The sequence below is a fragment of the Mytilus galloprovincialis genome, unplaced genomic scaffold (genome assembly GCF_965363235.1).
Source record: "Mytilus galloprovincialis unplaced genomic scaffold, xbMytGall1.hap1.1 HAP1_SCAFFOLD_98, whole genome shotgun sequence".
NCBI classification, from domain to species: domain Eukaryota; kingdom Metazoa; phylum Mollusca; class Bivalvia; order Mytilida; family Mytilidae; genus Mytilus; species Mytilus galloprovincialis.
This window is the reverse complement of record NW_027468035.1, coordinates 8848-80936: the sequence shown is the minus strand read 5'-3', so window position 1 is coordinate 80936 and position 72089 is coordinate 8848. Positions and strand designations below refer to the sequence as shown.

The following is a 72089-nucleotide window of genomic DNA, read 5'->3' as shown; positions in this document are numbered from 1 at the left end:
GTGACACCACCTTCCTACTTGCGCGCGTGTCTAATTTTAGATTTAAAAAGGATTCCCAAACTATGTATAGAACTGAAACGTATTCAACGGAAGAGAAAAAAAAAGGGGGGGGGGGGTTGTTGTCGTGTGTGTGAAGAAATGCTGATTCCCACATGTATAATAGATATTTGACTTTTGTACACTCATAAGTATTGATGCTACTGTGACCATGTGCAGTACGGGGTGCCATCCTCAGCTATTGCTAGCAATAGCAAATCTAGTTTTTATTATTTATTCTTCCACACATTTTGTCCATGCTATTTCTCAGAATTGGCTTGAACAATATTGATGAAACTATACCATAATGTAGACCACTATTTGAAATTGTGCAATCGGGGTATGGCATCATCAAGATGGCTGCCGTTGCCATGGAAACTAATAAAATGTTAAAAAAATTGCAATTTCTAAATCTTTCATTAAAAGACCTAGCTGGATGAAATTTTATGGTAATGTTCCTTGGTATGCCTAGATGTTGTGACGATATAAGGAAATTCCAAAATGGCCGCCATTGTCATGGAAATAGGGCCAAAGTTTAACATTGGCCTTACGGGAAAACACATTGAAGCTGCATTTCCTGCAAGAATATAAGTTTAAACCTTCTATAAATTAATTGATATGTAACATGGCATGACCTAAAGTGGTACCTGTTTTTGGAATTTTGGAAATGGTACCCGTTACCATGGTAATAGCAAAAATTTCAAAAATTTCAAAATGCTCCAAAATTGAAGAAACTTTACAACAACGTTAATAAACATCTGTAGATGCGGTCTTTGACTTTGGAATTTTCAAAATGGCTACCGCTCACCTGGCAATGGGGAAGGGTGCCATCCGTTATTGCTAGCAATTACAAATCTAGTTATGGCACCCTCAACGGAGTTGGGGTGACGTATTGTTATTCTACGTTTCTTTTTTTTTTTCTTATTATTATGGCACCCTCAACGGAGTTGGGGTGACATATTGTTATTGTTCGTTTCTTTTTGTCTTATTATTATTATATTTATTCTTCCACACTTTTTTGTCCATACTATTTCTCCGAATTAGCTTCAACAATATTGATGAAACTATACCATAATGTAGACCACAACATTTTATAGTGCAGTGGGGTATGGCACCATCAAGATGGCTACCGTTGCCATGGAAACGAAACAAATGTGAAAAAATCCCGTTTTTTGTTTTGGTGAACTATTTGGATAGGCTTTAACTCAGAACCATTATATTTTAATACAATGTAGGTGCCCACTATATACAGGTGTTTGGATGATTTTGGCACTCATTGGAACTACTATGTTGCCATGGAAACAACACCAAAAATTTCAAAAATCTCAAAATGTTCCAAACTTAATGAAACTTCACAGTAACGATGAGCAACATTGGAAGATGTGGAATTTGGCGTTGGAATTTCCAAAATATCTGTTATTACCATGGAAACAATGCAAAAAGGTCAAAACTTTGAATTTTCACAGAACATTCCAGAACATCAATGTTAAATTTGTTCTAGAGACATTAAATGATATATTGGTATGCCTACATGTTATGACCATATTAGGAAATTCCAAAATGGCCGCCATTGCCATGGAAACTGGACAAAAGTTTAACATTGACCCTACGGGAAAATACACTTAAGCTGCATTTTTTTTTAAAATATAACAACAATTCCACGTAATCAGGAGTATGTGCACGTAATGCTGTACTGCTAACATGTACTAGAATATGCTAGAATAAAAATATGTATTTTATTTAACGTGCTTCTTTTCTATACAAAAATCGCGCTTTACAGAGAAAATCGCCACCGAGATAACGAGAAACACTCAGAGTACAAATTACTGACATTTCTGCACTTGCGTTAAAGTACATATCCGTGAATGACACACCTGTTAAAATCTACACATTAGCTGAAATCAATCGATAAACATGTAATTTAATTGTACACGATACGTTACATGTATTGTGTGATACGCGAGCTATTGAAGAATAAATTGAACAGTTAGTACGCCGCTCCGTCAATATATACACGTGTTGTCTGTCCAAGGTCCCCTCTAGAAAGAATATTAATATGCTAAGTCCACGATAATATACTTCAGTATCACGTGACACCACCTTCCTACTTGCGCGCGTGTCTAATTTTAGATTTAAAAAGGATTCCCAAACTATGTATAGAACTGAAACGTATTCAACGGAAGAGAAAAAAAAAGGGGGGGGGGGGTTGTTGTCGTGTGTGTGAAGAAATGCTGATTCCCACATGTATAATAGATATTTGACTTTTGTACACTCATAAGTATTGATGCTACTGTGACCATGTGCAGTACGGGGTGCCATCCTCAGCTATTGCTAGCAATAGCAAATCTAGTTTTTATTATTTATTCTTCCACACATTTTGTCCATGCTATTTCTCAGAATTGGCTTGAACAATATTGATGAAACTATACCATAATGTAGACCACTATTTGAAATTGTGCAATCGGGGTATGGCATCATCAAGATGGCTGCCGTTGCCATGGAAACTAATAAAATGTTAAAAAAATTGCAATTTCTAAATCTTTCATTAAAAGACCTAGCTGGATGAAATTTTATGGTAATGTTCCTTGGTATGCCTAGATGTTGTGACGATATAAGGAAATTCCAAAATGGCCGCCATTGTCATGGAAATAGGGCCAAAGTTTAACATTGGCCTTACGGGAAAACACATTGAAGCTGCATTTCCTGCAAGAATATAAGTTTAAACCTTCTATAAATTAATTGATATGTAACATGGCATGACCTAAAGTGGTACCTGTTTTTGGAATTTTGGAAATGGTACCCGTTACCATGGTAATAGCAAAAATTTCAAAAATTTCAAAATGCTCCAAAATTGAAGAAACTTTACAACAACGTTAATAAACATCTGTAGATGCGGTCTTTGACTTTGGAATTTTCAAAATGGCTACCGCTCACCTGGCAATGGGGAAGGGTGCCATCCGTTATTGCTAGCAATTACAAATCTAGTTATGGCACCCTCAACGGAGTTGGGGTGACGTATTGTTATTCTACGTTTCTTTTTTTTTTTCTTATTATTATGGCACCCTCAACGGAGTTGGGGTGACATATTGTTATTATTCGTTTCTTTTTGTCTTATTATTATTATATTTATTCTTCCACACTTTTTTGTCCATACTATTTCTCCGAATTAGCTTCAACAATATTGATGAAACTATACCATAATGTAGACCACAACATTTTATAGTGCAGTGGGGTATGGCACCATCAAGATGGCTACCGTTGCCATGGAAACGAAACAAATGTGAAAAAATCCCGTTTTTTGTTTTGGTGAACTATTTGGATAGGCTTTAACTCAGAACCATTATATTTTAATACAATGTAGGTGCCCACTATATACAGGTGTTTGGATGATTTTGGCACTCATTGGAACTACTATGTTGCCATGGAAACAACACCAAAAATTTCAAAAATCTCAAAATGTTCCAAACTTAATGAAACTTCACAGTAACGATGAGCAACATTGGAAGATGTGGAATTTGGCGTTGGAATTTCCAAAATATCTGTTATTACCATGGAAACAATGCAAAAAGGTCAAAACTTTGAATTTTCACAGAACATTCCAGAACATCAATGTTAAATTTGTTCTAGAGACATTAAATGATATATTGGTATGCCTACATGTTATGACCATATTAGGAAATTCCAAAATGGCCGCCATTGCCATGGAAACTGGACAAAAGTTTAACATTGACCCTACGGGAAAATACACTTAAGCTGCATTTTTTTTTAAAATATAACAACAATTCCACGTAATCAGGAGTATGTGCACGTAATGCTGTACTGCTAACATGTACTAGAATATGCTAGAATAAAAATATGTATTTTATTTAACGTGCTTCTTTTCTATACAAAAATCGCGCTTTACAGAGAAAATCGCCACCGAGATAACGAGAAACACTCAGAGTACAAATTACTGACATTTCTGCACTTGCGTTAAAGTACATATCCGTGAATGACACACCTGTTAAAATCTACACATTAGCTGAAATCAATCGATAAACATGTAATTTAATTGTACACGATACGTTACATGTATTGTGTGATACGCGAGCTATTGAAGAATAAATTGAACAGTTAGTACGCCGCTCCGTCAATATATACACGTGTTGTCTGTCCAAGGTCCCCTCTAGAAAGAATATTAATATGCTAAGTCCACGATAATATACTTCAGTATCACGTGACACCACCTTCCTACTTGCGCGCGTGTCTAATTTTAGATTTAAAAAGGATTCCCAAACTACGTATAGAACTGAAACGTATTCAACGGAAGAGAAAAAAAAGGGGGGGGGGGTTGTTGTCGTGTGTGTGAAGAAATGCTGATTCCCACATGTATAATAGATATTTGACTTTTGTACACTCATAAGTATTGATGCTACTGTGACCATGTGCAGTACGGGGTGCCATCCTCAGCTATTGCTAGCAATAGCAAATCTAGTTTTTATTATTTATTCTTCCACACATTTTGTCCATGCTATTTCTCAGAATTGGCTTGAACAATATTGATGAAACTATACCATAATGTAGACCACTATTTGAAATTGTGCAATCGGGGTATGGCATCATCAAGATGGCTGCCGTTGCCATGGAAACTAATAAAATGTTAAAAAAATTGCAATTTCTAAATCTTTCATTAAAAGACCTAGCTGGATGAAATTTTATGGTAATGTTCCTTGGTATGCCTAGATGTTGTGACGATATAAGGAAATTCCAAAATGGCCGCCATTGTCATGGAAATAGGGCCAAAGTTTAACATTGGCCTTACGGGAAAACACATTGAAGCTGCATTTCCTGCAAGAATATAAGTTTAAACCTTCTATAAATTAATTGATATGTAACATGGCATGACCTAAAGTGGTACCTGTTTTTGGAATTTTGGAAATGGTACCCGTTACCATGGTAATAGCAAAAATTTCAAAAATTTCAAAATGCTCCAAAATTGAAGAAACTTTACAACAACGTTAATAAACATCTGTAGATGCGGTCTTTGACTTTGGAATTTTCAAAATGGCTACCGCTCACCTGGCAATGGGGAAGGGTGCCATCCGTTATTGCTAGCAATTACAAATCTAGTTATGGCACCCTCAACGGAGTTGGGGTGACGTATTGTTATTCTACGTTTCTTTTTTTTTTCTTATTATTATGGCACCCTCAACGGAGTTGGGGTGACATATTGTTATTGTTCGTTTCTTTTTGTCTTATTATTATTATATTTATTCTTCCACACTTTTTTGTCCATACTATTTCTCCGAATTAGCTTCAACAATATTGATGAAACTATACCATAATGTAGACCACAACATTTTATAGTGCAGTGGGGTATGGCACCATCAAGATGGCTACCGTTGCCATGGAAACGAAACAAATGTGAAAAAATCCCGTTTTTTGTTTTGGTGAACTATTTGGATAGGCTTTAACTCAGAACCATTATATTTTAATACAATGTAGGTGCCCACTATATACAGGTGTTTGGATGATTTTGGCACTCATTGGAACTACTATGTTGCCATGGAAACAACACCAAAAATTTCAAAAATCTCAAAATGTTCCAAACTTAATGAAACTTCACAGTAACGATGAGCAACATTGGAAGATGTGGAATTTGGCGTTGGAATTTCCAAAATATCTGTTATTACCATGGAAACAATGCAAAAAGGTCAAAACTTTGAATTTTCACAGAACATTCCAGAACATCAATGTTAAATTTGTTCTAGAGACATTAAATGATATATTGGTATGCCTACATGTTATGACCATATTAGGAAATTCCAAAATGGCCGCCATTGCCATGGAAACTGGACAAAAGTTTAACATTGACCCTACGGGAAAATACACTTAAGCTGCATTTTTTTTTAAAATATAACAACAATTCCACGTAATCAGGAGTATGTGCACGTAATGCTGTACTGCTAACATGTACTAGAATATGCTAGAATAAAAATATGTATTTTATTTAACGTGCTTCTTTTCTATACAAAAATCGCGCTTTACAGAGAAAATCGCCACCGAGATAACGAGAAACACTCAGAGTACAAATTACTGACATTTCTGCACTTGCGTTAAAGTACATATCCGTGAATGACACACCTGTTAAAATCTACACATTAGCTGAAATCAATCGATAAACATGTAATTTAATTGTACACGATACGTTACATGTATTGTGTGATACGCGAGCTATTGAAGAATAAATTGAACAGTTAGTACGCCGCTCCGTCAATATATACACGTGTTGTCTGTCCAAGGTCCCCTCTAGAAAGAATATTAATATGCTAAGTCCACGATAATATACTTCAGTATCACGTGACACCACCTTCCTACTTGCGCGCGTGTCTAATTTTAGATTTAAAAAGGATTCCCAAACTATGTATAGAACTGAAACGTATTCAACGGAAGAGAAAAAAAAAGGGGGGGGGGGTTGTTGTCGTGTGTGTGAAGAAATGCTGATTCCCACATGTATAATAGATATTTGACTTTTGTACACTCATAAGTATTGATGCTACTGTGACCATGTGCAGTACGGGGTGCCATCCTCAGCTATTGCTAGCAATAGCAAATCTAGTTTTTATTATTTATTCTTCCACACATTTTGTCCATGCTATTTCTCAGAATTGGCTTGAACAATATTGATGAAACTATACCATAATGTAGACCACTATTTGAAATTGTGCAATCGGGGTATGGCATCATCAAGATGGCTGCCGTTGCCATGGAAACTAATAAAATGTTAAAAAAATTGCAATTTCTAAATCTTTCATTAAAAGACCTAGCTGGATGAAATTTTATGGTAATGTTCCTTGGTATGCCTAGATGTTGTGACGATATAAGGAAATTCCAAAATGGCCGCCATTGTCATGGAAATAGGGCCAAAGTTTAACATTGGCCTTACGGGAAAACACATTGAAGCTGCATTTCCTGCAAGAATATAAGTTTAAACCTTCTATAAATTAATTGATATGTAACATGGCATGACCTAAAGTGGTACCTGTTTTTGGAATTTTGGAAATGGTACCCGTTACCATGGTAATAGCAAAAATTTCAAAAATTTCAAAATGCTCCAAAATTGAAGAAACTTTACAACAACGTTAATAAACATCTGTAGATGCGGTCTTTGACTTTGGAATTTTCAAAATGGCTACCGCTCACCTGGCAATGGGGAAGGGTGCCATCCGTTATTGCTAGCAATTACAAATCTAGTTATGGCACCCTCAACGGAGTTGGGGTGACGTATTGTTATTCTACGTTTCTTTTTTTTTTTCTTATTATTATGGCACCCTCAACGGAGTTGGGGTGACATATTGTTATTGTTCGTTTCTTTTTGTCTTATTATTATTATATTTATTCTTCCACACTTTTTTGTCCATACTATTTCTCCGAATTAGCTTCAACAATATTGATGAAACTATACCATAATGTAGACCACAACATTTTATAGTGCAGTGGGGTATGGCACCATCAAGATGGCTACCGTTGCCATGGAAACGAAACAAATGTGAAAAAATCCCGTTTTTTGTTTTGGTGAACTATTTGGATAGGCTTTAACTCAGAACCATTATATTTTAATACAATGTAGGTGCCCACTATATACAGGTGTTTGGATGATTTTGGCACTCATTGGAACTACTATGTTGCCATGGAAACAACACCAAAAATTTCAAAAATCTCAAAATGTTCCAAACTTAATGAAACTTCACAGTAACGATGAGCAACATTGGAAGATGTGGAATTTGGCGTTGGAATTTCCAAAATATCTGTTATTACCATGGAAACAATGCAAAAAGGTCAAAACTTTGAATTTTCACAGAACATTCCAGAACATCAATGTTAAATTTGTTCTAGAGACATTAAATGATATATTGGTATGCCTACATGTTATGACCATATTAGGAAATTCCAAAATGGCCGCCATTGCCATGGAAACTGGACAAAAGTTTAACATTGACCCTACGGGAAAATACACTTAAGCTGCATTTTTTTTTAAAATATAACAACAATTCCACGTAATCAGGAGTATGTGCACGTAATGCTGTACTGCTAACATGTACTAGAATATGCTAGAATAAAAATATGTATTTTATTTAACGTGCTTCTTTTCTATACAAAAATCGCGCTTTACAGAGAAAATCGCCACCGAGATAACGAGAAACACTCAGAGTACAAATTACTGACATTTCTGCACTTGCGTTAAAGTACATATCCGTGAATGACACACCTGTTAAAATCTACACATTAGCTGAAATCAATCGATAAACATGTAATTTAATTGTACACGATACGTTACATGTATTGTGTGATACGCGAGCTATTGAAGAATAAATTGAACAGTTAGTACGCCGCTCCGTCAATATATACACGTGTTGTCTGTCCAAGGTCCCCTCTAGAAAGAATATTAATATGCTAAGTCCACGATAATATACTTCAGTATCACGTGACACCACCTTCCTACTTGCGCGCGTGTCTAATTTTAGATTTAAAAAGGATTCCCAAACTACGTATAGAACTGAAACGTATTCAACGGAAGAGAAAAAAAAGGGGGGGGGGTTGTTGTCGTGTGTGTGAAGAAATGCTGATTCCCACATGTATAATAGATATTTGACTTTTGTACACTCATAAGTATTGATGCTACTGTGACCATGTGCAGTACGGGGTGCCATCCTCAGCTATTGCTAGCAATAGCAAATCTAGTTTTTATTATTTATTCTTCCACACATTTTGTCCATGCTATTTCTCAGAATTGGCTTGAACAATATTGATGAAACTATACCATAATGTAGACCACTATTTGAAATTGTGCAATCGGGGTATGGCATCATCAAGATGGCTGCCGTTGCCATGGAAACTAATAAAATGTTAAAAAAATTGCAATTTCTAAATCTTTCATTAAAAGACCTAGCTGGATGAAATTTTATGGTAATGTTCCTTGGTATGCCTAGATGTTGTGACGATATAAGGAAATTCCAAAATGGCCGCCATTGTCATGGAAATAGGGCCAAAGTTTAACATTGGCCTTACGGGAAAACACATTGAAGCTGCATTTCCTGCAAGAATATAAGTTTAAACCTTCTATAAATTAATTGATATGTAACATGGCATGACCTAAAGTGGTACCTGTTTTTGGAATTTTGGAAATGGTACCCGTTACCATGGTAATAGCAAAAATTTCAAAAATTTCAAAATGCTCCAAAATTGAAGAAACTTTACAACAACGTTAATAAACATCTGTAGATGCGGTCTTTGACTTTGGAATTTTCAAAATGGCTACCGCTCACCTGGCAATGGGGAAGGGTGCCATCCGTTATTGCTAGCAATTACAAATCTAGTTATGGCACCCTCAACGGAGTTGGGGTGACGTATTGTTATTCTACGTTTCTTTTTTTTTTCTTATTATTATGGCACCCTCAACGGAGTTGGGGTGACATATTGTTATTGTTCGTTTCTTTTTGTCTTATTATTATTATATTTATTCTTCCACACTTTTTTGTCCATACTATTTCTCCGAATTAGCTTCAACAATATTGATGAAACTATACCATAATGTAGACCACAACATTTTATAGTGCAGTGGGGTATGGCACCATCAAGATGGCTACCGTTGCCATGGAAACGAAACAAATGTGAAAAAATCCCGTTTTTTGTTTTGGTGAACTATTTGGATAGGCTTTAACTCAGAACCATTATATTTTAATACAATGTAGGTGCCCACTATATACAGGTGTTTGGATGATTTTGGCACTCATTGGAACTACTATGTTGCCATGGAAACAACACCAAAAATTTCAAAAATCTCAAAATGTTCCAAACTTAATGAAACTTCACAGTAACGATGAGCAACATTGGAAGATGTGGAATTTGGCGTTGGAATTTCCAAAATATCTGTTATTACCATGGAAACAATGCAAAAAGGTCAAAACTTTGAATTTTCACAGAACATTCCAGAACATCAATGTTAAATTTGTTCTAGAGACATTAAATGATATATTGGTATGCCTACATGTTATGACCATATTAGGAAATTCCAAAATGGCCGCCATTGCCATGGAAACTGGACAAAAGTTTAACATTGACCCTACGGGAAAATACACTTAAGCTGCATTTTTTTTTAAAATATAACAACAATTCCACGTAATCAGGAGTATGTGCACGTAATGCTGTACTGCTAACATGTACTAGAATATGCTAGAATAAAAATATGTATTTTATTTAACGTGCTTCTTTTCTATACAAAAATCGCGCTTTACAGAGAAAATCGCCACCGAGATAACGAGAAACACTCAGAGTACAAATTACTGACATTTCTGCACTTGCGTTAAAGTACATATCCGTGAATGACACACCTGTTAAAATCTACACATTAGCTGAAATCAATCGATAAACATGTAATTTAATTGTACACGATACGTTACATGTATTGTGTGATACGCGAGCTATTGAAGAATAAATTGAACAGTTAGTACGCCGCTCCGTCAATATATACACGTGTTGTCTGTCCAAGGTCCCCTCTAGAAAGAATATTAATATGCTAAGTCCACGATAATATACTTCAGTATCACGTGACACCACCTTCCTACTTGCGCGCGTGTCTAATTTTAGATTTAAAAAGGATTCCCAAACTATGTATAGAACTGAAACGTATTCAACGGAAGAGAAAAAAAAGGGGGGGGGGTTGTTGTCGTGTGTGTGAAGAAATGCTGATTCCCACATGTATAATAGATATTTGACTTTTGTACACTCATAAGTATTGATGCTACTGTGACCATGTGCAGTACGGGGTGCCATCCTCAGCTATTGCTAGCAATAGCAAATCTAGTTTTTATTATTTATTCTTCCACACATTTTGTCCATGCTATTTCTCAGAATTGGCTTGAACAATATTGATGAAACTATACCATAATGTAGACCACTATTTGAAATTGTGCAATCGGGGTATGGCATCATCAAGATGGCTGCCGTTGCCATGGAAACTAATAAAATGTTAAAAAAATTGCAATTTCTAAATCTTTCATTAAAAGACCTAGCTGGATGAAATTTTATGGTAATGTTCCTTGGTATGCCTAGATGTTGTGACGATATAAGGAAATTCCAAAATGGCCGCCATTGTCATGGAAATAGGGCCAAAGTTTAACATTGGCCTTACGGGAAAACACATTGAAGCTGCATTTCCTGCAAGAATATAAGTTTAAACCTTCTATAAATTAATTGATATGTAACATGGCATGACCTAAAGTGGTACCTGTTTTTGGAATTTTGGAAATGGTACCCGTTACCATGGTAATAGCAAAAATTTCAAAAATTTCAAAATGCTCCAAAATTGAAGAAACTTTACAACAACGTTAATAAACATCTGTAGATGCGGTCTTTGACTTTGGAATTTTCAAAATGGCTACCGCTCACCTGGCAATGGGGAAGGGTGCCATCCGTTATTGCTAGCAATTACAAATCTAGTTATGGCACCCTCAACGGAGTTGGGGTGACGTATTGTTATTCTACGTTTCTTTTTTTTTTTCTTATTATTATGGCACCCTCAACGGAGTTGGGGTGACATATTGTTATTGTTCGTTTCTTTTTGTCTTATTATTATTATATTTATTCTTCCACACTTTTTTGTCCATACTATTTCTCCGAATTAGCTTCAACAATATTGATGAAACTATACCATAATGTAGACCACAACATTTTATAGTGCAGTGGGGTATGGCACCATCAAGATGGCTACCGTTGCCATGGAAACGAAACAAATGTGAAAAAATCCCGTTTTTTGTTTTGGTGAACTATTTGGATAGGCTTTAACTCAGAACCATTATATTTTAATACAATGTAGGTGCCCACTATATACAGGTGTTTGGATGATTTTGGCACTCATTGGAACTACTATGTTGCCATGGAAACAACACCAAAAATTTCAAAAATCTCAAAATGTTCCAAACTTAATGAAACTTCACAGTAACGATGAGCAACATTGGAAGATGTGGAATTTGGCGTTGGAATTTCCAAAATATCTGTTATTACCATGGAAACAATGCAAAAAGGTCAAAACTTTGAATTTTCACAGAACATTCCAGAACATCAATGTTAAATTTGTTCTAGAGACATTAAATGATATATTGGTATGCCTACATGTTATGACCATATTAGGAAATTCCAAAATGGCCGCCATTGCCATGGAAACTGGACAAAAGTTTAACATTGACCCTACGGGAAAATACACTTAAGCTGCATTTTTTTTTAAAATATAACAACAATTCCACGTAATCAGGAGTATGTGCACGTAATGCTGTACTGCTAACATGTACTAGAATATGCTAGAATAAAAATATGTATTTTATTTAACGTGCTTCTTTTCTATACAAAAATCGCGCTTTACAGAGAAAATCGCCACCGAGATAACGAGAAACACTCAGAGTACAAATTACTGACATTTCTGCACTTGCGTTAAAGTACATATCCGTGAATGACACACCTGTTAAAATCTACACATTAGCTGAAATCAATCGATAAACATGTAATTTAATTGTACACGATACGTTACATGTATTGTGTGATACGCGAGCTATTGAAGAATAAATTGAACAGTTAGTACGCCGCTCCGTCAATATATACACGTGTTGTCTGTCCAAGGTCCCCTCTAGAAAGAATATTAATATGCTAAGTCCACGATAATATACTTCAGTATCACGTGACACCACCTTCCTACTTGCGCGCGTGTCTAATTTTAGATTTAAAAAGGATTCCCAAACTACGTATAGAACTGAAACGTATTCAACGGAAGAGAAAAAAAAGGGGGGGGGGTTGTTGTCGTGTGTGTGAAGAAATGCTGATTCCCACATGTATAATAGATATTTGACTTTTGTACACTCATAAGTATTGATGCTACTGTGACCATGTGCAGTACGGGGTGCCATCCTCAGCTATTGCTAGCAATAGCAAATCTAGTTTTTATTATTTATTCTTCCACACATTTTGTCCATGCTATTTCTCAGAATTGGCTTGAACAATATTGATGAAACTATACCATAATGTAGACCACTATTTGAAATTGTGCAATCGGGGTATGGCATCATCAAGATGGCTGCCGTTGCCATGGAAACTAATAAAATGTTAAAAAAATTGCAATTTCTAAATCTTTCATTAAAAGACCTAGCTGGATGAAATTTTATGGTAATGTTCCTTGGTATGCCTAGATGTTGTGACGATATAAGGAAATTCCAAAATGGCCGCCATTGTCATGGAAATAGGGCCAAAGTTTAACATTGGCCTTACGGGAAAACACATTGAAGCTGCATTTCCTGCAAGAATATAAGTTTAAACCTTCTATAAATTAATTGATATGTAACATGGCATGACCTAAAGTGGTACCTGTTTTTGGAATTTTGGAAATGGTACCCGTTACCATGGTAATAGCAAAAATTTCAAAAATTTCAAAATGCTCCAAAATTGAAGAAACTTTACAACAACGTTAATAAACATCTGTAGATGCGGTCTTTGACTTTGGAATTTTCAAAATGGCTACCGCTCACCTGGCAATGGGGAAGGGTGCCATCCGTTATTGCTAGCAATTACAAATCTAGTTATGGCACCCTCAACGGAGTTGGGGTGACGTATTGTTATTCTACGTTTCTTTTTTTTTTCTTATTATTATGGCACCCTCAACGGAGTTGGGGTGACATATTGTTATTGTTCGTTTCTTTTTGTCTTATTATTATTATATTTATTCTTCCACACTTTTTTGTCCATACTATTTCTCCGAATTAGCTTCAACAATATTGATGAAACTATACCATAATGTAGACCACAACATTTTATAGTGCAGTGGGGTATGGCACCATCAAGATGGCTACCGTTGCCATGGAAACGAAACAAATGTGAAAAAATCCCGTTTTTTGTTTTGGTGAACTATTTGGATAGGCTTTAACTCAGAACCATTATATTTTAATACAATGTAGGTGCCCACTATATACAGGTGTTTGGATGATTTTGGCACTCATTGGAACTACTATGTTGCCATGGAAACAACACCAAAAATTTCAAAAATCTCAAAATGTTCCAAACTTAATGAAACTTCACAGTAACGATGAGCAACATTGGAAGATGTGGAATTTGGCGTTGGAATTTCCAAAATATCTGTTATTACCATGGAAACAATGCAAAAAGGTCAAAACTTTGAATTTTCACAGAACATTCCAGAACATCAATGTTAAATTTGTTCTAGAGACATTAAATGATATATTGGTATGCCTACATGTTATGACCATATTAGGAAATTCCAAAATGGCCGCCATTGCCATGGAAACTGGACAAAAGTTTAACATTGACCCTACGGGAAAATACACTTAAGCTGCATTTTTTTTTAAAATATAACAACAATTCCACGTAATCAGGAGTATGTGCACGTAATGCTGTACTGCTAACATGTACTAGAATATGCTAGAATAAAAATATGTATTTTATTTAACGTGCTTCTTTTCTATACAAAAATCGCGCTTTACAGAGAAAATCGCCACCGAGATAACGAGAAACACTCAGAGTACAAATTACTGACATTTCTGCACTTGCGTTAAAGTACATATCCGTGAATGACACACCTGTTAAAATCTACACATTAGCTGAAATCAATCGATAAACATGTAATTTAATTGTACACGATACGTTACATGTATTGTGTGATACGCGAGCTATTGAAGAATAAATTGAACAGTTAGTACGCCGCTCCGTCAATATATACACGTGTTGTCTGTCCAAGGTCCCCTCTAGAAAGAATATTAATATGCTAAGTCCACGATAATATACTTCAGTATCACGTGACACCACCTTCCTACTTGCGCGCGTGTCTAATTTTAGATTTAAAAAGGATTCCCAAACTATGTATAGAACTGAAACGTATTCAACGGAAGAGAAAAAAAAAGGGGGGGGGGGGGGTTGTTGTCGTGTGTGTGAAGAAATGCTGATTCCCACATGTATAATAGATATTTGACTTTTGTACACTCATAAGTATTGATGCTACTGTGACCATGTGCAGTACGGGGTGCCATCCTCAGCTATTGCTAGCAATAGCAAATCTAGTTTTTATTATTTATTCTTCCACACATTTTGTCCATGCTATTTCTCAGAATTGGCTTGAACAATATTGATGAAACTATACCATAATGTAGACCACTATTTGAAATTGTGCAATCGGGGTATGGCATCATCAAGATGGCTGCCGTTGCCATGGAAACTAATAAAATGTTAAAAAAATTGCAATTTCTAAATCTTTCATTAAAAGACCTAGCTGGATGAAATTTTATGGTAATGTTCCTTGGTATGCCTAGATGTTGTGACGATATAAGGAAATTCCAAAATGGCCGCCATTGTCATGGAAATAGGGCCAAAGTTTAACATTGGCCTTACGGGAAAACACATTGAAGCTGCATTTCCTGCAAGAATATAAGTTTAAACCTTCTATAAATTAATTGATATGTAACATGGCATGACCTAAAGTGGTACCTGTTTTTGGAATTTTGGAAATGGTACCCGTTACCATGGTAATAGCAAAAATTTCAAAAATTTCAAAATGCTCCAAAATTGAAGAAACTTTACAACAACGTTAATAAACATCTGTAGATGCGGTCTTTGACTTTGGAATTTTCAAAATGGCTACCGCTCACCTGGCAATGGGGAAGGGTGCCATCCGTTATTGCTAGCAATTACAAATCTAGTTATGGCACCCTCAACGGAGTTGGGGTGACGTATTGTTATTCTACGTTTCTTTTTTTTTTTCTTATTATTATGGCACCCTCAACGGAGTTGGGGTGACATATTGTTATTGTTCGTTTCTTTTTGTCTTATTATTATTATATTTATTCTTCCACACTTTTTTGTCCATACTATTTCTCCGAATTAGCTTCAACAATATTGATGAAACTATACCATAATGTAGACCACAACATTTTATAGTGCAGTGGGGTATGGCACCATCAAGATGGCTACCGTTGCCATGGAAACGAAACAAATGTGAAAAAATCCCGTTTTTTGTTTTGGTGAACTATTTGGATAGGCTTTAACTCAGAACCATTATATTTTAATACAATGTAGGTGCCCACTATATACAGGTGTTTGGATGATTTTGGCACTCATTGGAACTACTATGTTGCCATGGAAACAACACCAAAAATTTCAAAAATCTCAAAATGTTCCAAACTTAATGAAACTTCACAGTAACGATGAGCAACATTGGAAGATGTGGAATTTGGCGTTGGAATTTCCAAAATATCTGTTATTACCATGGAAACAATGCAAAAAGGTCAAAACTTTGAATTTTCACAGAACATTCCAGAACATCAATGTTAAATTTGTTCTAGAGACATTAAATGATATATTGGTATGCCTACATGTTATGACCATATTAGGAAATTCCAAAATGGCCGCCATTGCCATGGAAACTGGACAAAAGTTTAACATTGACCCTACGGGAAAATACACTTAAGCTGCATTTTTTTTTAAAATATAACAACAATTCCACGTAATCAGGAGTATGTGCACGTAATGCTGTACTGCTAACATGTACTAGAATATGCTAGAATAAAAATATGTATTTTATTTAACGTGCTTCTTTTCTATACAAAAATCGCGCTTTACAGAGAAAATCGCCACCGAGATAACGAGAAACACTCAGAGTACAAATTACTGACATTTCTGCACTTGCGTTAAAGTACATATCCGTGAATGACACACCTGTTAAAATCTACACATTAGCTGAAATCAATCGATAAACATGTAATTTAATTGTACACGATACGTTACATGTATTGTGTGATACGCGAGCTATTGAAGAATAAATTGAACAGTTAGTACGCCGCTCCGTCAATATATACACGTGTTGTCTGTCCAAGGTCCCCTCTAGAAAGAATATTAATATGCTAAGTCCACGATAATATACTTCAGTATCACGTGACACCACCTTCCTACTTGCGCGCGTGTCTAATTTTAGATTTAAAAAGGATTCCCAAACTATGTATAGAACTGAAACGTATTCAACGGAAGAGAAAAAAAAAGGGGGGGGGGGGTTGTTGTCGTGTGTGTGAAGAAATGCTGATTCCCACATGTATAATAGATATTTGACTTTTGTACACTCATAAGTATTGATGCTACTGTGACCATGTGCAGTACGGGGTGCCATCCTCAGCTATTGCTAGCAATAGCAAATCTAGTTTTTATTATTTATTCTTCCACACATTTTGTCCATGCTATTTCTCAGAATTGGCTTGAACAATATTGATGAAACTATACCATAATGTAGACCACTATTTGAAATTGTGCAATCGGGGTATGGCATCATCAAGATGGCTGCCGTTGCCATGGAAACTAATAAAATGTTAAAAAAATTGCAATTTCTAAATCTTTCATTAAAAGACCTAGCTGGATGAAATTTTATGGTAATGTTCCTTGGTATGCCTAGATGTTGTGACGATATAAGGAAATTCCAAAATGGCCGCCATTGTCATGGAAATAGGGCCAAAGTTTAACATTGGCCTTACGGGAAAACACATTGAAGCTGCATTTCCTGCAAGAATATAAGTTTAAACCTTCTATAAATTAATTGATATGTAACATGGCATGACCTAAAGTGGTACCTGTTTTTGGAATTTTGGAAATGGTACCCGTTACCATGGTAATAGCAAAAATTTCAAAAATTTCAAAATGCTCCAAAATTGAAGAAACTTTACAACAACGTTAATAAACATCTGTAGATGCGGTCTTTGACTTTGGAATTTTCAAAATGGCTACCGCTCACCTGGCAATGGGGAAGGGTGCCATCCGTTATTGCTAGCAATTACAAATCTAGTTATGGCACCCTCAACGGAGTTGGGGTGACGTATTGTTATTCTACGTTTCTTTTTTTTTTTCTTATTATTATGGCACCCTCAACGGAGTTGGGGTGACATATTGTTATTGTTCGTTTCTTTTTGTCTTATTATTATTATATTTATTCTTCCACACTTTTTTGTCCATACTATTTCTCCGAATTAGCTTCAACAATATTGATGAAACTATACCATAATGTAGACCACAACATTTTATAGTGCAGTGGGGTATGGCACCATCAAGATGGCTACCGTTGCCATGGAAACGAAACAAATGTGAAAAAATCCCGTTTTTTGTTTTGGTGAACTATTTGGATAGGCTTTAACTCAGAACCATTATATTTTAATACAATGTAGGTGCCCACTATATACAGGTGTTTGGATGATTTTGGCACTCATTGGAACTACTATGTTGCCATGGAAACAACACCAAAAATTTCAAAAATCTCAAAATGTTCCAAACTTAATGAAACTTCACAGTAACGATGAGCAACATTGGAAGATGTGGAATTTGGCGTTGGAATTTCCAAAATATCTGTTATTACCATGGAAACAATGCAAAAAGGTCAAAACTTTGAATTTTCACAGAACATTCCAGAACATCAATGTTAAATTTGTTCTAGAGACATTAAATGATATATTGGTATGCCTACATGTTATGACCATATTAGGAAATTCCAAAATGGCCGCCATTGCCATGGAAACTGGACAAAAGTTTAACATTGACCCTACGGGAAAATACACTTAAGCTGCATTTTTTTTTAAAATATAACAACAATTCCACGTAATCAGGAGTATGTGCACGTAATGCTGTACTGCTAACATGTACTAGAATATGCTAGAATAAAAATATGTATTTTATTTAACGTGCTTCTTTTCTATACAAAAATCGCGCTTTACAGAGAAAATCGCCACCGAGATAACGAGAAACACTCAGAGTACAAATTACTGACATTTCTGCACTTGCGTTAAAGTACATATCCGTGAATGACACACCTGTTAAAATCTACACATTAGCTGAAATCAATCGATAAACATGTAATTTAATTGTACACGATACGTTACATGTATTGTGTGATACGCGAGCTATTGAAGAATAAATTGAACAGTTAGTACGCCGCTCCGTCAATATATACACGTGTTGTCTGTCCAAGGTCCCCTCTAGAAAGAATATTAATATGCTAAGTCCACGATAATATACTTCAGTATCACGTGACACCACCTTCCTACTTGCGCGCGTGTCTAATTTTAGATTTAAAAAGGATTCCCAAACTACGTATAGAACTGAAACGTATTCAACGGAAGAGAAAAAAAAAGGGGGGGGGGGGGGGGTTGTTGTCGTGTGTGTGAAGAAATGCTGATTCCCACATGTATAATAGATATTTGACTTTTGTACACTCATAAGTATTGATGCTACTGTGACCATGTGCAGTACGGGGTGCCATCCTCAGCTATTGCTAGCAATAGCAAATCTAGTTTTTATTATTTATTCTTCCACACATTTTGTCCATGCTATTTCTCAGAATTGGCTTGAACAATATTGATGAAACTATACCATAATGTAGACCACTATTTGAAATTGTGCAATCGGGGTATGGCATCATCAAGATGGCTGCCGTTGCCATGGAAACTAATAAAATGTTAAAAAAATTGCAATTTCTAAATCTTTCATTAAAAGACCTAGCTGGATGAAATTTTATGGTAATGTTCCTTGGTATGCCTAGATGTTGTGACGATATAAGGAAATTCCAAAATGGCCGCCATTGTCATGGAAATAGGGCCAAAGTTTAACATTGGCCTTACGGGAAAACACATTGAAGCTGCATTTCCTGCAAGAATATAAGTTTAAACCTTCTATAAATTAATTGATATGTAACATGGCATGACCTAAAGTGGTACCTGTTTTTGGAATTTTGGAAATGGTACCCGTTACCATGGTAATAGCAAAAATTTCAAAAATTTCAAAATGCTCCAAAATTGAAGAAACTTTACAACAACGTTAATAAACATCTGTAGATGCGGTCTTTGACTTTGGAATTTTCAAAATGGCTACCGCTCACCTGGCAATGGGGAAGGGTGCCATCCGTTATTGCTAGCAATTACAAATCTAGTTATGGCACCCTCAACGGAGTTGGGGTGACGTATTGTTATTCTACGTTTCTTTTTTTTTTCTTATTATTATGGCACCCTCAACGGAGTTGGGGTGACATATTGTTATTGTTCGTTTCTTTTTGTCTTATTATTATTATATTTATTCTTCCACACTTTTTTGTCCATACTATTTCTCCGAATTAGCTTCAACAATATTGATGAAACTATACCATAATGTAGACCACAACATTTTATAGTGCAGTGGGGTATGGCACCATCAAGATGGCTACCGTTGCCATGGAAACGAAACAAATGTGAAAAAATCCCGTTTTTTGTTTTGGTGAACTATTTGGATAGGCTTTAACTCAGAACCATTATATTTTAATACAATGTAGGTGCCCACTATATACAGGTGTTTGGATGATTTTGGCACTCATTGGAACTACTATGTTGCCATGGAAACAACACCAAAAATTTCAAAAATCTCAAAATGTTCCAAACTTAATGAAACTTCACAGTAACGATGAGCAACATTGGAAGATGTGGAATTTGGCGTTGGAATTTCCAAAATATCTGTTATTACCATGGAAACAATGCAAAAAGGTCAAAACTTTGAATTTTCACAGAACATTCCAGAACATCAATGTTAAATTTGTTCTAGAGACATTAAATGATATATTGGTATGCCTACATGTTATGACCATATTAGGAAATTCCAAAATGGCCGCCATTGCCATGGAAACTGGACAAAAGTTTAACATTGACCCTACGGGAAAATACACTTAAGCTGCATTTTTTTTTAAAATATAACAACAATTCCACGTAATCAGGAGTATGTGCACGTAATGCTGTACTGCTAACATGTACTAGAATATGCTAGAATAAAAATATGTATTTTATTTAACGTGCTTCTTTTCTATACAAAAATCGCGCTTTACAGAGAAAATCGCCACCGAGATAACGAGAAACACTCAGAGTACAAATTACTGACATTTCTGCACTTGCGTTAAAGTACATATCCGTGAATGACACACCTGTTAAAATCTACACATTAGCTGAAATCAATCGATAAACATGTAATTTAATTGTACACGATACGTTACATGTATTGTGTGATACGCGAGCTATTGAAGAATAAATTGAACAGTTAGTACGCCGCTCCGTCAATATATACACGTGTTGTCTGTCCAAGGTCCCCTCTAGAAAGAATATTAATATGCTAAGTCCACGATAATATACTTCAGTATCACGTGACACCACCTTCCTACTTGCGCGCGTGTCTAATTTTAGATTTAAAAAGGATTCCCAAACTACGTATAGAACTGAAACGTATTCAACGGAAGAGAAAAAAAAAGGGGGGGGGGGGGTTGTTGTCGTGTGTGTGAAGAAATGCTGATTCCCACATGTATAATAGATATTTGACTTTTGTACACTCATAAGTATTGATGCTACTGTGACCATGTGCAGTACGGGGTGCCATCCTCAGCTATTGCTAGCAATAGCAAATCTAGTTTTTATTATTTATTCTTCCACACATTTTGTCCATGCTATTTCTCAGAATTGGCTTGAACAATATTGATGAAACTATACCATAATGTAGACCACTATTTGAAATTGTGCAATCGGGGTATGGCATCATCAAGATGGCTGCCGTTGCCATGGAAACTAATAAAATGTTAAAAAAATTGCAATTTCTAAATCTTTCATTAAAAGACCTAGCTGGATGAAATTTTATGGTAATGTTCCTTGGTATGCCTAGATGTTGTGACGATATAAGGAAATTCCAAAATGGCCGCCATTGTCATGGAAATAGGGCCAAAGTTTAACATTGGCCTTACGGGAAAACACATTGAAGCTGCATTTCCTGCAAGAATATAAGTTTAAACCTTCTATAAATTAATTGATATGTAACATGGCATGACCTAAAGTGGTACCTGTTTTTGGAATTTTGGAAATGGTACCCGTTACCATGGTAATAGCAAAAATTTCAAAAATTTCAAAATGCTCCAAAATTGAAGAAACTTTACAACAACGTTAATAAACATCTGTAGATGCGGTCTTTGACTTTGGAATTTTCAAAATGGCTACCGCTCACCTGGCAATGGGGAAGGGTGCCATCCGTTATTGCTAGCAATTACAAATCTAGTTATGGCACCCTCAACGGAGTTGGGGTGACGTATTGTTATTCTACGTTTCTTTTTTTTTTCTTATTATTATGGCACCCTCAACGGAGTTGGGGTGACATATTGTTATTGTTCGTTTCTTTTTGTCTTATTATGTCACCCGATCGACAATGTCGGGTGACATATTGCTTTTCCTCTGTTTCTTTGTTATTATTATTATTCTTCCAACTATTTTGTCCGCCACTTTTCTCGGAGCCAATGGAACCAATCTTAATGATAGTTAAGTATAATGGGGAACACAAAATTGCGGGTTGCAGTAGGGTCTAAGACCATAAAAAATGGCTGCAGTTTCCATGGAAACGGAACAATTGTGAAAAATTCCACTTTTTGTTTTTTTGGAATAATTTGGAGATGCTTAAACTCAGAATCATCATATTTTAATACAATGAAGGTGCCACCCATATACTGGTTTTGGATGATTTTGGCAATCATTGGAACTACTATGTTGCCATGGAAACTACTCCAAAAATTTCAAAAATATGGAAATGCTCCAAATTTTTTGAAACTTTACCATAACGATGAGCAACTTTGGTAGATGTGGAATTTGGCGTTGGAATTTCCAAAATGTCTGCCGTTTCCATGGAAACAATGCAAAAAGGTCAAAATGCTCCAAAAACTTCCGGGTTTGGTGAATAACTTTGGTATGCTTGAACTTAAAATCATCAAATTTTTACACAATATAGTTAGTCACTATATACAGGTTTTGATTGATTTTGACAATCATTGGAACTACTCTGTTACCATGGATACAGGATCAAATATCTCAAAAATTTCAAAATGCTCCAAAATTAATGAAACTTCATATGATTGTTGACTGTCAAGACTGCATCAGACTTTTGAAGTTGGAATTTCCAAAATGGCCACCGTTGCCATGGAAACTTCAGAAATGTCAAATATTTTCAAAATGCTCCAAACTTAATGAAACTTAATATTATTGTTAACTGGCATGTATAGATGAGACTTTTGACTTTGGAATTTTCAAAATGGCTGCCGTTGCCATGGAAACAGCAAAAATGTGAAATTTTCTAAAATGCTCTCGATGTACTGAAAATTTACAGAAAGATGTACTGCAATGCATATATATATGTGCATTCACTGTTAAACAATTTTGAAATGGCTGCCGCTTAGTGGCCATTGGGGGAAGGGTGACATCCGCTATTGCTTGCAATGGCAATTCTAGTTATTATTCTTATTCTTCCAATGATTTTTGTCCGGCAGATTTTTTGAAGGCAATGGAACCAATCTTAGTGATAGTCAACTATAATGAGGAACACAAAATTTCGGGTTGCAGTAGGTCATAGGACCATTAAAAATGGCTGCCGTTACCATGGAAACAGAAAAATTGTGAAAAATTCCACTTTTTGGTTTTAGGGAATTATTTGGAGATGCTTAGACTTAGAATCATTATATTTTGATACAATGTAGGTGCCCACTATATACTTGTTTTGGATGATTTTTGGCATTCATTGGAACTACTATGTTGCCATGGATACTACACCAAAAATTTCCAAAATATCAAAATGCTCCAAATTTAATGAAACTTCACAGGAACGATGAGCAACATTGGTAGATGTGCAATTTGGCGTTGGAATTTTGAAAATGTCTTGTGTTACCATGGAAACAAGGCAAAAATGGTCAAAACGCTTTAAAAAACCTTAAAAGTGGCATTTACTTCCTTAAAATGGTAGGTCAAATTCATTGAAACTCTGATGGTATGTTCCCTTCCATGTACCAATGGAGTATCTGCCATTAAAAATTTGGAATGGTCTGTGTTACCATAGAAACCAGCCAAAATGTCAAAAATTTCAAAAACTTCAAAATGCTTCAAACTTGATGAAACTTAATATATTTGTTGACTGTCTAGTCTGCATGAGACTTTTGAAGTTGGAATTTCCAAAATGGCTACCGTTGCCATGGAAACTGCAGAAATGTCAAATATTTTCAAAATGCTCCAAACTTAATGAAACTTAATATTATTGTTTACTGGCATGTATAGATGAGACTTTTGACTTCGGAATTTTCAAAATGGCTGCCGTTGCCATGGAAACAGCAGAAATGTGAAACTTTTGACAATGCTGTTATTGTATTGAAAATTTACAGAAAGATATATCGCAATTCATAGATCTGCATTCACTGTTAAATTGTTTTCAAATGGCTGCCGCTTAGTGGCAATGAGGGGAAGGGTGACATCCGCTATTGCTTGCAATGGCAATTCTAGTTATTATTATTATTATGTCACCCGATCGACAATGTCGGGTGACATATTGCTTTTCCTCTGTTTCTTTTTCCGTATTATTATTATTATTTTTCTTCCACCTAATTTTGTCCGCTCGCTTTCTCAGAGCCAAAGGAACCAATCTGAATGATGGTGCACTATAACAAGGAACCCTGACTTTCCTGTTGCTTTTCAATATTGGCACTAAAAAAATGGCTGCCATCACCATGGAAACGAAAAAATGGTGAAAAAATATAATTTTGGAGTTAGGTGAATTGTTTGAGAATGCTTAACCTTAAAATCTTTAGATTTTAATACAATGTAGGTGCCCACTATATACTGCTTTGGGATGATTTTGGCAATCATTGGAACTGCTATGTTGCCATGGATACTACACCAAAACTTTCAAAAAAATGAAAATGCTCCAAATTTTTTGAAATTCTAGCATAACGATGAGCAACATTGGTAGATGTGGAATTTGGCGTTGGAATTTCCAAAATGTCTGCCGTTTCCATGGAAACAATGCAAAAAGGTCAAAATGCTCCAAAATCTTCAGGGTTTGGTGAATAACTTTGGTATGCTTGAACTTAAAATCATCAAATTTTCAAACAATATAGTTGTCCACTATATACAGGTTTTGAATGATTATGACAATCATTGAAACTACTCTGTTACCATGGATACAGGATCAAATATTTCAAAAATTTCAAAATGCTCCAAAATTGATGAAACTTAATATTATTGTTGACTGCCAAGTCTGGATGAGACTTTTGACTTTGGAATTTCCAAAATGGCCACCGTTGCCATGGAAACTGCAAAAAAGTCAAAAATTTTCAAAATGCTTTAAACTTTATAAAACTTGATATTATTGTTAACTGACAAGTAATGATGAGGCTTTTGACTTTGAAATTTTCAAAATGGCTGCCGTTGCCATGGAAACGGCAGAAATGTGAAATTCTTAAAATGCTGTGAATGTACTGAAAATTTACAGAAAGATGTATTGCCATGCATATACGTGCATTCACTGTTAAACGATTCTGAAATGGCTGCAACTTAGTGGCAATTGGGGGAAGGGTGACATCCGCTATTGCTTGCAATGGCAATTCTAGTTATTATTATTCTTCCACCTATTTTGTCCGGCAGTTTTCTCGGAGCCAATGGAACCAATCTTAATGATAGTTAACTATAATGAGGAACACAAAATTCCGGGTTGCAGTAGGTCTTTAGACCATAAAAAATGGCTGCCGTTACCATGGAAACGGAACAATTGTGAAAAATTCCAGTTTTTGGTTTTAATGAATTATTTGGTGTTGCTTTAACTTAAAATCATTATATTTTGATACAATGTAGGTGTCGGGCATATACTGGTTTTGGATGATTTTGGCAATCATTGGAACTATCATGTTGCCATGGAAACTACACCAAAAATTTCCAAAATATCAAAATGCTCCAAATTTAATAAAACTCCACAGTAACGATGAGCAGCATTGGTAGATGTGCAATTTGGCGTTGGATTTTCAAAAATGTCTGCCGTTACCATGGAAACAAGTCAAAAATGGTAAAAATGCTTCAAAAACCTTAAAGTGGCATTTACTTTCTTAAAATGGTAGGTCAAATCCATTGAAACTTTGATGGTATGTTCCCTCCCATGTACCAATGTGGTATCTGCCATTAGAAATTTGGAATGGTATCTGTTACCATAGAAACCAGCCAAAGTGTCAAAAATTTCAAAAATTTCAAAATGCTCCAAAATTGATGAAACTTTATATATTTGTTGACTGTCAAGTCTGCATGAGACTTTTGAAGTTGGAATTTCCAAAATGGCCACCGTTGCCATGGAAACTGCAGAAATGTCAAATATTTTCAAAATGCTCCAAACTTAATGAAACTTAATATTATTGTTAACTGGCATGTATAGATGAGACTTTTGCCTTTGGAATTTTCAAAATGGCTGCCGTTGCCATGGAAACAGAAGAAATGTGAAACTTTTGACAATGCTCAAAATGTACTGAAAATTTACAGAAAGATATATAGCAATGCGTTGATCTGCATTCACTGTTAAATTGTTTTCAAATGGCTGCCGCTTAGTGGCAATAGGTGAAGGGTGACATCCGCTATTGCTTGCAATGGCAATTCTAGTTATTATTATATTTATTCTTCCACACTTTTTTGTCCATACTATTTCTCCGAATTAGCTTCAACAATATTGATGAAACTATACCATAATGTAGACCACAACATTTTATAGTGCAGTGGGGTATGGCACCATCAAGATGGCTACCGTTGCCATGGAAACGAAACAAATGTGAAAAAATCCCGTTTTTTGTTTTGGTGAACTATTTGGATAGGCTTTAACTCAGAACCATTATATTTTAATACAATGTAGGTGCCCACTATATACAGGTGTTTGGATGATTTTGGCACTCATTGGAACTACTATGTTGCCATGGAAACAACACCAAAAATTTCAAAAATCTCAAAATGTTCCAAACTTAATGAAACTTCACAGTAACGATGAGCAACATTGGAAGATGTGGAATTTGGCGTTGGAATTTCCAAAATATCTGTTATTACCATGGAAACAATGCAAAAAGGTCAAAACTTTGAATTTTCACAGAACATTCCAGAACATCAATGTTAAATTTGTTCTAGAGACATTAAATGATATATTGGTATGCCTACATGTTATGACCATATTAGGAAATTCCAAAATGGCCGCCATTGCCATGGAAACTGGACAAAAGTTTAACATTGACCCTACGGGAAAATACACTTAAGCTGCATTTTTTTTTAAAATATAACAACAATTCCACGTAATCAGGAGTATGTGCACGTAATGCTGTACTGCTAACATGTACTAGAATATGCTAGAATAAAAATATGTATTTTATTTAACGTGCTTCTTTTCTATACAAAAATCGCGCTTTACAGAGAAAATCGCCACCGAGATAACGAGAAACACTCAGAGTACAAATTACTGACATTTCTGCACTTGCGTTAAAGTACATATCCGTGAATGACACACCTGTTAAAATCTACACATTAGCTGAAATCAATCGATAAACATGTAATTTAATTGTACACGATACGTTACATGTATTGTGTGATACGCGAGCTATTGAAGAATAAATTGAACAGTTAGTACGCCGCTCCGTCAATATATACACGTGTTGTCTGTCCAAGGTCCCCTCTAGAAAGAATATTAATATGCTAAGTCCACGATAATATACTTCAGTATCACGTGACACCACCTTCCTACTTGCGCGCGTGTCTAATTTTAGATTTAAAAAGGATTCCCAAACTACGTATAGAACTGAAACGTATTCAACGGAAGAGAAAAAAAAAGGGGGGGGGGGGGTTGTTGTCGTGTGTGTGAAGAAATGCTGATTCCCACATGTATAATAGATATTTGACTTTTGTACACTCATAAGTATTGATGCTACTGTGACCATGTGCAGTACGGGGTGCCATCCTCAGCTATTGCTAGCAATAGCAAATCTAGTTTTTATTATTTATTCTTCCACACATTTTGTCCATGCTATTTCTCAGAATTGGCTTGAACAATATTGATGAAACTATACCATAATGTAGACCACTATTTGAAATTGTGCAATCGGGGTATGGCATCATCAAGATGGCTGCCGTTGCCATGGAAACTAATAAAATGTTAAAAAAATTGCAATTTCTAAATCTTTCATTAAAAGACCTAGCTGGATGAAATTTTATGGTAATGTTCCTTGGTATGCCTAGATGTTGTGACGATATAAGGAAATTCCAAAATGGCCGCCATTGTCATGGAAATAGGGCCAAAGTTTAACATTGGCCTTACGGGAAAACACATTGAAGCTGCATTTCCTGCAAGAATATAAGTTTAAACCTTCTATAAATTAATTGATATGTAACATGGCATGACCTAAAGTGGTACCTGTTTTTGGAATTTTGGAAATGGTACCCGTTACCATGGTAATAGCAAAAATTTCAAAAATTTCAAAATGCTCCAAAATTGAAGAAACTTTACAACAACGTTAATAAACATCTGTAGATGCGGTCTTTGACTTTGGAATTTTCAAAATGGCTACCGCTCACCTGGCAATGGGGAAGGGTGCCATCCGTTATTGCTAGCAATTACAAATCTAGTTATGGCACCCTCAACGGAGTTGGGGTGACGTATTGTTATTCTACGTTTCTTTTTTTTTTCTTATTATTATGGCACCCTCAACGGAGTTGGGGTGACATATTGTTATTGTTCGTTTCTTTTTGTCTTATTATTATTATATTTATTCTTCCACACTTTTTTGTCCATACTATTTCTCCGAATTAGCTTCAACAATATTGATGAAACTATACCATAATGTAGACCACAACATTTTATAGTGCAGTGGGGTATGGCACCATCAAGATGGCTACCGTTGCCATGGAAACGAAACAAATGTGAAAAAATCCCGTTTTTTGTTTTGGTGAACTATTTGGATAGGCTTTAACTCAGAACCATTATATTTTAATACAATGTAGGTGCCCACTATATACAGGTGTTTGGATGATTTTGGCACTCATTGGAACTACTATGTTGCCATGGAAACAACACCAAAAATTTCAAAAATCTCAAAATGTTCCAAACTTAATGAAACTTCACAGTAACGATGAGCAACATTGGAAGATGTGGAATTTGGCGTTGGAATTTCCAAAATATCTGTTATTACCATGGAAACAATGCAAAAAGGTCAAAACTTTGAATTTTCACAGAACATTCCAGAACATCAATGTTAAATTTGTTCTAGAGACATTAAATGATATATTGGTATGCCTACATGTTATGACCATATTAGGAAATTCCAAAATGGCCGCCATTGCCATGGAAACTGGACAAAAGTTTAACATTGACCCTACGGGAAAATACACTTAAGCTGCATTTTTTTTTAAAATATAACAACAATTCCACGTAATCAGGAGTATGTGCACGTAATGCTGTACTGCTAACATGTACTAGAATATGCTAGAATAAAAATATGTATTTTATTTAACGTGCTTCTTTTCTATACAAAAATCGCGCTTTACAGAGAAAATCGCCACCGAGATAACGAGAAACACTCAGAGTACAAATTACTGACATTTCTGCACTTGCGTTAAAGTACATATCCGTGAATGACACACCTGTTAAAATCTACACATTAGCTGAAATCAATCGATAAACATGTAATTTAATTGTACACGATACGTTACATGTATTGTGTGATACGCGAGCTATTGAAGAATAAATTGAACAGTTAGTACGCCGCTCCGTCAATATATACACGTGTTGTCTGTCCAAGGTCCCCTCTAGAAAGAATATTAATATGCTAAGTCCACGATAATATACTTCAGTATCACGTGACACCACCTTCCTACTTGCGCGCGTGTCTAATTTTAGATTTAAAAAGGATTCCCAAACTATGTATAGAACTGAAACGTATTCAACGGAAGAGAAAAAAAAAGGGGGGGGGGTTGTTGTCGTGTGTGTGAAGAAATGCTGATTCCCACATGTATAATAGATATTTGACTTTTGTACACTCATAAGTATTGATGCTACTGTGACCATGTGCAGTACGGGGTGCCATCCTCAGCTATTGCTAGCAATAGCAAATCTAGTTTTTATTATTTTTCTTCCACACATTTTGTCCAGGAGTTTTATGGAAATCCATTGGACCAAAGTTGATGGAACTCCTTTATATTAAGGACCCTTAGGTGAAGAGTTGCAGGCACCATGGAATGGTTCAAGATGGCTGCCGTTTCCATGGAAACTGCAAAAATGTGAAAAATTTTCAAAATTCAAAATTCTTCATTATAAGACCCAAGTGGATGAAACTTTGTGGAAGTGTTACCTGATATGCCTAGATGTGCATGCAATATGAAGAGGTTCCAAAATGGCCGCCATTGTCATGGAAACAGGGCGAAAGTTTAACATTGACCATATGGGAAAACACATAAAAGCTTCATTTTCTTGAAGAATACAGCATCAATCCCAGTGAAACTTGATAGATATGTAAGATGGCATGTCCCAAAGTGGCACCTGCCTTTGGAATTTTGGAAATGGTCACTGTTACCATGGAAACAGCAAAAATTTCAAAAATTTCAAAATGCTCCAAACGAGATGAAATTTTACAACAATGTTAATAAACATGTGTAAAAGCGCTATTTGACTTTGGATTTTTCAAAATGGCTGCCGCTCACCTGGCAATGGGGGAAGGGTGCCATCCGTTATTGCTAGCAATTACAAATCTAGTTATTATTTTTATTCTTCCACACTTTTTTGTCCATTCTATTTCTCGGAATTGGCTTGAACAATATTGATGGAACTATACCATAATGTAGACCACCACATTCTATAGTGCAGTGGGGTATGGCACCATCAAGATGGCTGCCGTTGCCATGGAAACGAAACAAATGTGAAAAAATCCTGTTTTTTGTTTTGATGAACTGTTTTGATATGCTTAAACTCAGAAACATTATATTTTGATACAATGTAGGTGCCGGCCATATACAGGTGTTGAATGATTTTGGCACTTATTGGAACTACTATGTTGCCATGGAAACTACACCAAAAATTTCAAAATTATTATTCTTATTCTTCTCTTTCTGACCCCTTAAACTGTCCTACCATTTTTTGGGAAGCAGTACAGGATGGAAAATTTATATTTATTCTGGGTATAGGTCTGCATCATGGGGGTTGCAGAACCCAATGTCCATGATACCAGGGTGTCATCTTGGCATAATTAGGGGGCTCAAAGATGGGTGGGGTCAATTTTTTTTTGCATTTCATCAATTTTCTGCTGTAAATAGAGTAGATGGTATTATATTTTCTTTTATGAATATTTAGAGACACATTTCAGCTTCAACTTGGAACTACTTTTATTTCAGTAGGGGGTCTCCTTGGCATAATTTTAGGGGGGTGAATTTTTATGGAACATTCCAGAACATCAATGTCAAATTAGTTCTAGAGACATTAAATGGTACATGATTGTATATAATGATGGAGGGAACACATTACAGTGGGGGTTGGACTTTGGAATATTCAAAATGGCCCCCGTTACCATGGAAACAGCAAAAATATGAAAAACTTCAAAATGCTTCAAAATTATTGAAACTTATAGCAAATGTTGCCTAATGTATGTAGACTAAACTTTTGAGTTTGGAATTTTCAAAATGGCCGCCGTTGCCATGGAAACAGCAAAAATGTCCAAAAATTTCAAAATGCTTCAAAATTGATGAAACTTAAAACAAATGTTGCCTACCATATGTGGACATTACTTTTGACCTCAAAATTTCCAAAATGGCCGCCGTAACCATGGAAACGGCAAAAATGTTAAAATATCAAAATCCATTCGATTTAATGAAACTTTACACATAGGTAATTTGGCATCATCGCAGAACAAACGATTTGGGGTCCGTTTTGGTGACTTTTGTGTTAGCATCCTAACACAGGATTACTTGTTCAATTTCTGTTAATAAAGGATAATGGTCGGAGGTATTGTTTGGTAACATATGTCTAGCCTAATGGTGTTGTTGACTTTGTCGGCCAAGTTGCTATGCACAAAGATATAATCAATTGTAGATGACTCATTGCCATTCGGATGGATGAATGTTAGAGGAGTAGGTTTAAATGCAAGTTTTTTAGAGTTGATAAATTCTTCCATCCAGATTGATCTTGCCGGTTTCTTTGAGGATTTCATCAAATCACAGTTCCAGTCGCCACATAAAACTGGGGTACATGTATCTGAGTATTTGGTAATTATCTCATGAAGTTGATCTAAACATTCTTTGAAATGGGTGTTTGCTTGTTTTGATCCATTACAGGGCATATAAGCACATATCAGTAAAATTGGTTTTGGTTTAACTTTCAGTTTAATACATATGATTCTTTCTGATCCATCCTCAATTTGTTCTACGAGATGATCCATGCTTTGCTTCCAAAGAATAGCTACTCCGCCATATCCTCTTGGTCAGGGCGAACAAACTCAGTGCGAACGAACCTAGGGCGAACATGTAATCAGGGCGAACGATCCCGATACCGTTTACATTCATAAAACTGTCAGGATCTATATTTATAGACAACCCGAGTAGATGGTTATGCGCATGTGGCTGTAGATTCAAATCATTTGACAAATGTACGTACAACTGCTTCAAAGTAGAGTATATAAATAGAAAATTATGCCTTACATACCAAAAGAAATGAACTGTTGAAAGCTCTGTCGTCAACCAAACGAAAGGGCCACTGAATGTAGCTGATATTCACCCCACGGGCGAATTTTTGCATTTTTGTATATCCAAGACCCCTGTAAATATAGCATGTATAGTCCTGTAAATGTATCTAGTGAACTTTAAAACCGATTCTGAAAAGAAGTGCTCCTTTGAAGGAGGGAACTCCTTATACAGATACAGATTGGTAAACAGGTCAACAGATTCGTAACGAAGTGCTCCACTAAAGGAGGTATTTCCTTATACAGATACAAAACCATAGTCATGCTGACATCCTTCCCCCTGACTTACATTCCCCAGTTTGCCGACAGCATGGAAATGTCTCAAACAACTTATCAAGTTTCTATATGTGTTGGTGCAGTGTCGGTGTTACTGACTCTGTTGATCGTTTGTTTAAGATTAAGGTATTATAAAAATCTTTGGTAAAATGAATAACACTGGCACCAATTTTGTATGTTAACTATCCTTATCTTACCTCTGTATCTTTAACCTCCTATATAGGAGAACCACACCAGTGTCTTCATAGGCACCAGTATGTCTAACATGTGCAGCAATATCCTCCACCTGCGTGCTTTATATATACGTGTAGTGCAGTCCAATACCATCGAATTTGGTTTAATATATACAGTTTATTTACACATTGTTCACAGCACTGATTCTTGGTTATTACACCTTTACGTTTTTCTTGTCCTTTTTCCATCCTTTTGAAAACCAATGTACACACAGGCACTTGTTTCTATCCATACGAAGGTCGACTATCCATATAAATATATGGATAGTCGACCTTCGAATGGATAGAAACAAGTGCCTGTGAATGTACAGTTGTCTTGAAATGGAAGTTCTTTGATCATGTTGATCATGTTCATAAATTATATACTTTGTGTAGGAACAGATATTATGGTATTGGTTATACCAAAGTTTCTATTTGAACTTCTTTAATGTGTCAAATATATACATTCAATGACCGTGTTTGCTGTATATAACAAGAAAAGTTTTTAAAAAATAAATAAAAAGAAACAGCGTACTACAAATAAAAACAGAAAACCTATTAGAGTTCTTAATTAACATTAATTTCCAGTCCATCCAAAATAAAAAACCAGAACTTCTACAATTAATAGACTTTGCAAAACCAGATATCATCCTTGGTACTGAAACTTGGCTTGACAAAAACTCATCCTCGTTTGAATACTTCCCAACAGATCTTTATAACATCTATAGAACTGATAGGCCACCAAGTAAAAACAACCAAAGCTATGGTGGGGTATTACTTGCAGTCACTAAAGAATTTATTAGCACAGAAATCCAAGAACTAAAAACTGACTGTGAAATCATTTGGGCACAAATAAACATATCGGGTGCAAAAAACCTGCTAGTTGGAAGTTATTATAGGCCACCATCAGATGATGGGAACTCCATAAAACAATTAGACTTATCGTTAAGTAGAATAAATCAAACTTCAAACAGTAACATATTAGTAGGTGGCGATTTCAACCTAGGCCACATTGACTGGTCTGTCCCTGAAGTAATATCAGGGAAACCAGATCAAGAACAACATAATTCACTTTTAGAACTTCTTTATGATCATAATTTACACCAAATAGTTAACATACCAACACGTAAAGAAAGAATCCTGGACTTAGTACTCGTCAATAATCCTTCTAACATTAACAAAGTCAGTACACTACCACCAATAGGCCTTAGTGACCTCGCATTGTCTATGTAGAATCTGACATCTGGTTATGCAGGGTGAGAGAAAAACCCAGAAAAATACTAAAATACAATAAAGCTTACTGGGATAACAAAGTTAGATCTAGAAAAAACATACAATGATCTACAAAACCTACAGGACAAAACAAATGTAAATGATATGTGGAACACATTTAAAACAAATCTTACACAATCAGTGGAAAACAACATCTCACACAAGTTCCTAACATACAAAAACAGACTACCTTGGATTCATAACAACCTTAGGAAAATGATAAATAGAAAAAATAAATTATATTATAAAATGAAACAAAACACCAAGTATACAGACAAGTACAAACATCTGAAAAAAAACAAGTACAAAAAGAACAAAGGTTAGCATATATTGGGGTTACATTGAAAAAATGATATTGGATTCATGGCATGGCTTCCGTCAGTCACGATCATGTGAAACTCAACTCATTTCATTCATACAAGAGCTTGCAGCAAATAACAACAATAACACACAAATAGACTTAATTATAATGGACTTTGACAAAGCATTTGACAAAGTCCCTCATAAAAGACTTCTATACAAACTTAAATATTATGGTATTCAAAAAGAAACACTCAACTGGGTCGCTGCATTTTTAAATGACAGAACACAAACAGTTGTCCTGGATGGAGACACATCTGACCTGGCTCCAGTCACCTCAGGTGTCCCTCAAGGCACAGTCCTGGGCCCAGTATTATTCTTGGTATATATCAACGACCTACCAGAATACCTATCATCCAGTAAGCTCAGACTGTTTGCCGACAACAGTATCATCTACAAAACCATCATATTTCAAAGTGACTGTGATGCACTCCAGTTAGATTTAGATGCAGCTGCTAGGTGGGAGCAAGACTGGTTGATGGCTTTCCATCCAGACAAATGCACAGTCCTTACAGTCTCACAGAAGAAAAACCCATTCAAACATGACTATATCCTCCACGATCACAAACTGGAACTTGTCTCTTCAGCTAAATATCTGGGCATTACACTTCAATCCAACCTAAAATGGTCAAAACATACAGACAACATCATAGCTAATGGCAACAAATCTCTGGGCTTCTTAAAAAGAAACTTAAAAACATCATGTCAGAACATCAAAACACAGGCATATCTGGCACTAGTCCGTCCAAAACTGGAATATTCATGTTCAGTGTGGGACCCTCACACAGTTGAACAAACCTCCAAAATCGAGATGGTCCAAAGGCGAGCTGCCAGATATGTCTGTAACAGATACCATAACATCAGTAGCCCGACAGATATGATAAACACCCTAAACTGGCCAACCTACAAGAAAGAAGAACACGCAAAAGATTAATAATGTTCTACAAAATAATACATCAAATCGTAGCTATACCATCTGCTATTCTCATACCATCAGACAGTAGAACCCGCAAAAACCATAATTATACTTTTAGACACATTTCAACCAAAAAAGATACATATAAATATTCATTTTTTCCATATGTATATACCATAACTCAGTGGAACTTATTGCCAATGCAAACAGTCGCTGTCGCCACAGTCGACACTTTTAGAGAACAGCTCACACCAGCTGTTCTCCACAAATTCATCTAACTCATTATTAGCCTATGTACATAGTTTTAATCACCTTTTTAAAAAAGTTATATTACGCACCTCAAATTTATTTCCATATATTTTTGTCTTTGTCTTTGTAAATATATATATTGGCCACGCTGCGCGCGCAAACAGTAAATAATCTTCAGATCATTGAAGGACTACTGAAAACTTAAAGAAGAAGAGAAGAAGAAGAAATTGTAGTTTGAACAACTTATCATGCTTATTCTTCATTTTAAAGATGTTTCTGTATATATAATTATTTCAGGAAGATGTTTCCAGTGAATGTGAATTGTTGGTTTTGTAATATGGATTCCACTGTACAATATGGTGTGAAGAATAGCTGGGTTTGTCCCAAATGTGACCAGTATAATGGATTCAATGAGGTATATAATTTGACAACTAAACCTATTACAGTATTGACACATGGCTTTTATGATTAGAAACTTAAACATGTTGTTAAAAAACAAACGAGTTACCTTAAACACATTAAAACTTTTTGGTTCATTGGTTCTAGAAAATCTTGTTTAAACATTCTATATGTTCTAGGTGCATATACATGATATATAAGCTTTGAATTTATTTAGGACAATAAAATGAAATATGATTTATTGTCATTTCAACATTTATTCAAGTGCAAATTTAGAAATGATTTTTTCACTTTAAGCAGTCAAATTTGGTTAAATTTTATCGAAATAAACTAAAGAACATCACTGATGTATAATTGACTTGCAAGTCAATAAGTTTACTCATTTAAGTTTGTATTCATGCAACCTATAATTTGACTTCTGGAAGAAAAGGTTGTTCATGTGTTCAATATGTGGTTCATTCTTTAAAATGTAAAACGATGTCAACATTTGACATATTTGATAGTAAAATGTTGGAGGCACCTACATGTACATGACCTAGTTTCATGTAATTCTTTGTGTTTTCTTTCCTTTTTCAAAGTATAGGCCTAATAGTTAAAACAAACAATGTGATGTAGTAATAACATGAACATGAATTTTGCTGTTTTTTCAGGATGGTGATTACAACAAAGATATACCAGCAATGTATGACAGTTCTGTCAATAATGTAGTAGGTTGTCAGCAGGCAGAATTCCTTACAGCAAGTAATATGGGGCGACAGTTTTGTGTCAAATGTCACGGGAACAATCATCTAAAAGTTAAACTTTTGGCAGGATTCAGTCCTTTAAATTGGGTAATGAAAACAATATTTGTTTAAACATATTTATTTATAGTGCATAAGAGGATTAAGAAACAAGTTAATACAACTTCTTTAACCCCTTTCCACTTTGGTGGTGAGAGTGCTACCTTGTAGTGGCATTTCCCTGCTCTTTTTTTTTTTAAATCTACAAGAGTGCATGTCTTTTACATGCAAGATATATTGCTCTCTAATACAATATTAGAAAGCCATTTTGTGTACATTTAAATACATCTTCTTAAAATAGTTTTGTTATCTTTCTGTTCTTTTGACAAAATCAACTTGAATATATTGGATATGTCTGTACGGTATTCATACATGTTATACATCATGTACATGATGTACATGTTCTAATTTTACTGGTTTTATAAATTGAAAAATTAAAAATTGCTAAATTAATATTGCATGATTGAGCTGTAAATAAAATTAAATTATGAACAATGTAAATTTCTTTAATACTTAAAATTATTGACTATATATACTTCCATACTGCATGCCATGTACTGAGTGAATGTATTTTTGGTACATTGATTTATTAAGTAAAAGTATTTATTAGATCATTTCATGAATAAGGTTAATTTTTCAATTACCTTACAACCAAAGTCTTCTTGTAAAATAACCTTAGAAACAAAGATACCAGGTTTATAATATTGTACACAATATGCACACATTTCATCTATAAAAGACTCATCAGTGACGCTCAAAAAAGTTAAAAGGCTAAAGAAACAGATATTTCGCCAAAACTGTTTAAAGAATGATGTGAAATTAATATTTGTACGTGCTATTAGTGTTTATACATAGATTTTACAAAAAAGTTAACTTGTAGGATGATTATGATAATGAATTTATGATCCACAAAGAAAACATTGAGAAAAGTTATGGTACATGTGTGAATTGTCAATTGATGGTAGATACAGAAATTGAGAAACAGGATCATTTGCTATCTAGGAAAGTCATGCAGTATCATCAACAAAAGGCGGCTGAATATATGGAGAGGAAAAGTCATAAAGAGGAAGAACAAGAAAATAATATACCAATTGTAAGAAAATACATTGAATTTATAATTTTCATGAAATTTAAAGATCAAAGGGACATAAACAACGATAAAATGTGTGATTCTGGTTTCTAACCAACCTTAATTTAGAGCTTATATATGAATGTTTTAAGGAGCATTTCTAAAAAAAAAAACGTTTCAACAATTTATGAGTTTAATAACCACTTTTGTATGTTGATTATAACAGCAGGAATCTAAGCTGCCTTGCCTAATTTCAAATAGTGAGTTTGAGTATAGTGATTTATCATTTTATCCTTCCAGCCATAGAATTATTAGATATAAATGAGGATCATAATAAAGAAATAAAATATGATTGAAATTGAGACAACTATTCATTTTACATAAAGACTGTAGAGCAGAAATGTGGACAATTACAAGTTACAGTAAGGTCACTACTTAAGATCTTTGTTGAATTAATGAGATGAAACATTCAACTCTAATAAAAAATTATGACCTAACCTTAAAGGCATGATTTTACATCTCACAACTTGAGAATTTTGGTGGAACTGTAAAGAATAATTACTGGTATAAGTAAATTTTTGATAAAATTAAGAGGAGATTATTCAAATATTATAATTTGCTTATATAAGTATACTTTTTTTTTACTTTGTTCAAGTAAATAAAAATTACTTTTTCAAGTAGTAACCCTGACTTTAGGTAGGTAGGGATTTTTTTTTTATTTTATGTTTTTTTTTAACATTGAGTCTATTGGCATGGTTGGAGCAACATTCTGACTTTAACAGTGACAAAAAAAATCTTTAGAGTTGGCTATTATTAAGACTAAAATGTAGGGTAGGTAGGGTACTGGAACCACACATATATTTTTATTTGGCCTAAGAATACAAAAAAAAATACTGTACAGATATGAAGGTTCAAGTAATAATTAACGGATTTATTTTCCAGTTTCTCAATGAGCTTCAAATGATACAAGACTTTGCTGTGACAACAGAGCGTTATAAAAGAAAAACTACTTATAATTAGTTATGTCGAGCTCTGACTGTGCATAGAAATATTTCTGATTTACCTGTTGTTTTTTGTGAATTTTCTGTATATTTACTATTAAAGGGTTTCTTTTTCATAGTATGGTCTTTTATTCCTCAGATCCAGGGGAATCAGAAACACCAAACTTTCTTAATCTTTTATTTTCTGTATTTACTGTTTAAACATGTTAAAGAGGTTCCTTAATATAGTATGACCTTTTATTCCACAGATTCAGGGAAATCAGAGACGCCCAACTTTCTACATCTTGGATTTTCTGTATATATACTGTTTAAACATGTTAAAGGGGTTCCTTAATAAAATATGACCTTTTATTCCACAGATCCAGGGAAATCAGAGACGCCTTACTTTCTATATCCTGAAGATAATTTCTGTTATTGCATTACTTCTGATGATAGTTTTACAGAGTTATCCTACTTTGTTCGATAATATTCCAACAAGACAAGTTAGTAGTTGGCTCCAAGAAATTAAAATTGACTATACAGACCTACTAAGTAATATAGATATACCACCACTGACAATCATAGGCAGAAGTATAATGAACTGTACAGTGGTACAACTAGCCATAATTATAGGATGTATAGCTGATTTGATATCAAAAAAAATTTTAATGAAACAAAACTATATGTGAGTTGATTTTATTTATGATTGTATTTTTAATACTAAAATGGTTAGAGTATTCATTAACAAAATAAAAGAGGCAAGAGTTAGGGTTTAGGGAATGGTCTCAGCAAAAATACAAAATTGTTAGAGTTTGTCACACATGTTTAAATTTCTTTTTGTTCTTTACCTACTGTAAATTATAGGAAGAAAACCAAAATAAAAATAAAAGCTGAAGTAACAGTAGTAATAAACATGGGTATAGGAACTAATTTTGTGAATATTCAGTATTTATGTGTGTCTCAACTTTTTGATTATCAAAAGTGATACACAAAATTGATAATTATCCAATACATGTCTTGTTATATCACTTAATATTTATCATAATAAATACTCTCTGAACTGTATTTACATATCTTGTTCTTTCAGATTAGGGTTTGTAGATCTGGGATCATTTGTTCTGTGGTCTTTTGCGTTCCTGTTTCAGTATATATTTAGTGAGTGGTCAGAGAAAAATGCAGAATTGCTGATGAGTGTTACAAATCTAGTCTTCACTTTTACTTCCATGGTTGGCAAATATCCGAGACAACCCATTCAACTAAAAATAGCCAGGTACAATGCAGAATTAACTACTGTGAATTTAAAAATTATTGCAAGTTTTTTTATTAATGTAAGTAATGTTAATATGGTTATAGAGGGATTGGGAAGGTTCAAAACTGTTCGGAATGACCAGTCACTGTCCATATATACATCAATAAGCTGTTCCTACTAGAATTGTCTCACAATTCTATATATATCATTTTCTCCTTAAATGACTATTTTACCATATTTTGTTTTAACTACAATCTTGAAACATATATAATTGGTAAAGAGAAACTTGCGAACATTTTAAACTGAACAAGATTAATCAATTGATCAGCATTGCAGAAATTGTTATTTAAAACGTCACTATGTAGTAAATGTCAGGTCTAGACCCAGTATTGGTCTTGTTAGTAGTTTCCCCCAGATGATAGTTTGCCATACAAACCAATCAAATTATTTTGTGTTTGTTATTAAAAAAACAAGCCAATAATGCATTAAATTCATTAATTACCAATTGCTCATGACATGTATATTATATATATATTTATTTTTTATAAACAAGCAGAAAGATGTCTTTAATGCTATACATATTTATTTTCAGATATCCATTCAAAAGATTGAATAACAAACAACGTACAGGACATAACAAACCAGAAATTGAAACCTTTGCTTTCGGATCTCCAATTAACAAGATAAAAAATGGTAGAAATGGTGGTTAGTATATACTTTATTAAAGGCTTATAATTCTCTATGACTTTTATTAAAAGTACATTGACATTTTCTAAACCATTATTTGTATTGATTTAAATATATGAAGATGTGGTAAGATTGTTAATGAAACAACTATGTGGTAAGATTGTCCATGAAACAACTATGTGGTAAGATTGTCAATGAAACAACTATGTGGTAAGATTGTCAATGAAACAACTATGTGGTAAGATTGTCAATGAAACAACTATGTGGTAAGATTGTCAATGAAACAACTATGTGGTAAGATTGTCAATGAAACTACTATGTGGTAAGATTGTCAATGAAACCACTATGTGTTAAGATTGTCAATGAAACCACTATGTGGTGAGATTGTCAATGAAACAACTATGTGGTAAGATTGTCAATGAAACCACTATGTGGTGAGATTGTCAATGAAACAACCATCCAAAGGACAACCATGTGACCAATTACTAGTTACTGTGTGGCCTTTAAAATATAGCAAATGGTAAGTTATAAAATGCCCCTGTATATCAAAAGACAAAACCACTGCCTGATTTATGCTGAACAATGAATGAAAGACAAAAATGACAGTCAGTAACCAATAACACCCACTGGATTCCAGGTGCCTTACTGTGGACCATATGTATAGAAGAGAAGATGTGGTATGATTGCCAATGAGACAACTCTTCACAATAGACCGTAACAAGTATAGGTCACTGTACTGTTTACAACAATGAGAAAAACCCATACCACGTACAAGTTGGTGCATATTAATTTATGAAGAGCCCAGAAATGACAAATGCGAATTGAGAAAGGAGTAGGAAACCGTCTAAAATTTAACTGAAATGCTAAAATTGTGAAGATTTCAGTAATTTAGCATGACTAAATGATCCTAGTACCCTATATATGTGCATTTTATTGTCAAAAACAGACCATATTTATGTAGCAGAAGCATTCTTCTTTCCACTAAATAGCTAAAAGATTACATTTTCACAATTTTGTAAAACTGCTTTATTTTGGGGCCTTCCTGAACCTACTCCTTTTTGTTATTAAGTCAATTTTGTCTAAGAGTTTGGACCTTGATTTCTCCAGACTTTCGAAAACTATAGAAAAGTATGTTGTAAATTATATCAGTACTAAAGTAATGACTATAATCATGTAAGTCAGTAAAACTAGTGTGCCATTATATTTCAGGACTATTTGATTCAAAGTTTGTCAGTCAAGACACCAGTCCTGGGATATCATTACTTTCAAAGAAAACATCACAAAGACCATTGATTTCACCAGCAAAATTTCTGAAAAAGGTAACCAGTAATGTGAACAGTAGATTGTTATCTGTAATTGGTTGACTTGAATCTTTAAGGGGGTTCACGGGTCTAAATCATTTATATAGGATTTCACTATATTTTTCTATAAATGAACTTTATCTTATAGTTAATAGAAAAATAAAATAAAAAAGTGGAGTCACCGTTCATTTGCGCTCACAATCTGCCTTCGAAAGAAGCATACATTTTTGTAAAGGTGTTTTTTTTCTGTTGAAGCAATAGGAGAAATAAAGGTAATATCGAAATAAAAAAAGGAAATTTATTACAGAAATCGCTCAAATTTTACAATAACTTAGTTTAAGTACAGCTTAAATGGAAAATATATCAAAAAATATAGGTCACCGATGAATTAAAAAAGATATTTCAGTTTTAAAGCAAAAAAATGGCATTTTTCCACCAGAGGGAGATAATTTGGAACTTTTTCAATGATGTATACATTTTAAAAGTCATCTGGGGCCAACACGAATTGATTGTATTAAATGATTTTTGTACCGTATGATAAAATAACAACTACAAAAGGTAATAAATAAAATTTGTAATGAAAAACAAATGTTTAATTTTTTTCTGAAATTTTTATACCCTCGAGCCTCCTTAAGACTGGTTAAAGGTCAAAGAAAACATCTGACTTTAAGTTTCTAATGCTTGAGAATATAGACATTCACTCACAGTAATTCTTTTATAGGTTACAAATTTATTTATGTTTTTATTAATGAAGTAGCAAGTAGGGAAATGAAATGACAATAAAGAATTTGTTGTGAATTTTATGTTTAAGGAGATTATTGGTTAAGTTTATAAATGTTATTATGTAAGATATGAATACAGCAGTTCCAATGTAACCATATTAAAGACCTTTAAATAAATTTATCTATATATTTTTAGTAACTAAACTAAATAGAATATGTTAATAAGAAGATGTGGTATGATTGCCAATGAGACAACTCTCCACCAGAGACCAAATTGATTCAGGAGGTAGCAACTGTAGATTGCCATTCTGTCTTCAACAATGAGAAAAAACATGTGCTGCAATGTAAGCTATAAAAGGTCCATGTAGAAAAGATAATGTGAAACAATTCAACATTAAGACCTGATTTATGTACAAAACAATTAAAGAAGAACAAAAATTATATACAGCAACAAATGACTACTGAATTACAGGTTCCTGACTTTGGAGTCATTATTGAGTAAAGGGGATGTATTGAGAAAAGGGAAACACAGTCCTTAGGATAAAAAAAGATTGCAATTGACATATTTCAGTGGAATAAGTTAATATCAGAAATTTCTCTAATGTTAGTAGAAGCTTTCAAGTTCTTGGACATAATTACTTTTTATCTACAGATGGTTTTTTTTATTATTTTTGTAGGATTCAACAAGAATAGATAATGATAGTAGAGTTTCTGCAGGAGAGGAATAGAAAGTATATGGTACACAACATGTTGATGTTTTGGAGGAAAGGTTTAGGCAAATGACAATATCTAAAATGATAAATAACCCTGAATAAGTGTATGAAATATTTGTCACTGGACTTTTATCAAACCACAATCATTAAATGGCATTGGATTAATTTGACTCTTTGTATCATACATTTTAACTGCAATAGGATGGTTCGAAATTAAAGGCTTCAATTATAATGCCATTTTTAATTATTTATTAAACAAAGACAATAAAGTCAGATCTTGCTTAAAATTTTGGCAATGCTAAATATATTTTAATTTAAAACTTGAAATTGTTGTAATTGTAAACAACAGTGACTTACAGACTATCTCATGTTTTTTCTTTGTTGTTTTATTTATGATGCAGCATTACTGTATTGTTTATTTTCAATGTAGTTTGTTAATACTTTTTATATTTTTGTACAGTAATAAAGTGTTTTTACTTTTTTTTAAATAACAGTCTTGTTATTATTGACTCCCTTGACTGGTTTTATGTGGTAACTCACAAATTTACAACAAAAAGTTGATGGAGTACCCTTCTTGGTCCTAGAAAATCTACATTTCTGTTGACTGTAATGTGTTTTAGAATCTTTTTTCCTTAGTTGAATTATTTATGTTTTTTCTTAGTTACACTTCTTTGAATAGTGACAAAAAATTGCCTGCTTTGACATTTCTCAACAGAATCATTGATAAAAACCAGATTTTTTGTATATCTTACATTTTATATTATGCTTTGTTCTGTTTTAACTTTTAAATATAAACAGTATAGGAAATATTTTTAATGTATCAACATAAGAACGCTTAATTTGAAGGAAAAAAAATATAAGATTTTGGAAAATGCAGTTGTACTAAATTATCTTTATTATCTCCCTTTGTTTCATAGGAATTGATATCTATGGCTTAAATCTTGTATTTGTACTATTTTCATTGTTATGTTAAACTTGCTTAATTCCTTGATAACTAGTAGAGAGAAATTGTAAATGTGGGCACTTTTTCTAGAAAATACTTCTACAAGACCCACATTTTTTTTCAGCTAAACAGCATCATTAACTATTATACCTCAGTATGTTTTTTCTATATAAAAAGTAATGAAATAGTTGTGCTATTTCATTCCACAGAACCATTTGCCAGTCAATAGTTTCAAAGACTATTGCCCCGGTTAATAGTTTCATAATCATCTTTCCCGTACTTTTCCATGCTTATTTTTCATTGGACGATAATGATGTCATTGACTACTCTGCTTGGTTACGTATGCTTTGCAACGTCAAACTCACTCTTGTATTGTAAACGGTGGAATCTGTTTGTTTTGATTGTAATTTCACTAACAAGAAGCAATTATAAAAGAGAAAGAAAATCTTCATGGAAATTTTTTAAAAGATCTAAAATATAGTACCTTATTCGTAATATGGGTTCCCTCTCCGTATATTAAAAGTGAGAATTTGCATTTGGTGTACTTTAACTAGGATTTATAATAAGCACGGAAAGTTTAACACAAGTATTTGTAGCCTTGATTGAAATTAATGAAATATTTATAAATACAAAACAAATTATAAAAAAAGTAAAGTTCATCATGTGCATGTAAAGTTATGTGACATTTTTTCTTTCTTTCAGATGAGATATATAAACTTTTAGAAAATTAGTTATTTGGAATAGAAAAACACTTAATGGCTGTGTTGTTCAGTATAATAAAACACCTAATGACTGGTTGTGCGGGTAATAGCAAGTTTGTTGTCCCTTTGCATACCAACTATTGCTCTAGGCTTTGCCTTGAGCAATAGTTGGTACCTCAGGGACAACAAACTTGTTATTAGCTTCACACCCAGTCAATAGGTGTATACTATTACACAGAAAAACACCCAAAGAAATATTAATGGATGTTTCTAGTTTTACTTATTTGAATAAGAATTGGTTTTAAAAAAATATGTACTTTTATAATTTTTGTCAAGGTTATCTCCCATGGAATAATCCACAATGTGTTTCTTTGCAAATCTGTGTATGGATGTGTAACTAAAATTTTGATACATGTCAATAAATACTCAATTCATATATCGTTGTTTTCATCATTGATAACCTTCAACATTGGGAAACTGCCTCCATTACATTTTACTAGCATCTTCTAACTAACAGGGAAATCTTCTTCCTGTAGACTTTTTTTCAGAATATTATAATAGCACCACTGCTGTTCAACCAAATCTGATGACCCCTTGCCTTCCAACATGAATAATCAGATAGTTATAAATCATGGCACCAGATATTGCCATGATCACCAAAACTTAACCTTGTTCACTAATCCATGAAATAACGTCAAGGTCATGTGAAAACTGTCTGACGGGCATGAGGACCTTGGCAAGGTACGCACATACTAAATAAAGTTATCCTGTTTAACTTTTTATTTCAAGTAGTCACGGAACCATGAAAATAAGGTCAAGGACAATGAACATGTGACAGACGGAATCTTCATAACATAAGGCATGTATGTACAAAGAATGAAGCATCCCGTTCTAAAGTCCCAGGCTCCACAAAAAACAGCTTGTGTTCATCTTTTAAAACATAAAAGTTATGTATTTCTGTCGAAAGGTTAAAAACGTCTACAAATCCACATTTTGAGCAAATATCTGAAAGTTTGACCTGATTTTACACAAAAAGTAGCACATGAAGGTATATTTTTCATTACATATTTGATTTAAAAAAAAATAGCCTACATTCAAATTAACATCAAAATTTCATCATGGGATAAAAACTGTATCGTATGCCCTTAATCCATAAAAGCAGTACCCGTTAACTGGTTTGTAGGAAAAATGAATTTCCTATTCTTTAAACATTCATGTGCACTAGAGCAACAAAAAAAATGAAACAAAAGCTTATAAGGGTGACAATTTGCGATTTCTGAATGGAAAAAAGAATACAGGGCCGTAACTACATGGAGGCAAATGAGGCAAATGCCTCATGTTGGAAATTTAAAAAAAAAAAAAAAAAAAAAAAACTGAAACAAGATTGTCTTCATATCAACTTGAATTGTTTTCACGGAAAGTGTCTTGCAAGAAGCAAGTTCACTTCAGTCTGATATCGCCCCTGCATGGTTTTTTTGTGATCCATATTTCTATTTTACTTTTAGTTTTCAGAGTTGATGGTCTATTGTTTGTACTTCTGTGTTCCGAGTTTGTCTTTTGTTCATTTATTGTCCTACTTTATAACTATAGTCTGCAGAGTGTTGATTTTCATTTGTAAAGTGTGGTTTTGCAATGTTGCAAGTACACCGATGTCCAGACATTGTACGAGAAACTATTTTAAGAATAATATTTCTAAAAATATACGATGCTACTGGACATGGAAAAACATTGTCGTTTCTGCATGGAGAATTGAACTTGATATTAAAGAATACAAAACTGGCTCTTTTTTGTAGATAAGCCTAGATAGCTGACATGGTTTAAATTAAAGTAAGACTGCCAATTTCCAAGTATCAAATCATCTTTAAAAAAATATCAATGTATTGCCATATGACCTTTTACATTGAAGGATTAAACTTGCATGAAGTCGTGTTCAGACTCTTAAACAGAAAATAAAAGAATATGGAGTAAACGTGCACAGGACCTTATCTCACACAAAGTCAATGCATAGAAAAATACAAATAATCAATAGCCAATGTTTTTTTTCCTATTCTTCATCTTGATAGTTGATGGAAGGTCTTCAACAATAAAAGAATCATTAATACCGTAAAACAAGGTCAAGATGGTCCTTAGTGTCGACTTAAGCAGACGAGTACTAGTACTTAAAGTATAATACTGCATTGTCACTATATTTAAATCTAGTCATAAAAAAATCACCAAAGTCTGAATTAAGCACAATACAAGACAAGAACAGTCAGACATAATGATTATGAGAATTTCGGTTTTTGCTTTACAGGTTTTTACCCAGATTATTTAATTCTTTAACATTTCTTACAGATAGTAATCGAACTAATTTGAAAGTAGATGGGTTTCTATAATAATTTATCTTAATATATTTACTTCTGACATTTACATATTTATCACACTCTAATATAAAATGATATTCGTCTTCGATTACTTTCTTATTACACATATTACAAACACGCTCATTTCTGGAAATATTACAGTAACTTGACTGCAAGTGTTGCTATCCACCAATTGCAATTCATTCAAAATTTTGACCAAATTGCAATTTGTTTTATTAAGCCAAATTGTTCAACTGGTCAGAAATTTGAACCAACTGCTGTAGAAAACCACAGTCAAGTCGTGAAAGTGCAAGGTGATAAATTAAAACATACTTACAATCCTATAAGACTTTAACTCCACGTTATTGATGGTATTACTAAATCAGTCTATCAATCTGTATAGTTATATTATAGCCATTACCATACTAAAGGTGAACTGTTTTATTTTTAATTGCTATAAAAATGTCCAAACTAAGCTTTTATATAGTTTTTCTTTCGAAAAGTATTCTATATTTATAAGAATCACACATTATGTAAGAAATGTTAAAGAATTATTTTACTGAATATAAAACTATCATATTCAGTAAAATATTTGTGAAATTGCAATATGTTTGTAGGAAGGGGAGATAATCTTTTTTGGTTTCAAAAAATCTTTATTCAAAAGAATAGTATTTTAGGTTATCTCCCCAAGGAAACTTATCAATAGCATATTGTTATTTCACACGTATTTTACTGAATATAAAACTATCATATTCAGTAAAATATTTGTGAAATTGCAATATGTTTGTAGGAAGGGGAGATAATCTTTTTTGGTTTCAAAAAATCTTTATTCAAAAGAATAGTATTTTAGGTTATCTCCCCAAGGAAACTTATCAATAGCATATTGTTATTTCACACGTATTTTACTGAATATAAAACTATCATATTCAGTAAAATATTTGTGAAATTGCAATATGTTTGTAGGAAGGGGAGATAATCTTTTTTGGTTTCAAAAAATCTTTATTCAAAAGAATAGTATTTTAGGTTATCTCCCCAAGGAAACTTATCAATAGCATATTGTTATTTCACACGTATTTTACTGAATATATGATGTATTATTTTAAATGATATATGATTCTTATAAGTATAAAATCCTTTTCGAAAGAAAAACTATATAAAAGCTTAGCTTGGACATTTTTATAGCAATTCAAAATAAAACATTTTACCTTTAGTATGGTAATGGCTATAATATTACTATACAGATTGATAGACAAATTTAGTAATAAGATCATTAAAGTGGAGTTAAAGTCATATAGGATTGTAAGTATATTTTATTTTATCACCTTGCACTTTCACATTTTGACTGAACAATTTGTTCAATATTCTGACCAGTTGAACAATTTGATTTTATAAAACAAATTGCAATGTGGTCAAAATTTGGAATGAGTTGCAATTGGTGGATAGCAACACTTACAGTCAAGTCACTGTAAAGTATCTTCCAGTTTCTACATTAAGTGAATGTGAATTGATTATATATTTAGTTACATATGACTGGTATAAACTGTCCAATGGTCGATTCAAATAAAATTGCAGAGTATGTCCATCATTTATATATTGATATAAATTACATTTTGAAGTATTTTCAAAAAAGGACAAGCCTTCAGCTATATAATTATCAACAATTCTTTTTTTAAATTCATGCAAAAATAATTGACTATTTCCAACACTTTGTGCTAACCATATATCATTAAATCCATACCTGTTTAGTATGTCTCTTATTTTACAACTCCAATTGAGTTTATCATTCGGGTTAACAAAACTAGATTCGTACATGTCTTTATAAATACTATTCAATATACAATTATTAGATTCTAATAACTTCAACCAGTAACGTACCATTCTTACATATCTATTTACATACAATGGTAAACGCCCAAGTTCAAAATACACCATATGGTTTACAGTCGTTTTTCTAACTTTCAAAATTCTTTTTAAATAGTGAAGCGTTTCTATATCAGCTCCCTTATGGAAACCCCATATTTCACAACCATAATTCACAATACTTGTTACATATGTATCAAATAAGGATATCAAAGTCTCAGTGTTATAACAATCATCATAAATCTTACTCAATAAACAAAATGTAGCCTTTCTACCCTGTTCAGATGGTGTTTTCTGTGTTACAGTAAAAGTACCGTTATAGTTTAATAACAAACCAAGATATACAAACTGATCACACATTTCTATCATTTTACCATTCAAATACCATTCTTCGTTCTCTTTCAGTACACCTTTGTTACGAAAAACAACTATTTTGGTTTTTCTTAAATTAATGTCAAGACCATTCTTGTATGAACTATCATATACAGTGACAATCATTTTTTGTAATTCAGAAATACTTTCGCTGAAGAGAACTGTATCATCAGCATTCATAAAAAGATAAAGATTTAACAATTTTACTTCATATGGTTTTATTCCTTGTTTAATTAACTCAATTTCTATGTCATTTACATAAATTGCATATAAAAATGGTGATAATGATTCGCCTTGCATTAGGCCAACATTACAATGAAAGAAATCTGAAAATTCCCCATCTAGTTTAACACAAGTTTTTAACTTAGAATACATTGATTTAATAAGATTCAGTAAATTTCCACTAATACCGCATTTTAACATTTTTTGCCATAAAACATAATGTGACACACTGTCGAAAGCTTTGACAAAATCAATAAAACAACAATAGAGACGTTTTCCTTTACGTAAACTTTTTGATACAATAGAATGAAGGGCAAAAATCGCGTCGTGTGTACCATATAAAACGTATACAAAAAAGGACGAATGTAAACGTTTTCTATAGATAGCAATTTCAATGAATATGTAATTAGTTGCTACCGAGAAACTGTTAAAAGTAATAATCAAGTACCTTTATTAATTTGTTAACTCAAATTAACCAGATTTGGATTAAATTAGGTTTAGGCGGCATACCGATTGTATCTGTTTGACGTGCATCAATTCAATATGATGGAGACCAGATAATAATGTTTTTGTATACAGATCTATAACTTATTACCACGTAGGAAAACATCTCTCCCTGGACAAAGAAGGTTATCAGGTCATTGATTTGGTACATTTTAATAACTCTTTTCAAATTCCCGCAGACGAGGAAGCTGCAATAGTTTTCGCAATTGTTACCTCATTCTGTTCCGCTTTAATTCATTGACATCAATATTAACAAGTCAACTCACATATACATATTCAACATGGCCTCGACCGAATAAGACATTCACGGAGTTTATATGTGACGTCATTCTGTTCCGCTTTCATTCTTCATCATCAATATTAACCACTCGTATGCATATTCAACAAGTCAAGCAAATACGCCATTCACTGAGATTTCATGGACAAGAAATAAGAATAGTATTGGTAAATATTAGGGCTATCCTTAGAAAAAAGTAAAATTACAAAAATACCGACTCAGAGGATGGCAAAATCAAAAGCTCAGACACATCAAACGGATGGATAACATCGATCATATAGAACTCGGGGGAAAGAGTTGGTAAAGAAATTGAATTTGTGAAGGAAAAAAATACACTTTTTGTGATATGCAATATAGAGGGATACACTTCTATTATTATGTTATATAAATCATTCTAATATGACGTGCTTCTTTAGCTTTGTGAACAACACTGTGATAAAATTCTCGATAAAATATACTTAGCGCAGACTCACAGATATACATAATAATGGCTGTTACAATATACTTCCCACGTAAATCTACATGTATTGGAACCTATTTGCAGACCCTTTGCCGATTTTATTGTTTAAAAAAAAGAAGAAAAAATAACTTTGATTCTTATTCGTATGCATAATAAAAAGAAGTAATGCACAAGAGCTCGAGAAATCAACAAAATAAAAATAAAATAAAATTCCGCGAAAGTCTATTAATCTTTTTGTCGCATTTAAGGGGAAGGTCTAAAACGCGGAAATGGAAAACGCGGAAATGAAAAATGAGTGTATTATAACTAATATCTTTGGAACCGCTAAAGCTAAATTAATAAATAAAACTGATTTTGAAAGCTAATATAATAGTCTATAAGATAAAATTAAAAAAATATATATTTGAATATGCTTTTTTACCGAAAAGTTGACCGGAAGGCTTTCTTAGTGCGACTCTGGCAACACATTTTTGAACATTAAAACTTAATTTTAATTCAAAGTTGAAAATTTCACTTCAATATTTGTGTACAAGGGGTTCTTCCGGTCAACTTTTTTTGCCCTTTTATAGTAATACATTTATTTTTTTCTTTATATCATATTATTTGTCATTTAAATGTCTATAAGAGTCAATTTACAGACTTTGACCGGGCTTTTTATATTTTTGTGAATTTTAATTCAAAGTTGAAAATTTCATTTCAATATTTGTGTACAAGGGGTTCTTCCGGTCAATTTTTTGTCTTTTTATAGTAATATATTTATTTTTTTCTTTATATCATATTATTTGTCATTTAAATATCTTTAAGAGTCAATTTACAGACTTTGACCGGGTTATATGGTTTTTCGTGAATTTAAGTTTTAATGTTCAAAAATGTGTTGCCAGAGTCGCACTAAGAAAGCCTTCCGGTCAACTTTTTGGTAAAAAAGCATATTCAAATATATATTTTTTTAATTTTATCTTATAGACTATTATATAAGCTTTCAAAATCAGTTTTATTTATTAGTTTAACTTTAGCGGTTTCAAAGATATTAGTTATAATACACTCATTTTTCATTTCCGCGTTTTCCATTTCCGCGTTTTAGACCCTCCCGCATTTAAGTCATTTCAAAACATGACGTCATACAAATGAAACCGCTAAAGTTGAAAGTTTTCTGTTACGTGAACCATCGGAATTCGTATGATATTGTATTAAAACTGATTTTTGAGGTAGGTTTTGTTTTATTTTCTATTCTATTGCATTATTCGCATATTTACTCATTTCAGCAAGTCAACATGGCGGCTCTTTAGTTACAAAATGTCAACTTTTGATTTGTGACGGAAGCTTAAGAGAAAACATGACAAATGTTGGGTTTGAAAATTTTAAGAATTAAAAAGTTTTTTTCTAGCAGTTATTCACGAAATAACCTACGCAAGAGATTGGGGTAAGTGGACATGTGGGGTAAGTGGTCACCGCGTTAGTTATTTCCGGTAGCTGTCTTAATGCGAGTTGTCTCCCGACTGACACGTAGCTAATCAACACAACGGACAAAGTCAAAGAAAAGTTAAAAGGTAAATTGAAGGTCAATGCACATTAGCAGTAAATATTCAGGCATATTATTTTTTTTGCTGGTTGCGATAATGGAAGTGAGAGATAATTAGTAGTTCTAATGAATCATACGTTTGTTTTTATAACATAACACACAGAAATCTGTCCCGTTCGGCGACAAACGTTCGTGAATGCATACTTGAGATTCTTAAAACGACAAATATGGCCTTAAAATGAGACTTTCAATGATTATTTTGATAGTACAATGACATAAAAAAATTCACAACTAGCTAAATAAAAACATCCTGCTTCTGCAATATGGCGGCGTACATGTCGTATACCCGCCGAATATGTACGTTCTCAAAATTGTCTTTTACAATAAATATATGTGGGATTCCGTTGAAAATGACTTGACTTGATCTAACTTGGATATCAAGGAATACGATTCAAACCCAAAAACTTATTTATCTGTGCGGAAAATTGCTGCTTTGAGTAAAACAGAAGAAGCGGTGCCGTGTTGCAAGTAGCTTTCAATATGACGTCATAGCATTCATTAAAAAAGCCAAAAATTTGCATAAAACATATCCTAAAGCAGATCAGTGCACACAATCCCCCTTTATGCTTAGTTATAATTCAATAGCCACAACAAATGCATCATAATAAAATGTATCACTTTAAATGGTCGACAAGGAATAAATTTGTTTCCGTTTCTTGAAAAACACGATAACAACCGAGGTGTCCACTTACCTTATTACCATGGGGAAAGTGGACAACTCGTATTGTTAAAAAATAAACATACTTGGTATGTGTCTTTACTTTTCTATTGTTTTGTGTTGTGCATCAAAATTTATGAAAACTTACAAAAAGGTTATAAAAGGTTTTCCAGAGGATTTGTAGGTACATATGAACAAATCATAAAAGAAAAAAAAAGGGGGGGGCGGTAAATAACATGTTTAATTGGATACATCTCAAAGAGCTCGAGAATCTGATAAAAAGTTACAAATACTAGCCAATGTTTGTAAACAATATGTGTTTCCCGCAATTTTGTATATCGACGGCAGTCTCAATTGTTAAATATGTATATATATACTAGTAGTGTATAAAACACTCATATAAAGCAATACAACCTACATCTTTTTTATTTCAGCAAAATGGCTAGAAAGAAAAAAAGGATGGACTCCAAAGCAAGGAAAGTGGTCAAAAGAGGGTCTGAAAGAAGCGGTTCGCCATGTAAAGAGTGGGGGCATGTCTAAATTGAAAGCATCAAAGTTGTATAATATACCAAGAACAACACTACTTCGGAGACTGAAAACTGTGGATCTGGATTCACCAGCAACAAAACCCACAGTACTTGCCATAAAGGATGAAGAAGCTTTGGTTGGGCATATACTAAGAATGGAGGAAAGAGGGTTTGGTTTAACTATCACAGATGTCCGAAAGCTAGCCTACGAGATAGCCGTAAGGTCGGGGAGAAAGCATTGTTTTAACAATGATAAGAAAAGTGCCGGTTATGATTGGTGGCAAGGGTTTAGAGATCGACATCCATGTTTATCTGTACGCATACCAGAGGTTCTAAGCGCAGCACGAAGTTCAATGCTGAATCCAAATGTCATTTCAGCTTACTTTCAAAAGCTTGGAACTTTTATGGATAAACTGAACATTAAGGATAAGCCCCAGCAAATTTTCAATGCGGATGAGACTGGCGTGAGTACCGTACATGATCCATCAAAGGTTGTAGGGAAAAGAGGCAAACAGAGTGTGCATTCCAAAACAAGCGGAGAACGAGGCGAAAATGTAACCGCGTTATGCTGTGTGAACGCAGAGGCAAGAGTTCTACCACCAATGCTCATCTTTAAGGGACAAAGAGTAAGCCAAGCATTGATGGGCAATGCACCAGCAAACACATTATTTGCATGCAGTAAGAGTTCATTTATTGATTCAGATTTATTCAATAATTGGTTTAAAAAACTGTTTATACCTAATCTTCCTCTTCAGAGACCTGTGCTGCTCATACTGGATGGACATTCTTCACACATAACAGAGGATCTGTTGGAAACAGCGGTATCCAATCAGATAGAAATGTTCTGTCTTCCTCCCCACACAACGCACTGGACACAGCCACTCGATAGAAGCGTATTTGGACCGCTGAAAAGGTCGTACAATCTATGCTGTGAGGCATTTCTTAGGCAGAATCCAGGAAGAATAGTCACGCGCTACGATTTTTGTGGCTTATTCAAGCAAGCCTTTAATGAAAAAATGAATCTAGTGAATATATTCAGTGGCTTCAGAGCTACTGGGATCTTTCCATTTAAACCGAATGCTATCCCAATAGAGGCATATTGACCATCAAAGACGTCTGTGCTCAATGTCGAGGTTGAAGCATCAATAGAGAATGGCCATGATGTTAGCAAAGACCAGAACCAGTCGCGACTAACTACAACCGCCAATGAAGAGAAATCTGTCTCTGCCGTAAACCCGCAAGTTCCATCAACTTCATCCGAAAAAACTTATTTGAGAGAAATTCTAAGAACCCCTGAAGTCGTCAAACAAAGAACGGAGAAAAAGACCAGACGAGTAATAGAGGCTAGATGTCTAACAGAAAGAGAATTTTTAAATGAACTGAAACGAAAAGAAGAAGAGAAAAACAGAGTTCAAGAGGGAAAGGATCAAAGGAAAATGGAGAGGGAGGAAAAGAAGAAGAAAAAAGAACTGGATCAAACATTGAAGAAGAGAATTAAGGCAAATAAGAATACAAAGAAGCGTTTGGCTAAAAACAAGGAGAATGACAGTTCACTAGCTAAAGACCAGTCTGACTCCACCTGTACTTATTGTAACGGGAACTACATGGATGACAACTCTGACGATGAAGACTGGGTTAAATGTACGAGATGTAGCGATTGGTATCACGAGTCGTGTACTGGAAAGTTTGGGCATGAACTTTCACACTTCGTGTGTAACCAACATTGACATGTTTCAAAATATGACCAATTATTATAGTGGATTGTGTTGTCAATAGTTATCATGATCATTAAATATGTTATATCCTCTTAATATCATTGAATATTAATTAAGAGATTTACCAAATCAATACATTCATAAAAAAAAAGAAGTTCTGAAGCACTATCCAAAAAAAGTGGATAACACTAAACAGACAAACCAGGGAACAAATAAGACAAGACACACAAGGACAAACAACAACGTATAACATCGAAACTAAAAACAAATGAGAAACACGGACTCGAAAACACTTTAATAGGCGACTTCAGGTGCTCCAGAAGGGCTTTAAATTTTCCCTTGTAACTATACATACATGTATTTGTAAGATTGATTGATTGACATCTAGTTACAAACGTGTCATGCATAATCAGGACGAAAACACAAATTAAACAGAACAGAATAGCATACCATTAAAAGGGAAGAGTTTGGTCGATTTTAGAACGCAGCAATAATAACGAAACCATTGTTCCCATTGGGATATTTCAAGAAGTCACAAAAAAACAAAAATAACCATGATTAAATTTCCATTCAAAACACACAAAAAAAATTCCCAAACCAATCAAAATTTGCAATATTCAAAAATCATCCCACACATACCCTTTCAAAAAAAACCGACAATGACTGAAATATGAAAGCAAAATTTCTGAATTTCTTCTTGCTAAATTTGCAGAACATTTCTGAAAGGGAGAGATAGACACTGAATTGATAAAACGTAACATGGTGTATGAAAAGCTAATATATTGGCTAATATTAGCATCATGCAGTTGGCAGTCGGAAGTTGGGCGCAAATACATTTTTTTTATGATCAATCAATCTGACAGAGTTCGGAGGTAGGAATAAAAGGTGGAATCGAGGCGATTAACCCAAGAAAATGGACTTAGAGCACTTCTTTTACATTTACTCGTATATGACCAGTTACCCCAATACATAGGGTAAGTCGTCCTTTTTCGCTGTTTGATCTAGTCCTTGATTTCCAACAAGCCCGTGGTAGGAACTGAAAAAAAATGCCTAAAAATATGAAGAAAGGTCTACACATAATTTATTGGAACGGAGGTGGAAAATATCATCCATGTCCCAGCGAGCTGAAACGTGTGTATACGCTTAATGTGTCCACTTACCCCATTCTCCCCTACGTATATATACATATTTATAAATATATTTGAGCTTTATCTAACAGGGAGTAAAAAAGAGCAGCCTCACACACAGCATACCCACCCTCGCTTCAGTTTTTTAATAACCGTATTTGTCCTATTAAAATCGAAATAATTCATGGAAGCCATAGATTGTTGGAAATTTAATCATGGCCTGGGCCGTGATATTCGTTAATTTTATCCCTCGCTAACGCTCAGGATAAAATTCGAGTATCACGGCCTAGGCCATGTGTAAATTTCCAACAATCTATGGCTTCCATGAATTATTTCTTAATTTTTATATTAATCACAACCTATATTTTTGGGGTTCGTTGTCTGTAACTAATTTTACATGAACGATTATGGTCTTTGTGACACATTTCAATATTCAATATGTATTTGATTTTACATTTGTTTAAAGCAATAACAAATATTTTTCTGAAACAAAACGTACATATTAGCATCTTGTATAATAACTACAAAGTCTTAATAAATATAAAGTTGCCAACTGTCTATATTATCAATGAACATTTACAATGAATTTGGAAGATACTTTAATTCGTCAGACTGCGAAATTGTGAACTGGGTATTATATATGGGCATGCAATGACTTGATAAATGCTTCGTGTATTAGCACTCAAAGATAGGTTTGGCAGAAATCAAATTATTCATTAACGTCATATGATATCTAATGGGTTGTTACCAAGACAAAAATTAACATATTAATGGCAATATTTCTACACATACAAAATTCAAAGTAAACAAACATTAATTGGGTATTTTTGAGGAGGTGATACTTTGAACAATTTGAAAACAAGAGTAACTATAATAAATTTCTATGAAATAATTTCATTTTATTTGGTGAGCTAGGTTATATAAATTATTAAATCCGGTAACATTTTTTTTCTTCATTTCTTGCTCATTTTTAAACATAAATGTCAATATTTCCTCTTCAGACATTTTGTTGTAAGCCAGTGAAAAAATACTCTTTACTTCCTGAAAAGATTGATGCATGTGCTTACGTTTTTCTAAAGTTGAAATTTTAAGAGAAATTCAAATTCATCTTTAACCCCCTTTTGTTAGAGGTCACATACTCTATGGTGTGTATTCCGCTCAATATCTTACATGTTTAAATACTATTTATTAACCTTTTGTTATAACAATAAAGTTAAATATCATTTCTCTAATTCTTCGTCAATTTATCCCTTTCTGCACCCATTGTATATAAAAAAAATTAATCAACGTGTGGTTCGTTTGATGTCAGTTCTTCATTGGTTAAAATCCGATTATGACGTCGCATTTTTTTGCTTTCCTGTGAATTTTCTATTGTGACAGCATGAAAAAAGGCGACCATGCCTGATGACGTCACATAGGAAGAACAAATCTTTTTGCAGATCATTCGAAAAGAAGGAATACGTTTGACTGCATATTGTTTGAAAATCATTAGAGAAACAGATTCTACCACCAAATCTTTTGTAATACGATACTTATCTACTCTCGACAGTTAAATTTTAAATATTTAAAACGCTCGGCGAGCCTCGCGTTTTAAATTTGAAAATTTAACTGTCTCGATTGGATAAATATCGTATCACACTCGATGCAGTGGTAGAATCTATATGTATTGTTGTTTTATAGCCGACTATACGGTATGGGACTATCTCATTGTTGAAGACCGTACTGCATATAATTGCTTACATCCACTTATTTGAACTTCAGTGGATAGTTGTCTAATAAGCAATCATACAACATCCTCTTGTTTTTATACATCTATGAAAGTATCATAGGTTTAAAAAGGATATTAAAATTACAAAAGAGGGCTGCTAGATTAATACTAGAAACAGACCCATTCGCTCCTTCTGCACCCTTATTCAAACACTTAAACTGGATGACAGTTGAACAGAGAATGAAATTTCATAAGTTAGTGATGACATTTAAGTGCATTAAAAATGACGCCCCATCATATCTTACTAACAAGTTTCATTATGTTTCAGACAGAAATTCATACCCCTTGAGAAATGGTGTTCAAGGAAACCTCATACTCCCTAAACCAAAAACAGAATTGTTCAAAAAATCTTTTATGTATTCTGGACCATTCTTGTGAAATAATTTGCCAATACCGTTAAGAAATATAACAAATGTTAATGCTTTCAAATACAAAATAACAGATCATTTATTGAAATCAACCTAGCTGTATCAATAATATTAAAAACTGATCATGTCATCATGTTTATTTTTTTTCATCACATTTTATCAAGTTGTATTGAACATTATTATCATACTTGACTTTTTATACCAATGTATGCAATGTATATGTTTGCATTTTGTTTGATTTCTCATGAAGAGGGCCTCAGGGAAGATTAGTTATATATCAACTGTGTAACCTTCTTAAAATAAAGTATTGTTGTTGTTGTTGTTGTTGTTGTTGTTGTTATCAATAAACAAAATTCAATCTAATTTGTAATCAGTTTTTAACTTTCTGAACGTTTTCAGTTTATTTCTATTAGGGTTATTTTTGGTACTAAAAGACGATTTTTCAAGAAATAAACATATTGTTCTGCTTAATCATTCTGAAGCGCTGCAGTTACCTGTAGTCGGTTTATTTTAGAAAATTTTATAATTTTCTCATACAGTATTGAGCCCTATCTTTATTTGATTTTATTGTTTGTTACCTAACGTCCAATTGCAAGCTCTATTTTGAAAAGAGCAATTACTAGTATTTATATCATAAAATTCTATCACCGCCATTTTAATAAATTAACCATAATCATCTTGATGTTTTCAAAGTCAACGTGGTTTTGGCTCTCTATTAACTATATTAATGTTGTCTATAAATAGAAATTGCCATGCATATGTAATTAGTTGCTACCAAAAAACTGTTAAAAGTAATAATCAAGCTACCTTTATAAATTTGTTAACTCGCAGAATAAGGGTAAATTAACCCATTTTGGATGAAATTAGGTTACATGTATGCATAAATTGTATCTGAATGACGTGCATCAATTCAATATGATGGAGACCAGATAATAATGTTTTTGTATACAGATCTATAACTTATTACCACGTACGAAAACATCTCTCACCGGACAAAGAATGTTTTCAGGTCATTGATTTGGTACATTTTAATAACTCTTTTCAAATCCCTGCAGACAAGGAAGCTGCAATATAGTTTTCGCACTTGCGACGTCATTCTGTTCCGCTTTTAAAATTCATTGACATGAATATTAACAACTCACATATACACATTTAACATGTCGAGCAAATATGGCATTATCTGAGTTTACATGCGACGGCATTCTGTTCCTCTCATTCATTAGCATCAATATTAACTATTTGCATATAAAGAACTCAACCATGCAGGCGAGGAAATGAGACATTCAATAGGTTTATCCATCTAATTAGGACCACCCCTAGAATTCCTTTGTCTTAAACTTGTTAAACATGATCAATAAATGTCCCTGTTAAGGTTTCATTCTGTAGTTAGCCACCACTTCGGTTCTATCATGTGTATCTATTATATAGTAATTTTATAAAATTTACTGTTTGCAAAAGTATGAATTATTCCAAATAATAAGGATATTCTTATCCCAGACAAAAAACCTTAGCCGTATTGGTCACAACTTTTTGGAACTTTTGGTCTTCAGTGCTCTTCAACTTTGTACTTGTTTTGACTTTCGAATTTTTTTCATCTGAGTGTCACTAATGTTAGTCTTATGTGGATTAAACGCACGTCTGGCGTATTAATTTTTAAACCTGATACCTTTTGTCAGCTATTATTTGTGTGTTTCTCTGTCCTATAATTTCTCCCATTTATTTTGTATTGTAATCCTGTCTTGTAATACTGTCATGTAATGTTGTCATTTTAATGTTATATTTAACATTGCCATTAAAGCGGGAGGTTTGGCATGCCCCAAAACCAGGTTCAACCCATCATTTTTTTTCTTCAAATGTCCTGTACCAAGTCAGGAATATGGCCTTTGTTGTATTAGCGTTCATTTAATGTTGTGTTTCAGTTGTGTCGTAGTTTTCCTCTTATATTTTCCCTCAGTTTTAGTTTGTAACCCGGATTTATTGTTTTTTTTCTCAATCGATTTATGAATTACGAACAGCGGTATACTACTGTTGCCTTTATTTTACACATCCGATATTTAAGTATTGAATAGTAAAAACCGCACCGGGTTGATCTAATTAGGTCTTTCCATTTCTGTGGTAAGACTGATTTAGTTCTAATTATTGTTTTGTTCTTCTTCCGCGGTTGTTTGGTGGTTTTGTAAGATGTCTATTGATTTTTTTGAATATGAAATCGAACAGTTATTGCGACTTTGAAACTGATCCTGTTTAACCGAATACTTTTTTATTTTAAGATTTATCCCCCTAAACACTGATTTTTCTTGTGTGCGCGTCTCCTTCGCAACCGTAACCCATTACAACAAAATTATTTTACAAATTTGCTCGTTATATCCTCAGTATCTTAAGAATAAACTTGACCGAAGCGGTCGGGAGCATCCTTTTTAGAGTTATTTCGTTAACCGTAAGTGGTAGAGACCTAGAGTCATTTAATTTGAGGTCTTTAATCCAATCAAAAGTAAAGAAAGTCAAGATCACAGGCTCTTAATTTTGATTTTGGCTTATTTTCACTTCTTTTAAAAAATCTTATAAGATATCAACAACATATTTTGCTACATGCGACATGTCGTTACACATACATTTTAGTTGACGGGGACGTTGACATTAATGGAAGTCTAGCTTCTCCCCTCTTATATTCATAATTATGCGAATAGTGATATAATTCATTTACCATATATAATAAAGACCTAGGGTCTTTTGAATAGAGTTCATAGGGTAATGACCTTAAAATTTAGGTCAAGGTCGTATGTAATTTAAAAGTTCCAGGTTTTGACCTTTTCTTAACTGTAATTTGGCTTCATCTTGCTTCTTTTCACAACCGTATAAGATTTCGACTAGATACTTTTAAAAACGGATTTTACCACATGTCGTAACATACATATTTTGGTTAGAACGGTGTGTTGACATTTGATGGGAGTTTTTTTTTCTTTTAACGTAATTGTACATGTATGTCAATGCTTTTTTTATATAATTTATTTATGGTAAATTATAAAAGCATTGAACAAAAATTCCGTTAAAAGATGAAAAAAAGATTATTCTTAGCAGTTTGTTTGTATGGTGTACTGTAACCATATTGTTCCAGATTAAGAAGGGTTAAGACAAGACTAACATTACTCAACAAGTAATGTATGGGCCTGACAGAAGTGTGTATTTAATTTCCCTTAATATCTGCACTTAATGGTATTGTTATTGCGTTTGGTTTTTTGTTCGTTTGAATTCGTTTCGGCACATGCGGAGCCTTTTAAAGCGGAATATTCTGTATACTTTTTTGCGCATTGTTGAAGGTCATACGATAACCTGTTATACTTAAACGCGCGTTATTTAGACCTTTTATTCATTTGCAATGCTACGACATTTGTATCTTTTATATTCCTAAAATATTCTAACCCAAAACAAACATTCCTGTCGAAAGTGGAACTAATTTTGTCTTTATGATACGTAGTTATTCATCAAAGATGATCAATCGGCAATCCTCGGGTGAATCCGCTTCTCTCCTTCAGATGAACGTTCTGAATCGGACGAGTTGTGATCAATGCAAAGATGATCTGAGTGGCATTAACATTATACAGACAAAAGAGAAGATATATAAAGGAGAATTATGGGGTGCTGAAAGTCAATGCCACGGAAGTGTGGGATAATTGTGGAATAGGCTACTCACATAAATTAGAAAATTTGCAATTAAAGGCTGCAAGAATAGTAACAGGTCGACCAATATTTACAAAAACTGAAACTTTATATTCTGAGGTTGGCTGGGAATCTCTTTTTGAAAGAAGAAGGAGAAGAAAATTAAAAATGTTTTATAACATGAACCAAAAGCATGCACCAGAATATCTATGTAATCTTGTACCTCCTTGTGTACAAAGTACAACCAACTACCCGTTGCGAAATGGTCATGATATTATTGTTCCATTTTGTAGACTTTCCCTTACTAGTGAATCGTTTATTCCCTCTACTATACGTGAATGGAATAAACTTGATCCAAAAATTCGCAGTGTCGACTCTTTTTCTAAATTTAAGAAAGAATTAAAAAAAGATAGTCTATTATGTAAAATTAAAACGTTTTATTTGTACGGCCCAAGGAAATTAAATATTATCTTAACGCAATTGCGATGTTCCGCTTCATTCTTAAACAATGACCTATTTAAAGCTAATATTGTAGATGATCCTTCTTGCCATTGTGGGTCCGATATTGAGGATGTCTACCATTACTTCTTCGTTTGCCCAAAATACACATTGTGTAGAAAAACCTTATTCCATAACATTAACTGGCTATCTGAAAACTTTGTTTTAGATATAAAACTATTAATTTGCGGACACTTGGAACTTTCGAACGAACAAAATATTCAAATTTTCAAACATGTTCAAAATTTCATAAAAGGTCAAACAGATTTCTTATGCCTTGATAGAGCGTTATTATTACTGACACGAAACGTCATCGTTGTCATCAACTCACAAGTCATCGTCACAGAATTATACGACTTTCCAAACTTTCTATTTCTCTTTTTACTTTCTCTCCTCTTTGTTCACATATAAAAGCTAGTATTATATTGAATAAGCTGCATGTTTGTTTTATATGCATGTCCATTATATTATACTATTATTGTAACTATATATTGTATTATGGGGAAGACTTCATAAGTATGATTTACTTGTGTCTAATCCATTTTGCTTTAATTCAGCAAATAAAATATGTTTAAACTAAAGAATAGAGCATAATGTGCAAAGTGAATGTTAAAAAAAATGAGAAAATGGTCAACAAAAACAAGAATATAGAATTAAGAGACCCCACATTGAGACTTTAAGAAAAGCCTCGATTCTTATTCCAATCACATGTAAAATATGAAAATACTTAAACAGCTTCATATAGAACGTATAGCGGAGAAAATGTGGATATTCTTGAAAAATATGTAATCGTTTCCGTCGTGGAGTAAGGAGTGGGAAGTGGGAGTAAATGAGGGAATGTTGATATGGGAGGGAATGTGGAGTAGGATTTGGAAATGAGCGTTTGTCGGTAGGGAAGTAGGAATTAGAGAATTACTTGTTTTCACCTAAGTAATACTTTTAATAAAACTGAGAATTAAAATGGGGAATGATTCAAAGAGACAACAACCCGACCCAAGAGCGAAAAACAACTGAAGGCCACCAATGGCATACATTGTAAGTTCATTGCTAAAATCTGCAATGCATATGAGATCATTAGCCATAAGAAATTTAAATTGAATCTATTCAAGTAAAACATTTTAAAATGTACTTAAATGTAAACTTACTGTCCTGTTTTTTTTTCAGTGTTCAAATCTTGACCCCAAATCAAGTTGAGGAGCACTGAATAAACAAAACAAATATTTGCAAAACTTGTGCTTACTACAGCTTAAACGATAAGAGGTAGAAAACACACTGTTGTTTAGAATGATTTAACATTTTAATAACAGAATTTAAACAGAAAAATTAACGATCAATAATGTATTTGCTATAACAGTAAAAAGACTCTATGCCTTCTACGAGTAAGGTTTTAAATTTTCGTGTTCTGTAAATATATACGATAGGATTAATTATAGCTGTAAGCGATGATAATATAAATATACAATTTCGAAACAGTCTCGACGGCCATATACCTAATGTTCCTCTGAATAGTAAAACTGTCCATGGCACATTCAGCAAGGTGCATACAATACTAATCAACCCAACAGTAATACAAAGTCGAATGTCACTTTTACTTATTTCACTCCTTGTAACTGACTTCATCTGATGCTGATGGCGAATTAGAAAAGTTACCATGATGAGAAAATTGCACAAAGTTCCAAAATGAATAAGCGTAAGTAAAAATGGTATAGCCGGAAATGATCCCTTCGGAATTACTCGACTCAACGAACACTCATGTTCACCACTATCTCTACCATTAAGAGTTTGAATCAAACCTAATGAAACTGCAGAAAATATCCATGAACCGGCCACTGTTGTTATAGTAATAGCTCGTCGGTGGTTTGTAAACAATTTCAAGTTTAAACACACTGTGCACACTCTGTCAAGAGAAATAATAAAAACATGTACGTTTGATACGAAGTAAGCAATTGCGGTAAAGTAAAAACGCATGAAGCATTCCAAATAAGATATATTGACTGTATTTATGTTTGTGTCTATTATGAGAAACCAGAGAAATCCGAACAACATATCCGTTATGCTCAAACTTAAAACAACATGGATAGTTTTCGTTTCGGTCCTTTTAAAAAATGAAACTATCACGATGATTGCAGACGGAATGTTTATCAATATTACAACTGTACCAAGGAAATATAAAAATCCAACTAGAGCTAAAGAATAACTGCTGCCTGTAGAAAACGTAAAGACAGATCCATTGGACGTTACATTCAACATCTTCTTTGAATATGTTTGCTGGTTTCACTTTTCCATAAAAAGAATACATTTATATTCACTATGGTCAGTTATTGATGGTCAGTTATTGATGAAATGGTTATTGGTAATAAGAATTGATTATTATAATTGGAAAGGTTAATTAATTGGTGTATAAAACATATTGTATTGGAATGTGCCAGGGAAAGTGTTAATAGATTTACAATGACATCAGAATTATTATTTTGTTAGCACAAATAAAACAATTTACAACATAAACTATTGTTTTTACAAACACTAGTGGAACTCAATATGCTGACTCTTACAATGACATCAGAATGGTTATCCATTAGCACAATATAAAACAATTTACAAGATAAACGATTGTTTTACAAACACAGGTAGAACTTCTGCTGACTGGAATAAGATTGAGCAGAACAATTCTAATGACTTTGTTTTGGTTAACCTAATATACATGTAAATCATAATAATTAACTCGGGGAAAATGATTTTTCCCGGTGCATTACGTTTGCGCGCATTATCATTACATTTGCGCGCAAAAATCATTACGTTTGCGCGCAGCTTTTGCTTACATTTTTCCAGTTTTGGATAATATTTAAAATTCGCCGAATAAACTTCTTGTATTAACGAAGAACTGTGGTTTATATGTCCATTCACTTCTAAACAATTAATATAAAGCATAATTGTAGATTATACACCATCAAGACAGCAATATAAACACATCTACATATAAATATACGTTTTAAACACTGGAGAAAATAGAGACAGAACATACCAAGATGCCGTTCTAAACTCATAAGTGGAAGCTAAATGACAACGCCATGGCAAACATCAGAATGACGACAATACCAACAAGATTACAAAACACATAGAAATCTTAAGATTGGTTGACAAGAACCAAAACAAAAACCAGGGGAATGAACTCGAGTTTCACGGAAAGGTACGCGAATGTGGCACCCGACGTGTTGCTCATTCAAGAACAAATCATGTTATAAGTTTCACTCAGAGAAGTTGCAATACAGTATAAATGTCTAGTCCTTAATTGGTCTAATAGTATAGAGCTGGTGAATAAATAACATAGGGTTATCATGTCATGTTAGAGAACTGATGAGCACCTTTTTTTTAGTATTTGCACTCAGAGGAACATTCAACAACTGTCATATTCCTGACTTGGTACAGGCATTTTCAAATGTAGAAATTAGTGGATTGAACCTGGTTATATAGCGCTAAACCTCTCACTTGTACGACAGCCTCACCAAATTCCGTAATATTTACAACGATGCGGGAACAAAACAGACAAAATAAATAATACAATACTGATGATTATAATGATTCTTGAAAAACTCAAAGATTTTCTTTTTTCAATTTTTAGAATTCTTTACTCCGTGTACTTCGTGTTACAATCAACTTTTGAATATAATACTTCAGATTATTACTTTATAAATTATATACCTGTAACAGTCGAACACCATTTTCATGAAAATAGTACACATTTAGATTTCACATTATCTTGATTATTACCACAATGAAATAACAAATACACATTTATTTACAATTGTGACAATATGTAATGATTTCGTTTTTGTTTTTAAAGTTTTAACAACTTTTGTTCAAGTCATATATATATAATTATCAAACTCGATAAAGATACTTGTCTAGTACTTGATATCGGCATTCCGACCTCTTTGTGCAGCAACTTAAATGTATTCAATAAGATATTCAGGGTAGTACTGACTGTCATGGTAAACACAGTAAGTAAATGGGTTCTGCTCATTATCGACACAACTGTCAAATAAAGGACCTCCTGGAAACTGTTGTGGAGGTCTCGTATAGTCAAACTTTCCTTTACATGTTTTTCCCGCCAATACTTTACACAAAAACATGAATTTATGACCTGCGTCGTCTGGTTGCGCATAGGAGTCGGATTTTGATGCGTCTTTGGCAAAATATATTCCTTTCCCTAACATAGTTCCAGTACGACCTCCTGCTAGACGAGGGTCTAAATTTTGTTCTGTAATTACCTCCAGACTGTCTGGGGTTGTGCCATGAAACAAACTGAGCTCATTACAGCAGCCCTTACCATAATCATATTCCAATTTTCTTTTTCTCCTGTAAGATTAAAATAAGTCCTAATTTACATATGCAGATAATAAAGCTTTAAACATGCATTGTACAATCTTTGTTTCTGAACTTATCATTGATGAAATCTTTGACATACATTTGTATCATCAATATAATATTTATCAGATAGATTTACATTTATCCACAACTCTGTGTCTTCATGAAAACTCTTGAAAGCAGTGGGAAATCTGATTGCTTGACAAAATTGCAGTTTTAATAAAAATTAAAAAAAATGCACGGTTCTTGCTTTTTACCGCCAGCACATTGTATTCTTATTGGTTTTGTTACATTTACATATGTACTTAATTGAAAAGACATTACGTAAAATGCTGGAATACAGTTGAGATAGAAAAAAATATTTATAGATCTCTGTACCAAATAATTATTGAAACTGCAAAATTAACTCACAAAAAATAATTTTCCCAGAAGAAGACATTCTGAAGTCTGTGGATTGATATTATGTTGGCGTGTGTGACAGATTTCTCGAACTTCATTTGAACATTTTCCCATTCCATTTTTATAAATCCTTCCTCATTCTGATCAATGTTGACCATCATATTATTTTCTCCTTCCATATCAGTCCAGTGTGGAGGCGTTGGTAGTCTGTCTGCTGTTTTTGCAGCCATGTGAGCTGATGATGACACACACAAAAAAAAATTGTAAACCTTTATTTATTACTAAATTACTAAATTAATATGTTGTCATATATTACTATTAGTACTTTGCGAAATGAGATAGGTGTTTCATACATTGTTTTATATCAACCTCATCATGAACGTAGAGTTAGAGATTATGCAGAATCTAAAATCAGAATTTCAAGATCAATAACAATTAACAGACATTTAAATAATCAATTCGTTATGCATAGTTAGGATAAATCTTACGGTGCCCGTTATTTCAAAATTTGCACGAACAAAAGCTCTGTTCTAATGCATGATATTCAAAGTTGTATCAAACAAATAAACTATCGTCCGTAACAGCAATTTCAAAGTTTTGAAAACGGGGGACACGGAGAAGAACGAACAGTTTTCTCTAAATTAGAGGCTCTCAAGAGCCTGTATCGCTCACCTGACTCTACTTGGGTTTTTGAAATCATATAAAAAAAGATAAAATTTGGCTACAAAGTAACAACACTTGGTCAGTACCTCATAAGGAACATTCATGCTATGTTTGGTTTCATTCCATTAAGTGGTTCTCTTAAAGAAGACTTTTGTATGTTCATCCCTTCGCTTGCGGCCATCTTGGACGATGGATCGGCTACAAAGTAATAACACTTGGTCAACACCTCATAAGGGACATTCATACTATGTTTGGTTTCATTCCATTCAGTGGTTGTCTAAAAGAAGTCATTTGTATGCATTTCCCATAGGGTCCTATGTTTAACTAAGTCCCCCGTTGGCGGCCATCTTGGATGATGAATCGGCTACAAAGTAACACCACTTGGTCAGCACCTCATAAGGAACATTCATGCCATGTTTGGTTTCATTCCATTCAGTGGTTCTCTAGAAGAAGTTCAAATGTAAAAAGTTAACGCCGACGACGGACGACAAGTGATGAGAAAAGATCACTTGTCCCTTTGCGTTTTTTTAACATATTTTGAATCATACTCCAGAGTAGTTTCATATACCAGTACCCCTTATATTCAATCAGATTGCATCTTACCTACATTTGATATAAGTAAAAGTACATGACACATGTAACGTAAGAGAGACCGAATTATTCAAGTCTTACCTCTTACGTTTGACACATGTGACGTCACAGGTAATGGCGCTGGTATCGTGTGTGGGATGGTTCCTGAAGGAAATGTACTACTTGGAATAAAGCTAAAATAAAAAGGCTTACAACTGTTAACATTGTGCTAATGTTATTGAGTTCACCGTGTGTGAAATTAAAATGCGAGTATAATTTGACTGTAAGAGGGGGGAAATGTTTGAGTAAGTGATGCATGTCAACATGAAGACAAGAGTCTGTCTTACTGTTATTCCAAATCTTTGATGAGATGCTTGCTTTCAACAGATTAAAATATAGGAACATTGTGTGTTTATTTCACGTATCTTTGTGCATGTTCTTATTGAATTATGTATACAGAGGTATACTACTGTTGCTTTTCTTTATCTACTAATGGATTTTTTGGTTTTCTTTATAATCCTACTTATGGATTTTGTTTGTTTTTCTTACAATTCTAATAATGGATTATGTATGTCTTTCTTTTAACTTAACAATCCTACTGTTGGATTTGAAAAGATTAAAATTTCTTAACAATAAATTTGATTTTACTTGATATCTTTCGTACCACTTAAAAACAATGACAATGAAAAGAAAATAAATTACGGTTACCTTAATTTTGTTGGAATTTGTGTGAATGTTGACGGTGATGAAGCTGTGAAACCTTTTCCGCCCTTTCCTTTCAGTATGACTGTAGATGTTTGTTTTCCTGTTTTGGTTGCTAATTGTTTTCTTGGGGCTTTACCGCCGGTGGATATCCGCGCTGTCTGTTTAGTACGTCCCATCTTTGATATTGTGCTAAAATACGTCCAAGAAGAAATTGAATAGTCTAAAATATAAAGATTGGATTAATTAATGTTAACAAGTATAAATTTTTTAGTTCTTAAGACGAAAAAAATGTTATGGCAAATAATTCATTATTGGTATTATCTGATATTGTTAAATATCGTAATCTGGTACAGGGGCGGATCCAGCCATTTTAAAAAGGGGGGTCCAACCCAGGACAAAGGGGGTTGGGTTCCAACTATATGTCTCCATTCGAATGCATCGATCGTCCAAAAAAAAGAGGTTCCAACCCCCGGAACCCCCCCCCCCCTGGATCCGCCACTGTGGTATTTGAAACGCAACGGTACTGATTGGGGAAATTGGGGGGGGGGCATAATTTCTATCCCACGATATTTTTTCGTCCTGAATTTCTAAAACCACAGGCGTGTTGGGCATGGACCCCCATTTATTTATTTTTTATCGGTGTTTTTTAGTAAGATTGAATTTCTTTAATATTTCAACTAATTTACATCCTATGTTTCTTTCTTTTACAAATATGATTAAAACAACAGCATCCATTATCCCTGTTTTCCTATAATTACAGCAGATGACCGTGAGGTAATTCCGGTGTATTGGTATCGCCTAGATTTCCATAACGTAATATTCGTTTGTGGTTTTTAACCGATATAAACATGATGAATACGTAGACATTTTCAAGTGTAAACGAACATTCCTTATCGGTCGCTTGTTATAAATTCATTTCTCCAATGAATATCGAATTCATCAAATACTTTTAAAGAAGATAACTAAATAATATTAAAATGTTTTGTTATATACATATAAGTGAAAAAATCATTAATATCTATACACACGCATGGGGAAGAATATCTCAAGAACGGTTGCAATCTTAAGGAACGATAACTCTGCATGGATGATTTTTTGCGGGAAAATACCACTGCCTATTCAAATCCATTCTATTAGAAAAATCGAATTATTACAGAAGAGTGACGTGTCCACCATGCACATCCACTGCACTATTATTTATATTTTAGAATAAAATGATATACAAATGCATGAAAATTATATTAACATGTAACTGTAATATAAAAGTATTAATATAATACAATGTATACAACAATAAACCAGAGTATACTGATTTGTATCACTACAATATAATAGGTCAGGATGAATTGCCTGTCATTAATTTATCATCCACGCACGAACTTGTGCCAGAAAATATATATATCTGTACATTAACCTCACTTTTAGATATAGGGATGTAATTTTTGTTCTGAGACAAGTTTTTGTCCGACCATCCACAAGAACTTGCGGTCATCCGGTGTTCAGTACTTCAGTACTTTGATTAGTATTCGTATTGAAAAATAAGTTTCAGTACAAAGAAATTAGTTTCCGTTTTACCGTTTCAAGAAATAAGTTTCAGATTCAGTATTGGGAAATAAGTTTCAGATTCAGTATTGGGAAATAAGTTTAAGATTCAGTATTGGAAAACAAGTTTCAGATTCAGTATTGGGAAATAAGTTTCAGTAATTAAAGAAATGAGTTTCATGATTAAGAAATTACTTTCAGTATTGAGACATAAGTTTCAGAATTGAAAAGTAAAATAATGTCAGTATTAAGAAATCTAAATTAGCAAATAAAACTAAACACTGGAATAATGGAGAGGGTCCATGGCCTAAACGCCCGTGCCCGATGCCACATTTTTTTTGGATAAAGTAGTCTCATTGAATATGCGTGTAATGTGTGTCACTGACTGAATGCCATTTTTTTTTTACTTTCATACATAGAATAACTAGGTGATGGATTTTAAAACCATTTA

General features: G+C 33.7%; 3 protein-coding genes across 3 annotated transcripts in view; 2 read left to right on the top strand and 1 right to left on the bottom strand.

The window, feature by feature from the left end:
- Positions 1-32917: 32917 nt before the first annotated feature.
- On the top strand, positions 32918-45896 carry LOC143060239 (uncharacterized). Its single transcript, XM_076233556.1, has 9 exons — positions 32918-33034; positions 36215-36332; positions 36967-37146; positions 37976-38188; positions 39525-39829; positions 40232-40414; positions 40986-41098; positions 42290-42399; positions 43781-45896. Exons 1-9 carry the CDS (start codon positions 32943-32945, stop codon positions 43829-43831), a joined length of 1365 nt encoding a protein of 454 aa, XP_076089671.1. The 5' UTR covers positions 32918-32942; the 3' UTR covers positions 43832-45896.
- A 7699-nt stretch (positions 45897-53595) lies between these two features.
- Positions 53596-56072, top strand: LOC143060241 (uncharacterized). Its single transcript, XM_076233558.1, has 2 exons — positions 53596-55082; positions 55374-56072. The coding sequence occupies exons 1-2, from the start codon at positions 54267-54269 to the stop codon at positions 55986-55988; spliced, it is 1431 nt and encodes a 476-aa protein (XP_076089673.1). The 5' UTR covers positions 53596-54266; the 3' UTR covers positions 55989-56072.
- A 10886-nt stretch (positions 56073-66958) lies between these two features.
- LOC143060238 (protein mono-ADP-ribosyltransferase PARP15-like) overlaps positions 66959-72089 on the bottom strand; it is a 5376-nt gene continuing 245 nt past the window's right edge. Inside the window, exons 2-5 of the mRNA XM_076233555.1 lie at positions 70100-70316; positions 69494-69585; positions 68171-68393; positions 66959-67750 (exon numbers count right to left, since the gene is read on the bottom strand). Of these exons, the coding sequence (XP_076089670.1) occupies positions 67339-67750; positions 68171-68393; positions 69494-69585; positions 70100-70272 (900 nt within the window). The 5' untranslated portion in view covers positions 70273-70316 and the 3' untranslated portion in view covers positions 66959-67338. The remainder of the gene's footprint in view (positions 67751-68170; positions 68394-69493; positions 69586-70099; positions 70317-72089) is intronic.

What these genes read in the sequence shown, in the direction of transcription:
- LOC143060239 (XM_076233556.1), top strand. Translation starts at nt 32,943, where the DNA reads ATGGAAATGTCTCAAACAACTTATCAAGTTTCTATATGTGTTGGTGCA. An exon ending in AAAAAATGGTAGAAATGGTG is followed by an intron (nt 41,099 to 42,289) that starts GTTAGTATATAC and finishes ATTATATTTCAG; the next exon opens with GACTATTTGATTCAAAGTTT. An exon ending in CAGCAAAATTTCTGAAAAAG is followed by an intron (nt 42,400 to 43,780) that starts GTAACCAGTAAT and finishes TTATTTTTGTAG; the next exon opens with GATTCAACAAGAATAGATAA.
- LOC143060241 (XM_076233558.1), top strand. Translation starts at nt 54,267, where the DNA reads ATGTCTAAATTGAAAGCATCAAAGTTGTATAATATACCAAGAACAACA. An exon ending in AGGATCTGTTGGAAACAGCG is followed by an intron (nt 55,083 to 55,373) that starts GTATCCAATCAG and finishes TGACCATCAAAG; the next exon opens with ACGTCTGTGCTCAATGTCGA.